Source organism: Amblyomma americanum, chromosome 8 (assembly GCF_052857255.1).
Source record: "Amblyomma americanum isolate KBUSLIRL-KWMA chromosome 8, ASM5285725v1, whole genome shotgun sequence".
Classification (NCBI taxonomy): domain Eukaryota; kingdom Metazoa; phylum Arthropoda; class Arachnida; order Ixodida; family Ixodidae; genus Amblyomma; species Amblyomma americanum.
Genome location: NC_135504.1, coordinates 125609504 through 125681592, shown reverse-complemented (window position 1 = coordinate 125681592; position 72089 = coordinate 125609504). Strand labels below are relative to the sequence as shown.

Sequence of the window (72089 nt, the reverse complement as noted above, 5' to 3'; positions counted from 1 at the left end):
AGGGTAGGCGGGCTTGCTTGGGGCGAGAACAGAGAGCAGCTTCTCGCTCCGGTCGCTGTCCGTCGCCCGGAATCGGTTATCGGCACTGCATGGGCCGGGTTCGAACCACTACGGACCTATTTGTTCCTCTCTTCTTTCACTCCCTCCTTTATCCCTTCCCTTACGGCGCGGTTCAGGTGTCCAACGATATATGAGACAGATACTGCGCCATTTCCTTTCCACCAAAAACCAATTATTACTGCATGGGCTACCGGGGCCTACTGAGCGCGTCGAGGGGCTGTGGAGATGACAGTAGCGATCAGGAATGTCTTCTTTCAGTTGCCCTTTGTCACGAGTTGACAGTCGTACAATCAGTCAGAGCGCGACCCCGGCGGGCGCGGCTGAAGGACTAATCCTTTCGACGCGGAGGTGGTGAGCCATGTTTGACCCCGCGTAGCAATTCGAAGTAGCTGTTTTTTTTATTCCTCTTTTTTGTGTGTGCGTGTAAAAACAGGGAAGGAAATGCTACTTTGTTTTACGTTAATGATTTGGATTTGATCAGGTGTTCCTGTTTTCTTAACACTTAGATCAAGGTTATTGTGCCATTCAGGTGGAAAGGACATGTGTTAATTTGGGATGCTACCGAGTGATAAAGGCACTCACAGGAGTGCAGCGAACACAGTTCCTGAACAGACGATGAGCTCTTTGCGTAGGTAGAACCGCTGAGAGCTAGCAATTTTTTTGTGTGTGTGTTTGAAAATTTCGCACAGTACACCTCCACCCTTGACCTAGTGAGAGGGTACTGGCAAGTCCCCCTCTCGGAAAGCGCGAGTCGGTATGCAGCATTTATTTCTCCCATGGGGGTATTCCGACCTTTGGTGCTCAGTTTTGGGCTAAAGAATGCACCTTTTAGCTTTTCAAAGCTAATGGACATCATCCTCAAGGACATGCAGGATTTCGCGCTGCCTTACCTTGACGATGTGGCCATTTTTTCTAACTCTTGGGAAGACCATGTTTCCCATCTCAGGAAGGTACTGACGAGTTTGAGGGACGCTGGGCTAACCATTAAGGCCGAAAAATGTAGTTTTGGCTGCTCACATGTCACCTATCTTGGTCATGTTGTCGGTAGAGGGACGAGGAGACCGTCAGACCTCAAGATAGCCCCTATCGCTGAATTCCCGCAGCCCCGAACTAAGACGGATGTACGGTCATTTATCGGTCTTGTAGGGTACTACCAAAGGAACATACCCAACTATTCACAGCTAGCAAGTTCTTTGACCGATGCGCTTCGCAAAGAAAAGCCGAATAGCGTTATCTGGGACGCAGCAAAAGAAATTTCGTTTCAGAGCTTGAAGAGCGTGCTGGTTTCGCGGCCCGTGTTACGCGCGCCGGACTACAGCAAGGAATTCGTGGTCCAGTGTGACGCCAGCGACCGGGGTATGGGGGTCGTATTAAGCCAAGTCGGAGACGACAATGAGGAGCACCCTATCCTTTATGCCATCAGGAAGTTAACCGTAAGGGAAGAAGCCTACAGCGCTTCGGAAAAGGAATGCGCTTGTCTGGTTTGGGCCGCACAGACGCTAGCCTGTTGTGTTTACGGGGCGAAATTTACTTTCGAGACAGATCATTGTCCGCTTACATGGCTGCGTCAAATATCGCCCAAGAATGGCCGCTTGCTTCGATGGAGTCTAGCCCTCCTGCAATATAACTTTTCTGTGCGATACAAAAGGGGCAAATGTCATGGAAATGCCGACGGATTGAGCAGGTTATTCCCATAATTGAGGTATCCGTTCGGTGGCAATTCGGTGCCTTTTCGTGTTTTTTTAGGTGCTAGTTAGCTTTGTTTTGGCGTGGTGTCCTATTATCCTTTTTCTTTTGCTTCCAAATTTGCCACCTCTCTTCAAGCCGTGTTCGGCGAATCGGGCTTTGGCAGCGAATTTGGCAGACATAGAAGCTGTTCTTAGTAGCCGAGATTATTGCTGTCAGCTACAAAATTTTGTGCTTACGTTTACATTGACAATGCAGTAGTATTGCATAACAGCCTGGCGGCTCTCGGGTGAATTTCGTGCACTGCCTGGGGAGTGGCGCCATGTTGAGTGGCTGATTTCGACTAATGCCTCCGTTGTCCGAGGTTTAGGACTCTACTCTGGGCTTGCAGACAAGATGAAGAAGGGCCTCCCACGCTACAACTGAAGTCATCTCTCCTCGACCAGTGATTGTGACCACTGGCCGATCGAGATTGTCCTGGCCGCGGAGGAGCTGTTACGTTTGGAGACGCCAACATGCCAAGAATATTAAAGCCACTGGGAATCATCAATCTACCGAGGCTTCAAAGGGCCGTCGATGTGGTTGCAGCGCTACGAGTGCACGTGGTGGCGTCTACAAGGGTCCTTCCCCCCCGCTGCTGTTTACGGGGTGAAACGGCTCCCCGCTGTCTGAGAACGGCTTTAGTGAACCTGTCTTTTGTTCTCAACGCCGGACCCACCCGGGACATTTTTCTCCCGGAGGGGACGACGGGGGAGCCGGCGAGCGGCGGAACTGCAAATCAGCCGTGACAAATGCGGCCGGGTTTGACTAAGCCAACGTCTCCGGAATCTTCGTGCTTCGAAAACAACTTCGACTTAGACTGTGATTTCCCACACCCATACATGAAAGCTTCTGCGAACTGCGGTGGAATCCATTCGCCCCCACGCTACCACTGTGAAGTGCAGGTGACTGACCTTCGACGCTCTCAATGGGACCCCCTTCGGGCTATTCATCACTGAAGCCTGGACAGCGCGGACACTAATCTGCCAGAAGTGGCAAGAGTGTGTGGCTGGGGGCGGACCCGGAAGACTGGACACGTGATCTACATCACAGTGATTCGACGCATTTTTAATGAACTAGATTCCCCGGACCCGGAAGACTGGACACGTGATCTACATCACAGTGATTCGACGCATTTTTAATGAACTAGATTCCCCAACTAGGGACCTGGGGACAGCGGACCCTATTTAAGCAGCGATCTGGCGTGTGTTCGCCAGCTCCCGATTCACTCTTTCAATCTTTGTATAAATGTAAATAAACTCTTCAGTCTCTTTTTCACCTCGAAGACCCTCTCATCTCTTCGTCAACCCCACTACAGCAGTCTCCCGATCCGGAACCCGGGGACACCGACCTTGGCGAGAGACGGCACAGGCGAACCAGGGGCCCGCATCTAACAACTGGTGGCAGCGGTGGGATCGAAGCGCAATCCCCCAACACCGGTGGCCTGCTACGGGAGAGAAGCCCCACATCTAACACGGCGCATGTCTCAAAAAGCGCGAGAAGTCTTACGTTGCTTCGAAAACCAGCCAAGACCGCCCCTTAATCTGCAGAGACAGGCCCTTTAGATAAAGAAAGAGAACTTTGGCTGAATGATTATTATTGGTTGTTGGGAAAAGGAAGTGGTGCAGTATCTGTCTCATATATCGGCGGACACCTGAACCACGCCGTAAGGGAATGAATAGAGGAGGGAGTGAAAGAAGAATGGAAGAGGTGCCGTAGTGGAGGGCTCCGGAATAATTTCGACCACCTGCGGATCTTAACCGTGCACTGACATCGCACAACACACGGGCGCCTGGCTGATAGGAGCTTTTAATGGCAAAGGGCGAGGAGAAAAGGTTATTTCTTTAGTTGCGTAGGGCTCCAGGGAATTTCGAGATGCACGCAAGTGTTCGAGGTGGTACAGCCAAGAATGGGCAAAGGGAGGAGTCAGCATGCACCCAAGGAGGAGTAGTGAGTGGTGTTGAGGGTGCAGAAAGGGTACGGAGAGCTTCTCTAATGTTGTCTTAGCTTTTTTTGTGTTTCTAATGAAAAGTAATGTTTTATGTTGAACAAGGTCAGGTGGTCGTTCAACATCCTAGTGCAATTGCAGTCTTAACATGAATTGCCATGAAGAGTAAGCTGTCTTCTAGCGTACTCTTTAATAGGAGCAAGGAATGGTGCCCGTACCTGGGAGTATATTTCTATCTCTAAAAATACGCAATACTCGCAGTAATTCAGTTCTTGTACTTAGAACTTGACCGAGCTTTCACTATCACCCAGTTGCTAACCGCAGTATGTTCAATGCGGAGTTTAAAAGTCTGCTTTCATTGCTAACTGCATGAAGTTGCTATGCAGCAACGTGGAAATAAGCCTTCGTCATCAACAGTAAGTATTTCGGCTATTTGGTGATCGCAATCTACACTGGAGCTTTGCCAGCATACCTGGTTCCATTATACGACATGGGGCTGCCGAAATATAACGGCAGCTCCCAAAATAAACAGTGCTTTATAAAGGAGAAGTGAGAGAGCGCTGTCCAACGTGAGCCTGGAAGAGCACTAAAAGGTAACTGACCAGGCTAAGATCGCCTCGGCAGTCGCATGACTGCGTACAAGGCCTCCAGCCATCCGGGATCAAACGTTTCGAGAAAAACAAGTGCTTTATTCTTTTTCCTTCTTTTTGCAATGCTTGAGTCAGCTATCGTGAATAGTTTAATTGGTTTATGGGGTCCAACGTCCCCATGAGGGACGCTGTAGTGAAGAGATTCGGGAATTCGGAACTCCTGGTGTTCTTTAACGTGCGCTGACACCGCATAGTACACGGGCCTCTAGCATTTAGCCTTCATTGAAACTGCACCTACGCAGCCAGGATCGAACCCGCGAGTTTCCGGTCAGCAGTTAAACACCATAGCAACTCAGCCACATCGGCGGCATCGTTACCTTTCGCGGGACTGCACAGCTTCCAGAATGGAATCGTGGTTTGTCCGGTAGCATTTACAGTGGCCATTCAACGCTTTCAGCCGTTTTTTTTGTTTGTTTGCTCGCTTGCTTCTTTTTCTGGAGATTGGTTTGTGCTATGCTGGCCAACAGCCCACCGGATCTGGGCAGCCTCTCCAGGGGTAGCTTCAGCGGATCCGCCTCAAGCATGCGGCAAACTAAAATGTCAACTTTGTCCGATGAGGTCAAAAAACAAATGGCTTCGTGAGGAAAGGGAACGGCATAGTATCTGTCTTTAAATCTCTGCGGACACCGGAACCGCGCCGTAAGGGAAGGGATAAAGGAGGTAGTGAAAGAAGAAAGAAAGAAAGAGGTGCCGTGGTAGAGGGCACCGGATCAATTTCACCCACCTGGGGATCTTTAACGTGCATTGACATCGCACAGCACACGGGCGCCTTTTGCGCTTCGCCTCCATCGAAACGCGGATAAGTTATACAATAGAAGCAGCCGTTAATACATCGTTTAAAACATCAACGCACATTTCACTCGGAATTCCAGAAGTTTTTAGAACAATGGTTGATGGATGCGTTTTTTAACTGCATACAAAACTTACCGTGAGGAAAGGGAACGGCATAGTATCTGTCTTTAAATCTCTGCGGACACCGGAACCGCGCCGTAAGGGAAGGGATAAAGGAGGTAGTGAAAGAAGAAAGAAAGAAAGAGGTGCCATGGTAGAGGGCACCGGATCAATTTCACCCACCTGGGGATCTTTAACGTGCATTGACATCGCACAGCACACGGGCGCCTTTTGCGCTTCGCCTCCATCGAAACGCGGATAAGTTATACAATAGAAGCAGCCGTTAATACATCGTTTAAAACATCAACGCACATTTCACTCGGAATTCCAGAAGTTTTTAAAACAATGGTTGATGGATGCGTTTTTTAACTGCATACAAAACTTACCTGGGATATTTATTAACATAGAATGAAGAGAAAGACTAAAAACTGATACCTTGACTTGTTTTAGTGCTGATTTGTAGACAGAAGCGGCGGATTTATAAGGATCCCACAGGGACAGAGAATTTGAAATTTGAGCCGAACGAAACAGGTGCTGCTTCTTATTAGACAGCCTTTTGTAATAAACAATTCAAGCAGGCCGCAAGTCTGTTATTACTTTTCTCAGCGGCACATAAGAATTAGTTACGGACGCAGTTTTAGGCTAAAAATGTTGCAGTTCCAATTGATCCGTCGCGAAATGAGAGTAAGCATTGGTCAATAAAAGCAACAAGTTCGCGATTTATGGCCTCGAAGTTTGCATTTTGGTAGTCATGGACATATTTGAAAGTGTTATTTTGATGGCTGCCATGTCGTTCAGTGAAAAATCAACCATACAATAGTCCCTCAAGCCTGAAAAACAAGATATAGAAGCTACAAGATTGGGTGAAGTTGTAAGAACAAGGTCTTGCAAGTTGGAGGAAGAAGATGTAATTATGCTGAGTGGCAAGTCGTGAAAAATTAAAATCAGCACACATACGCAAAAGCCACTCAATAGAAAAAGGCTCGGCATAAGAAACCACATTGGACCATAAATTAAAACAGGAACGTTTGGAAAACGAAAGGTAATCGTGAAAAACAGCATAATGGCGCTCTTCCACGAAAGTGGCACCGTACGAGATAGGACGATAGCAAATACCCAAAATCATTTTTTTAACGCGCGTGCGCAGTTAAACCAAGAGAAGTTCTAATCTGGAAGCAACATAAACAGGAAAAGAAAAAAACACCAACTGCTATAAAAATTCCACCTCCAATTCGCCCCTGTCCCTGTCAGACCGTTAAGTGACGAATCACTTATTACAAAGCAAAATTTCTGAGCCCTCAACTTTCGCAGAGAGCCACATTTCGGTAAGGCAAACAATGCTCACGTCCCATGCACCGATAGTTGCAAAAAGTTCATCACGCTTAGACTAAACACTTCGAATGTTAGCATACAAAAATGACAATGAATCGGTAGCCACCACCTGCAGATCGGTAGCCACCACCCATCACGCATCCCTAATCTGTGGAAATTCAGGATGAAAGGCTGGTTACAATACGGCCTTCAGAAACGCTGTCATTAAGATGATTGCAGCTATAACACGTATTCATGTAAAGCTAATTGTAGCGCAGTTTCAATTTAGACTTTCGAGAGAACCTAAATTAGCGTAGTTTCCTCCTCGCCTGACGCGCCAGAAGAAAGTAATCTTCACTTAAACTGATGCCGTCCTCTCTGAGTCTTGAACTTGAAAATTCTTGTCTTGATTGAAAAGACGAGAAATTCGCAATGACTGGTCTGCATTTGTATTGTAAGAAACCACCAATCCTATGCTCCCGTCCAATCGAGAGCTCCAATGCCGGAACATTTAAGGCAGACGAGAGTAAATTAAGTTTTTTGTCAGTCTCGGTTAAAGATTCAGAACTGACGTGAGGCAGGTCATAAAACAGAAGATAATCATGGGGCTGCCTATCCTCGAGGTCCGCCTGGCTAACCATGAATTTGAAGTTTTTAATAGCTAGGTTCTCGGCAAAGCATCGCAGGCGCTGGTATTTTTGCTGAAGCGATTCACTAGCAGCACTTTTGCCTTTGACAACAGTTAGCTTTCTATCGATACCTAATAAGTGATTCTGAATTGCCTTCTTTTTTTTATTTCATTTACTCTGCTAATTAAATCAACCTACTGATTCCCCTTAACATATCGGTGTCTTGAGCATGCGTATTTGGCCAGGATTTTCCTCCACATCACCGCAAAGCAGAAGCAGCTCTTTACCAACAACAAGATGCTCACTTACCAAAGAAAATAGTGTGCCCGGGCGTGGCAACAACAATAAGTAGACACTCTCTGATTTACTCGCATATAGAGAAGGGTCATGACTTCTCTGGGCAAAGAAACGGACGAAATTGAAGAGCCGCATCACGAAGTTGCTCCCACACACCCTGAAAAGTTCCGGAGCACGCCGTTCTTATCGACAATCAATTTTGATGCCACGGTCGATCCGGATGCCTTGCGCCACTGTGGAGCGATCAAGCGTGGTTTTCTTATTTTGTAGAGATAGCTACATTAGGGTAACATTTCGAGCCTTCAGCGTGGCGGCGCCACCACGGTGTCACGTGGTTGGTCACGTGACCAGTGGTGCAGAGCAGCCAGAGTAGCGGCGCGCCGGCGAAACCGAGCTTCAGCAGCTGTGCGCATGCGCAGTGTCAAGTGGGACGAAGATGAAAGAGGAACGCCCAGAGAAACGGAGCGGCGAAAGACTGACTTTGCAATTCAACTGAGCAAGTTCCTCTCTGCCAGCTGTAGCTATCGCGTCAGTCCAGGTTTAACCAGAGCTAAACCACCACCCGCCAATTTTTTGTTATCTTTTTTTTTTGAAAAACACATTTCACTGTATGTGCAAGAGATGAAGCCACCAACTTGACATTGAGGGTCAAAATGGTAGGAGCGCGGAATTCAAATGTGCAAAATCGCCTTGTATACGAAAATACGTGCAGGCTTAGGTCGTGTCCACATATGTGGACACAGTGCCTGAAGGGTCCTGCGGTGCAGCTTGGCCCATAACACAAGCATAGCTTTGTGTTAAAAACCTTTTGTTGCCTTTCAGGGATGGAGTGCTCACCAGGCGTGGTGGCGAAATTTATTGACGTTTCACTGCATTCCCGCGCATCCGATGTAAGAAGGGCGCCAAACACTGGACATGAAGAAACCTGGACAAAGAAACACACGAAATTGAAGAGCTGTAGCACGAAGCTGCTCCCACGCCCCCCCCCCCCCCCCCCCCCCCGATTCTTGGCCAATCCACCTATGTGGGTATGTGCCATAGTATGTGGACAACAACAACAACCCACGCCTCCTAATGTGCGCTGGAGGTCTCAGCATGGGGGTATAGATTCGTTTTCAATATTGGTAGGGTACCTAAGAACCTCCAAGACCCCTTTACTTTGAACGCTGATCATCGGGCGTTGTGTTTGTCAGCCGCGGCTCGGCGTAGTGGCGGTTCTTTGCGATCGTCTGCGGGTCTTCAGTGCTCGGTCGGCCATGCTCCTCCATCGGCCATTATCATGAAGAATGCTTCAGCATGCTTCAGTCGTCCAACGTCCTGCTTGTAGAATCATTGTTTTCAACACCTGTTAGAAATAATCCCATTTCATACCTCACTTGCTCAAAAAAACTGCGCATAGTGGGTAGAAAGAAATGAAAATGCAAATTTGTTTTTCAGGAGAGGCAATGGCGCTGTAGCTCTCATACCTCGGCGAACACCCGAACCGCACCGTAAGGGAAGGAAAGAAGAAGGGAAGAAAGAGGTTCAGTAGTGGCGGTCTGCGGGAGATTTCGACTATCTGGGGATTTTTAACGCGCACTGATATCGCACAGCACACAGACGCGTTTTTGCGTTTCGCCTACACCGAAACGCGGCCGCCGTGGTCGGGTTCGAGTTCGGGTTCTCCGGCTCAGTAGCCAAGCACCTAACCACAAAGCCACAGCGGGGGGCTGGCAGATATTGCCGCTTTGACATTTTCGGCATTAAGGCGCATTGTCCACATTTGTGGACTCGCCACTTTTAACGTCTAACGCAGTAGTTTTTTAGAAGCTAGAAGCTTCACTACGCTAGGTAAGCAGCCGTCGCGTAGGCCGGATAATGACCTTGAACGACCTTCAGCCCAACCACGTTCGCGGTGTATGACCATATGTGGTACAGTTATGGTGTCGAACCCTTGACCCATAACTTTTAGTTTTGCATTTCATCTTAAGAACATCCGATAGGATGATGTGAAGTTACGTGATGACATTCGATCAGGTGGTCCTTAGACCATGATACCACATCATAGACATTTGGTTGTGTAGGTATATGTCAAACGGCTGTCGCAAGCACGTAGCTGAGCTGCCATGGACGAGCCTCGGACGTTTAGCAACCGTCCTTCCTTTTCGCTGAATTCCAGGATTGGCCAAGCTAAGCCACTGCCATTTTTTTTCGTCTATGACAACAAAAATTTCTGTGTCGTTCCTACATTAACCTACTGATATATTACGAACGGCAAGTTGCATCATTCACTGCCACTCGAAGGCAGCGTGCAAAAATAAAAGGTACTGACTCGTGCCGCCAAAAAAAAAACGCTGTAATGCGGACCGCTTTTTATTGGATGAACCTTTATTGATCTAAAAGATCAATGGGGCGGGATCATTTTTTGCAAAACACATTTTGCTGTAACGCTGCAAGAGATGGCGCCACAAACTTGGCAGGGAAGGTCAAATGTTAAGAACGCTGAATTAAAAGGGGAGAAATTCGCCTTTTATGCGAAAATGCATGCTGGCTTAGGTCGGGTTCACAAATGTGGACACGGCACCTGATGGGTCTAGCGGTGCAACTTGGCCCTTAACACAAGCATAGCTCCGTGTTAAAAACCTTTTGTTGCCTTTCAGCGATGGAGCACAAATTCATAAGTTCCATGGCCTCGGACAGTGAAGAATTCGGGCTGCATATTGAAGTAGGAGTGCATGTTTGCATACAAACAATTTTTCTGACTTCGTTTTGCTCTCAAACGAGCTTCGCGCGAAGCTTGCTCCCGGCATCAAGCTTCAAGCGTAGCTTTCCAACAGTTCACAGAGTTTGCGACCATGGTACGCGCCTAGTACTGAACACCGAGTAATTCAATAGGGATTTGGTTAGGTGGCTCGGATGACACCACAGCCGTAGGTGCAGACCGCAGACAAAATGCTGTTATTAACGCAAACAATTAATTGTGCAAAGTCGTGCTCGTTTACAGAAACATCTCAGCAGCGGCCACAGCGGCAAGTATGCTCGATGATCATTGCATTTCAGACTCAATCCCGGTGTCTGTAGTGGGAATTTTAAAAGTGAGGGAGAAGTTTGAAGATTAAACAAGCCAGATATACTGACTAAAATCTGAAACGTTATAGAAATAGTGGCTGTTTATTACACTGTGCCCAGACATTCCCAGGGATGACGAGGCATCTTGACTGAACGGAGGGTGCCAGATATCAACGGATCCGCACATAAACGTCTCGAGGTCTGATTTTCGCCTCAGAAATAACGATAGTGTCTTGAGCTGATGGTCAAATGTAACAATAGTAATGTCAAATGTAACAAATGTAACACTAGTAATGTCAATAGTAGTCAAATGTAACAATAGTAAGGTAACAATAGTAGCCCACGCTTGCTAGATTTGAAATTTTCACCGGTAATTTTCTTAAGATCAGCATCCTGTGCAACGTGGGGGGAGATGCGCAAATGAAAGAGGTTTGCACATTTTCTGACATTGGCTGCACTCGCACGTTGGCGAGCTAGCCATACCATTGCGGAACCCTTTGTATCGTGCCAGTATTTTCCACACCACGGGCAGCAAGTGTGCGACGTGGAATATGTACAATGTTTTATCTTGATTCTTAAAGGATTTGCCGCAGAAAAACAAACCCTTGTCACGCTTCGGAACCTATATTTTTGGAATTACAAATCCACATTCGCCTAATTTCATCCGACGTGTATTGAGCGTATACCATGTAAAAAGTTCCACATTGCAATTCCCACAACTCTGTTGGTCTGCGAATGGTTCGTATGCGAGTAATAAGGAGCTCGTTTTCGCTACATAGGAGCCTATATTATCTGTAAAGACTTTGATGGCGCGAAAGATGAAATTTATACGGGCTTGGCACGTTATGCAAATAATATGGAACTACCGTGTGAAGTACACACAAGGAAAAAATCACATGAACAACATATAAAGACGCACGGGTATATCTCTATTTGCCGTATCATGCAGACTCCACTTCACATTGGTACTTGCTCGCCGTTCACATTAACGGATATGAATTATGGCAGCCCATTTTTTGTACATATGAGGGAACTGTAAGAGTATTTGGTAGGCAGTATTTGTTTGGCATGCGACAGAATTCTTTTTGATTCGCCTTTCCTCTTTAGTGGAAATGACTGAAGATCACTGAGATTGTGATAAAGCAAATGTTCTGAGGCTGAGCTATATTCTAACAAGCAGAGTGCGCTTCTTTCTAAACAATTGCCATAAAGAAAATTTTTCAGTGCATTACACTTGAAGGAGTCACGCAATGGGCGACGTGGAGATAAGCGCCAGAAATACGAGAAGTAAGCCCGTTTGCTAGCTGCTGCACGTAAAATTTCTCAATTTTTGGGTGTTATCTACTGGTTGGAAACTTCTCACCCATGTAATTCTATCTCCAACCTCTAGATCAGTGAGCGCTTTGTCACTTCCTCTGAGCATACATTGCCCGATATATTGAAAAACGTGCACACACAGCAGCACCACAGACGTGAAACCAATATGCCCCTTTGCTTCTGTAGCTTTTTATAGATGATTATTTTGTCTATGCCAGATAAACAAAAGCATAGTGGGAATAAGTCCATGATTAGTTTAAGAGTTTTAAGTGAAGCATCTACTAGTTCAAGCCCAGCTTATGCCCGCATCACTGTGCCATCAAACTCACTGGGGCACAATGCAGGATGCCCGGAACTTAACAAACCTGTGTCTCTCCCCTAGCTCTCGTGACGCCCTCAGACATATAAACTAATAACATTAAAGCATGAAATTTATCTCTGGATGCGCCTCCAGTTTGGTTAGGTTATGTAGAGCCAATCTGAGTCACCACTTGGATGACACCTCATATGCTTCGCCTACTAACGCGAAAGTGACAGTACTTATCCACAATGTCGGTGACTGTTTTCATTCTTTTATTGTTCCACAGAGCGTATTTTCCTTGTGAAACTATAGACTCTCATACCTATTTTTAGTGCATTTTCATTGTACTTTTTTATGGCACTTCATAAGCATTTTATACTTTGCCAGACGTACACTGATCGCGCATAGAATAATTTGTAATTAGTTTCTATTTGTAATAATTTGTAATTGTAACATTTCCTTCGCATTGCAAGGGAACGCTACGGTGATGTCATACACTGTGCCGGCTTTCACTTCATGCAGAAATCCTACAGAAGCAGAGCTTCCTCTTTTCATGTTACCTCACAGACGGCGCGTGCATTTTTAATGGACGGATGTTCAGCCGGCTAGCTTTCCGCGATGAAGTATGAACAAATGTAACCCACCGTCTAATGCAGCGTTGCAGGAACGGCGAAAAAACTTGTGCACTTCGCTTAAGCTTCTTTAGTTTTATCAATAGCTACAATAATGTTTGTAATTGAATCCACGACGGACACTTATGCACATTCTATGGGTGAAAAGAAATATGTCAATAAAAAATAGACGATCCAGCACCCTGAAATTCGCATCATCATCATCAGCTTGACTACATGCATTGCAGGACAAATGCCTCTCCAAACTCATTCCATTTACCCTGCCCTGCGCCAGTTGCAGCCAGATTCCCCGCATCCTCCTACCTAACCTTCTGCCACCCCCTGCTACGCTTGCCTTCTCTTGGAATTCATTTCCATCCCTTAAGGACAACCGATTATCTTCCCTTCTCATGCCCTCCCCAATTCCATACTTTCCTCTTGATTTCGACTAAGATATCATTAACCCACGTTTGTACCCTGACCCACTCTGCTCTCTTCCTGTCTCTTAACGTCCCACCTATTTTGCCTTCTATAGCTAGCTGCGTTGTCGTTAATTTGAACACTTTCTGTTTTCGGAAGCGGGACAGGGGCTGAAAGCTGTCGGCCTATGCACCTGTGCATTAATGCAACAGTATTGTACGTCAGCGCCAATGCGTATTGCTCTCATGATCATCAGCCTGACTACGCACACTGCACAGCAAAGGCCTTTCCCATGTCACGATTAACTCTGCCCTTTGCCAGCTGCGGCCATCGAATCCCCGCAAATTTATATTCTGCCTGTCTCATTGTCCATGCTTTGCATCTCATCTCTTGCGACTTAACAAAGCAATACTCAACTGCCGTGTTTCTGCCACAGTGTTGTCCACGCCAACACATGCAGTGCGCCTCTGCCACTACCGCCAGATTGATCAAAGTGCTAATATAAGATTGAGTAGCGTCATTTGACGAAGAATGTGATGTGCAATGCACAGCGCGAGTGTGTTGCAGTCTAGTTCTCTCGCGCAGTAGCCAGCGAAGTTGAATTCTTCGCGCCGCCGCAAGTTCGAATACAAGTCGCCGATATTTGATTTATTTTATTGCACTCGGCATAAGCCAACAACCACCGCAAGCACCCAAACATCGCAAGATCTTGCGGGGGGGGGGGGGGGGGGGGTTACCTATGAGAATAGTGCTTTTACACTAAAATGCTCAACGAGATATTATGCCTTGGCCGGTCCCATTGGCCTTGTCGGACGCAGGGGAAGAAAATTGGTCAAGCAGATATGGGTCGCCGAAACTATGTACTTGTGGGGGTCGCCCAGGAAGGCGACCGCGGCCACATTTATTGAGCGCTGTCGAAGAAGAGACAGCAGCGACAGCGTCCGGCCCTGGTCAAGGTTGCGAGTGCTCTGGGACGTGTCGCCGCCAGTAGTCAGGGCGGGAGAGCCAGCGGAATCTATGTAGGAGGATGCGGTTGCGTGTTCGAAGCCGGGTCGTCAAATCTGTCGGAGCTAAGGAGAGGAAGGACCAGCTCCGATAGCGATGAGGTTCGAACTCACGGCAAAAGATAGCGACGCGTTCTCCAGACAAACGGTGAGGGCGAGCAAACACTGGAGGTCTCGATGTCACGATGTGGTGAGTGATCGAGTGATTCTCCGGTGACGCATTCAAGGTGACGATTGGATGGCATGCCGTTGTACGGTCACAGATGTCAAGCTCGAAGCACGATCACGCTGTATGGCTGTTGCAGGATGACATCGCCATAAGAAGCCTCGTTAGCAGCCCCATGTAGAATTGGCTTCAGCATCTGCATGACAGAGAAACCACCTCTGAGTACCCTGACCCTTCTAACGACTGTTTCAAGAAAGAAAGAACCACAGGTCGGAACATGTAGAGCACCGACATAGTTCCGATGAGTGCCTGAAATTTCTTTTCTAACTATGAAGAAGCCGCCATCTCCACGTCGTTGTGTTAAACAAGATAAGTATTGTTAACTGTTGATATTGCGAGGGTCGTAAACTGTGATTGCGCGTAACTGTGCGGCAGACTCCACTGCAGATGAACTTGTGAACCGTCGTTACCGTGACCTCTACGTCTGAGCGGACCTCCTCACTCCAGCACCCAGAACAGAGGCGTAACAGCTTCGGTTTCTGACCGCCTGTAGATCACTGGAACGCACGCAATTAGACCTAACATTTAGTGTTGAAATGGAACAACCACATTTCTTTTCTTGTGTTTTTCGTGGGTATTTCTTCTCTTTTTGGTTGTTTGTTCATTAACCAACAGGCTTACTAAATGCTCTCTTCTGCAGCCTACTCACCCTCTGTGGGACGCTGACTGAAGGTCGCGCAGTTGCTCGTGGGCTACTCTAGGTTGCCGCACTAAGCACATCGTGGCTGTGGGTTGTCAAACTGCTGCATGCTGCAGAGGCACTACTCGTGCAGCGACCACTGCTGGGACCAGCCGCCTGCAATATGGTCATTTGAGACGGTATGTTACGTTGGATTATCCGCAACTGGGGAAATTCTTTGTCACGCACATTGCTGCGTTGTGTTGGGACTTACGGCGCCTAAGGCTTAACGTCGACACGTGCCAACCAAAGCATGACACTGTTAGTTTTTCAAAACATAATCTTTGAGAAGCCTTAAGAGACCTGATAAGCCCCATTTATATCGCATTTATACGGCAGGTGCATGGTGCCCTTCGCGCGTGAGCACAAGGGTGTATGCCATGTTTAGCTGAGAACACACACACACACTGCAACTTCTGTAAGCTGAGTTAGTTGTAAGTTGAGTTAGTTTAAAGCAGCGCGAAAGACAGGCAATGAAGTCGAAATGCCAGTCCGAGGCAGAGACCGATATTGAGCAGCCGTCTCAACTTCCTGCTTGTCTCTGTCCTTCACGCAGTTTTGTGCACCAATACACACATTGAACTTTGATGTGCTGATGGTTTCGAATAAAAGTCGATGGAAAACAATTATATATATTTTTTCAGTACAGACCTTCGGTTGTTGATTTTATATATCGTGGTTAGGAGAAGCACATTAAGATAACTTTCTCATGAGCAGAACTGACGTATTAACTCATGCAAAGGTAGCTTTGAACTCAAAATGCGCATATACACTGTCGCCAGACAGCAGCACTATTGTACCTACTCTGGACATATGAGTGTAAAATACAATTTCGCTTGTGTTTCATGTAATACATCCTTGCGAAAACGTATTTTGGCCCTGACGCAATGCTACATGCAGTAACTGATTAATTCTTTCTGAAACAGTCCGAAAGGCGATGCACATATATACAAATTACAAGTTGCTTTTGTCCATTCTTTGCATAACCGGTGTTCTCAAAGTCGATTAGCTGAAAGTTCGGTTTCACTAACCACTTTTACTACGCATTCCTGAGAAATGGTTGGGAAGCAGTATTTTGGAATCCTGAAAAGTATAGCACTGATTCTCTGAACTTTGTGGAGGGAGCACAGTCCCGTAAAGTGTCCTACTTTTGGCAGCACATGACGATAGTAATTTTTGTGCCCTGACTCAAGTGATGCTTAAGAGAAGGCTTGACAATCCGCCACACTCCCTACTGTCAAAATCCATTACTCCAAGTTTTTAGTTTTCCGGCCAAGCAAGGCAGTCATCGTCACTTGTTTCAATAAGGTGCTAAGGCAGCCAGCAGAATCCGAGTAACGCTTTCTCTCTGAATGAAATGGTTGCTCCTCAAGAAAGCTGAACCCATTCTGCTCAACTCCCCGCCAAGTATAAGCCTGAATAAAAACTTGAACTTCTCCCGAAGATGTCTCCCCTCTCACTCACCCCATGCCGACCCGAGATGAAGCAACAGAGGAGCGCGCCAAGCTCAGAGCAGACAAGGCGACATACTCAGCCCGGAGCGGGATGCCACATCCGGGAGGCCGGAGGTACCCTGCGAAGGTAAAGCATTTAATCATTTGTGTGCTTAAACCATAACCAACGTTGACCACAGCAACACATGTAGAGGTCGAAACATTCGAGACAAAAATTCCCCAGCGGTCATAGATTTGGTTTTTCCTTTGCACTCCCGGAATTTAAACACACACATGTAGTGATCTCGCAAACTCAGATCCCAAAGCAGTAGCGAGATTTCAAGCATAAATGCAGGAAAGATATTTCATGTGTGCATTGAGGGGGAGATTGACATGTTCACATGGAAAGTACATTTGTACAATGGGCGCACAGAAGCATAGGAATTAAAAAATACACTTAATTTCAGCGGCTGACACCAGGTCTTGTCTAAATTATCCCGGTTATTTTTTTGCGAGGTGCACCCCCTAATTTCAATGAGCAGTAGATAGGACTGGAGTTAGGTAAAGTAAAAAAAATTTGATTTTGCAAAACAAACGAATTTTCATCCATCGCTGTATGTTATGTGCTGTTTGGTCTTGACGAGCAGAGTTGGGTCAATTAAGCCGTGTGTAAGAAAGCCTAACTTTCTTTGCCTTCGCCACAGCAGATACGCAGGGCGGCAACCGTGACTGAAATGCAAACTGCACCTGTTTGAACCCTACAATCTTGGTCGAAGTGAAGGAGAACAACTGGCCCATTTATTCCGCGATATCATTGTAAGTGTTCTTTTTAAATGCATAGGCATTGTGTGGCTATATAGGTGGTTTCGGCGTGGACTAGATAATCTCGGTCCTATAACAGAGGAACTACATGGTATGTCGGAAAAAGTGGTATCGTCGGATAGAGCATCGAAAGAGGATGTGCAAGTGACCAAATGGTTAAGTTGCATTAGTTAGATAATTAATTAGAGCCAAGTAAGTCGAAAAAAGCGTTTCTGTCGACAGCCAAACTACGTGGACTGGAACTTGTGTGCACTGTAAACGTGGAATACAGCGTCAAAAAGCTTAAACCAGTAAAAAAAGTATGGTCGATATGGTTTAATCAGGTAATTAGGTGGAAAAAACGCTTCTGTGCTTATCCATTTCTCCAGTGTGGGTGCCACAGTGATCTCTAACGTTTTTCAGGTAAAAAGTTAGTGCCTGTGTTGTTTCGCATTTTTTATCCCTGGGGTCTCTACTGGCGTTAGTTTGAAACACTTCGCGTTGATTAGCGCTAGATATTTGCGAATCCCCTCAGCTCAAACGCGGGCGCTCTATTACATCAAACCAGCTATCACGTGTTATGGCAGTGGCATAAGAGGACTCACAATTTGTCCAAGAGTGTTTTATAAGATATGCCTGCGCAATAGGGGCATGTGCGTGCTTTTACTTTTACATGAAATTAGTATACGTACGTCTCCACACTAAGCACCGAGTGGTTGAGGTAACAGTCAAGTCCTATGTTTAGTAGGATGACCGCCAGCTAAATAATGCCGCATGCCCAATATATTTTCGCTAATCATCCTCCGACAGGGCAACTGCGAATGCGAGTTCCTTTGTGGTGGCAACCGCGGCAACTCGCTTGATAGGTGGTCCGTTAAATGCTAACTGCGGTATCTAAAAATCACCGTCTTTCTAGATGTCCATGCCACAGAGATAAGCATCTCTGAGGATCAAGTGTTCCGTAATAAAGATGATAACCTGAAGAAAGGAACCTTTCGTTGAACGGACATGTTGTACGTGTTATAATTACAACGAAACAGCGTCATGCATGTCCGATATTCTGCTTTCACAACGCTTAGTGATTCCATATTTTGGGCACAGGGGAATTTGGAGGAAGAGATGTGCTGAGGTATCATCCGATGCAAATATGGAAATTCACGTGCCTATTTTCTGAGATAATTGCAGTAAAAGACTCGTCTAAATTGTTTCCAGCATGTGCCTGTCAAAAGGTCGCAGCCATGCTGGAACCTTCAGTGAATTGTACTAAATGCAATGAGCTTGTAGCACTTCACAGGGAACCAACAGGAGGAAGAACCAGCTATTCTGTAGCAATATTTCCACTGCCTTCATCGGTTGCCGTTAATGTTCCGCTGAAAGATGATAGCACCAGGTTGGACAAGGAGCATGGAGACGCAGTGAATTGGGGTCACCAAAATTGAGTAATAGCCGACAATTGGCGTAGACGCTGCCGACAGAGAGAGGGAACCGTGACGTTTCTTACGTATTCTGCTCAGCCACTGATTCGGAAGTACAGAAATTTGATTCGTGATGATGCCTGCAAGCCAACAGAGGGCTGGGTTTTGCTTGGTCCTGCTCACACGATAATTAGTTTGCCTGAGTGAGCAGCCATCTCAGTTTTCTATTCGAGTCATCAGCGTAAAGCCATCTGAGCGCCCGCGACAAGACCTGCCCAACAGATGCTGTGCGGTGAAAATACAAGGCTGAGTTGAAGGAGTAAAGGCACCTCAAGATCAGTATGCCAGTCACGCTGAATCGTAATTTTACGCACATTCGCGTGTTGCCAATACCCTTCAAAGAAAAAATATGACACAGTAAGAAAGCTTCGGCTTCGGATGGAGAGCTGCCGAGTCTGTAACACCTACTTAGCAGTTTGCGTACAGGTTCAGTCTGGTGACAATAAAGAGCAAAAGGCTCTGTGGGTTAGCTGCAAGCAGAGGAAGATTATAGCGGGAAATTTTTACAAGGCTGAGAAAGTAGGATCGCCGATGATCGATTCTGTCCACTTGCGTTTAGAAACAAAATAAGATGGTTAAGCAGCAGACGAGAAGGCGGCCTCGACAAGCGACATGATCCTCCGCGGGGGTGCACCTTCCATGATAAAACATCCAGGAACGAGTTCACCTCGATAACCGAGGTGCGACATATTGCGAGGATAACCGAGGTGCGACATACTCCGTATCTACTTACGCAGATAGCAAGCCATGTTACTTATCTTATCCTCATAGTCATTGAAGCACCACATGTGAAGAGCAAGATGTACTAATAAGAGGGCAGATAATTTAGACTAAGGACATCTTTGAGCTCCGTTGTATGGAGAGGAAGTAAATATGCCCTAATGCACAAGGCAATACCGTGCGTCTGTTCATGCTGTAGTCTTATTCACGTTCAGGGTGAATTACCCGGGACGCTGTATAACTAATACAATATCAATTCAAGTCAAAGCGCCGTAATGTTGTGCAATCTGAATAATTACGGCGCTTTGTAGAGCACAATGCTGGAATGGCCGATAGTCCTTCGCATGCCTTAAAGTACAGCGACTTGTCGGGTGGACACTAAGGTGATTCCCGCGGGACTACTCACGATAATGCTGTGGAATCAAGGCTGCGATTCTGGAGTGCTCATAACCGGCTGAGGTAAGCAAGCGAATTATGGGATGGTTGTTCAGCTTTCTGAGGCTCAATTTTTTTGCCGCCTCTCAAACGCCTGACCGCATTAGACGAATTTATTGTTCTCCCGTAATCGGCTAAGTACAAACAATAAACTTCGATGCAATGATTTTTTTTATAATTGTCGGTAGAAAGTAATTATTTGTAATTTATTTGGGAAAAAACGTTGGCGGTACTTCGAATAATAATCGGATTCAGCGAAACCTGTGACAATGCAGACCAGCACAATTATAATGGTTACTGTTATTTTGTAAACCTCCACTGCAGTTATGACAAACATTATATATTTTTTAAAGGAAACAAAACAGGCAATAATCACGATTTCACCCTGGATAGGAATGGGTCAGAATCGGGGATTTTTTTTGCTACAAAAATTGCTAGAGTTTGTCGGTCCCTTTAGGGGCCTGGGGTCTTCTTATCACATCGCAGACACAGAAGATGTTCTTTTTTATGCTTCATTTTTCTGTTTTTTTTTGTTTAAGCCACAAGAACCTTCTTAAGGAACAGCTAGTACAAGAGAAAGCTCATCACTGGTCCAAGAGTAGCGCGCCAAACTCCCGAGCGAAAGGGCAGCGGTATCTCAAAACTCATTTTCTTGTTTTTACAATAGGTTACAAGTTGCCCTCTATCGTCTGCACAGTATGTGAGCACAAAAACAAATCTTGCCAGCAAGTGCGTTGGCGGGAAGCATCCCAAACAGTTTCATCCTACGTTTAACCCTAGGCATGTCTGCGTGATCTCGTCTCCCGCTTCCATGAAGCGTTCCGAACTCACCGCTGCATTTTAATAGTGCTGCTGAATCTGTGTGTTAACAGGAAGGCGTGTGAACATGCCACTAAAAACAATGCGCTAAACAGCCACTAAGGGGGTTACCCAAAAAGCAAATTCCCTAATTCGTGCATAGTCTCCTCTCCACTTGTGCTCTTCCTCGTGCTTTCCTCCTCTTTGTGGGCGCCAAACTACTACACCCCCCAACCAGGTGGCTTTGAACTAAAAGCTTTCGTTGGGAATCTATATCGTGATCGAACGGAAGTTGTCATTTTTAGGAAGTGACTATCCCTGAAATGCACTGAATGAAAAATTGAGCTATGTCGACATAGTTCCCAAGCTGCCAGGTGAGGAGTCGCCCCACTCCAGATTACGGATCTTGTCAGCACACCTGAATAACTTCACCCTTCACCCTCTGCAGCACGCACTGGTATTGTGATGTATGGGCCTGCTGAATATGGCACGAACTACAACAAAAATGTTGCCTTCAAATCTACGCCTCCACCTCAAACCTCTACCTCAGCCCTTCTTTGCTGCTCTCTTCAACACTCACTGCAGGGAAGGAGCGGAAGTTTGAGAGGTGAGGATGAGAGGAAAAAAGATCATAAAAAACTAACGAGAGAGAGAAAAGGCATTAGGGAAAAGGAAAAGAAAAGGGAAAGCAAAACTAGGAGGGCTTACAACAATCTCCCTTAGCATAAACATTATCATCATATAATACGTGAGGTAGACACTAAGGAAACTAAAACTGAAAACATTTATTAGTGCAAAACCACTACTCCTACCGCGAGCAAGATTTCGCGATTTTAGTCAGTTTGCGAGTGAAATAAATAAATAAAACAAATATTCGTGACCGGGATTCGAACCCGTGATGGTGCGAAAAGATCACCTTCGCTGGCCACTGCGCGAGTACACCATGCTACCTCTGCCGTTTAACACGCCCGGTGTATAACTGCAACACACTATTGAGCTGCACATTTACATCGCCTTCATCAACTAATACTACTATCAAACTAATATACGTGGTTTGAGCTATGTGGTGGTAGTGAACTGAGGATGTGCGCAGCATGCGTTTCGTGGTCAATGTTTTGGCAGAAACAGAGCAACAGAGCAATGCGTGTTGGTGTTGACAACACTGCTCAAAAAACACTGCACTGGCGCATTGGCCGCTGGCGTACATTAACTTGGTAAAAGCTGAAGGCGCGTATGACTGCCAGAATGGACCAGTGCCCACCTCGATCGCACTTTTTTTCAGGTTCGTGGTGGTGGTGTCCAGCTGATAGAAACTAGGATTTCGCACAATATTTCGTGCTTAGCAGTGTTAAACTGCCAGCCATCTTGAGCACAAACGTAACCAAATACATCTGTAGAATATGTAAAGCGTAAAGAGGAGTTGTTAAAAATGGTCGCGAAGATTTGTTTTGGGGATCGATTTGAGAAAATTGTCTATTCACTCTGTAGCTTTTAGGAGGTCAGCTAACGGTGGCGACAATACAACTAGGCATAAATATGCCTAGTGATGATGTTTAAACGTATTTTCGGATAAAAAGTGGTCCTCACCCATGCTGGTCAACTGAGGCTTTCGGCCAAACTGCCGGCACCCACGAGACGGACGCACTTCAGCCAGTGTAGCTGGCCACGACTGCACGTCATTCAGCGAGCTGGCCTGACAAAGGCTCCTGTGAATAAAGTACAATACGCAAACGGCAGAAATTTTAGAGGGGTCACTTAAGCTCCTACTTAATGTCATAACGCTACAGTATAAGGGCTTAGTTCTTATATATGCAGAAGGTCATTCTCTGTACAACATTCATAGATCCCTGGGAGTTCTCATACGCCTCCTCGCGCAGTGGATAAGCGATGTGTCTCTGCCCTGCGGTGAGAGGTGCTCCCAGCGGAGAGCCTTGTACGGCCCGGGTGTCTCTTCCCGATCGACCAATCATGAATGCACCTGCCACCTGCCACGGTGGGAAGCTTTCTCACATTCTGTGTGGTCAGGCTGTGATGGACGCCACAAGGTCACGTGACCTAACTGGCCCACCCAGCTCCTAGGTACCTCCTCTGGGGATTTTTCAGGGATTTTTCGGTCTTTGTCAGTGAAGCCTGAGACGCCGGATTCTCTGCCACTCGAGTTCTCATATACTTCACCAAATATCTTGCAGCTGTGCTTAAAATGATTACAAATATATCCTCTTTCAATTGCAGCCACATTGATAAGCCTCCACTATAAACCTTCTGTATTAAAGCATTGTCTGCGAGGTCAGAATCCAGAGTTCTCACACCGCGCCTAAAAAAAAATTTTAGAGCACAGGCCATTCGCTACGGGCAGAACGAGCGCTGTGAAATAGAACGCGGGAGGTAGAGGTAACGGATGCGGCAGTGATCGGTGACAAGAATCAGGGGATTTATCTGAGTGTGGTTTCTGTAAGTGTCGCCACGGAAACCGGTTCACTATTACTCAAGACACGTTTCAAGAAACGAGAACTCCTTGCCTCCTGAAGAGCTTGGAGGTTCCGAATAAAATCTCAACCTATCAGAAGGCCCAGTATTTGAAAAACAAGTTGTCTTGAGCAAACATAGCGAGCCCAATCATTATCCGGGATAGTGTGGCGCCACTGAAGTGAGAGTTATTTGCATAATATTTGGGTGTTTGGTTTATATAGGTTAACAAACCAAAACGACTCTGGCTATGAGGGACGCCGTATTGAAGGGCTCCAGAAATTTCGACCACCTGGGGGTCTTTAACGTGCACTGACATCGCCCAGCACACGGTCTCTACAATTTCGCCTACACCGAAATTCAATCGCTGCGAAGTGATAGAACCACCGTCCTCCGGGCCAGCTAGGAGCCGAGCGTCACCACGGCGGGCGTATTGGTTTGCACATTCCTGGTGCGGTTGCCGGAACGCTTTGTTTATATTCGACCGGACAACAGATTATTTTATTATGTAATTTCGTGTGTTTATTTTGCTGAAAACTTCGTTCAGGCATTTCTTATTGCGGTTGCCCAAATGTCTCGTTTTGTATTGCACCGCATACTACCAATGTAGGCTATTGGTCGAAATATTTTGGATAAATTTTCCTTGAATGAGCAACGAAATTTTCCACTGATTGATTGATTTACTAATGTAAAATATGGGCTCAATCAACGGAGCCCAGGGATCATTTCATATGCTTTTCACATAAAGCGATCCGCCCGCTATCCCAGGTAGCACAGGGACATTACGAAATGTTAAATTTCTGGTAAGGTCAAATGTTATTTCGAAGTGCTTAATGTCAGTTATTTAACGTTTTTGCAATCCTACATATAAACGAATGAAGCTTTTAGCAACATACACGTAAGAGAAATGAAACATTAGCAGTAACATAACAGCTCCGGTTCTGACCAGCCTCTAGATCAACGTAACGTATGTAATTCGACCTAACAATTAGTGTTGAGATGGAACAGCCACGTTTTTTCTGGTGCTTTCGCACCGTTTTTTTTCTTGTTCCTGCTTTGTTCCTTAACCAACGGGCTTACTAATGCTCTCCTCTGCAGCCTACTCACGCTCTGTGGGAGGCTGTCCGAATCCGCCGCGGTTGCTCCGTGTGCTGCACTCGGCTGCCGGACGAAGCACATCGTGGCGGTCCAGCTGGTTCATGCTGTGAAGGCGCTACTCCTGCAGCGAGGACTGCTGGGACCAGGCGCCTGCAATATGGTCATTTGAGACGGTATGTTGTGTTGGATGATCCGCAACTGGATCGATTCTTCGTCCCGTGCATTGCTGCGGTGTGTTGGGATTTACGGCGCCTAAAGCAAAGCGGTCGTCACGTGCCAACTAAAGCTTGACACTGTTAGTTTTTCAACACATCATCTTTTACTAGCCCTATGCGACCTGATAGACATCATTTATACCGCATTTATATGCCAGGGGCATGGCGCCCTTCTCGCGTCAGCACAAGGGTGTTTGCTATAGCATGGATGCTTGCATAGCTCAGCAGCTCATTGTTCGCTCTGGTAATCGTTTATTAACTGAACGAGTGGATTATTCATATCGCAAGAATCAATGTCAGCAACTTTGGAATCGAAATGAAATTTCATTGTCACTCTACTTCTGACAGCCGCCTTTAGGCAAACGAACAGTCGGGAAGGACATGTGAGGAGGGAAAACATTCACATACCCCGCACAGTTCCTATCCTGGCCATTTGGCACTCCCGAATCATAATAAGTCGGTTGGAAGAATGTTTTCACAATAAACACACATTGGGATAGACCTAAGGCTGCGGGAACTTGGACAACAATTACAGCATGCACGTCTCCATAAGTGCAAGCTGTGTAGGGTACAATGATTGCATGGCTACGCTATCAGGATAGATAATTATTTCTAATGAGATGCACTACAAAAAAACAGATGACGAATTCATATTTTTTCGGCCTCAGCTAGACTTGTTTCGAACCGAACCTACATAGCACTTCGTTCATAGGCGTGGTCGGATTGTGCACTAAGAAAAATTACGACCCTTGGAAGCGACCAATGCGGCGAATGGCCAGTTGTGCTTTGCAAGCATAGAAGCACTACAGCGACATTCTCAAGCGGACTCCAAGGTGATTCTCACTGAAATGCTGACAGTGTTGCTGCGTGCCCGCGGTAAGCAATCCAGTTATATTATGAGGGGGTTTATATTGTAAAGTCCCTTTTACTTCCGGCCTCTCAAACACTTGCCACGCAATAGAAGACTGTAATAATCTCCCAGTGTTAGTGGAACACACACGCACTAAAAAAGTCTGTAAAGGTGATGCAGATGGAATATTACATTAGTATAAAGGAGCGCGAAAGACACGGACAAGGAAATGGACGAAACGCCAGTCCGGGACCGAGAGCGATATTGAGCTGCCGTCTCAACTTCTTGCTTGCCACTGTCTATCACGCAGTTTTGCACACCAAAACACGCATTCAACTTTGATGTACTGATGTTTTCAAACAAATGCCGATAGAAAATAACTAAATATATTGTATTGGTACATACTTTTGGTTTTCGTTCTTATATATAGTGGTTGTGACAAGTGCGTTCAGATAACTTTCAATGGAGCAGAACAGAACTTGGCGGCATTAACTCATACAAAGATAGCATTGTAAAACTCAAAATGGGCATATACACTGTTGCCAGACAGCAGCACTATTGAACCTACTCTGGACATAAGAGTCTAAAATACAGTTTTCCTTGTCTTTCATGTTATAAATCCTCGCAAAAACGTATTTTTGGCACTGACGCAATGCTTCATGCAGTAACTGATCAATTCTTTCTGAAACAGTCCGAAAGGCGATGCATATAAATATAAATTACAAGTTGCTTTTGTCCCTTCTTTGCATAACCGGTGTTCTCAAAGTCGCTTAGCTGAAAGTTCTGTTTCACTAACCGCTTTTACTATGCATTCCTGACAAATGGTTGGGAAGCGGTATATTGGAATCCTGAGAAGTTTAGCGCTGATTCTGTCAACTTTGTGGAGGGAGCACAGCCCCGTAACGTCCTACTTTTGGCAGCACATGACGATAGTAATTTTGTGACCTGATTCAAGTGGCTCTAACGAGAAGGCTTGACAACCCAACGTGCTCTCTACTCTCTAAGTACATTACTCCAGTTTTTTTTTGTTTTCCGGCAGAGCAAGATAGTCATCGTCACTTGTTTCAATAAGGTATTCAGGCAGCCAGCAAAATCCGAGTGACACTTTCTCTCTGGATTAAATGATCCCTCCTCACGTACAAAGAATGAGTCCTCCTGAACTGCCTGCCATGTGCAAGCCTGAATGAAAAACTTTCGCTTATTCCATAGATGTCTCCTCTCTCACTCACCTCATGCCGTCCTCCGAGATGAAGCGATAGAGGAGCCCGCCAAACTCAGGGCACACAAGGCAACATACTCAGCCAAAGCGGGATGCCACATCCGGGAGGCCAGATGTACCCTGCGAAGGTGGAGCATTTAGTCGTTTATGCGTTTGAAGCATAAAAGACGTTTGATGTCCCTGTGGTAACTCGAATTGGAGGAATGCGAAAGCATTGACTGCTCCTCGTTTTTCTTTGCCTCTGTTTGCTTCACTCGTCGCCTCTCTTCTCCTCAAATTCAGTCGATTAAATGCTGAGGTAAATTCGTCCTATTTCCCAATTGCCACAATTATTTGTCTTTCTTAATAAGTTTCATCCAATGCCCATTTTGAGTTACCAAACTTGGCGCCACGCTTCGTTTTCAAATTTCGCGCCACGGGTTGGCTCCGCCCACACTTCCGGTTTTTCAAACTTGGCGCCTCACGTTGCCCGCTCCGCCCAGTTCTTGGACATTTGGGCATTTGGAATTATTTGTCGAGTCACTCTATCGCCATAAATATTCACGCAGCATCCGGATGCCATCATCTCTCAATTACAACCATTCGTTTGGCACTATCTCTTCTAAGTTCCTCACAACTGCTGCGGACACGTTTTGCGGACATGACCTTGTCGACGTCACCTAGTAAAGCTTTCGCTTTAATAACTCACCGCGGTTATTTTTAATGCTAGGTGCACTCCAATGATTTCATTGAGCAGTAGTTAGGACTCGAGTCAGTTAAAGGAAAAATAATTTGATTTTGCACCACGGACGAAATTTCATCCATCGCTTTAAGTTACGTGCTGTTTAGTTTGTGACATGGAGAGTTGGCTAAAGTAAGCAATTTGGAGAAAAGCCCTGCTTTTGTTGTGTTTGCCATTTTCTTTCTCTTTGTCCTTGACTTGGATGCAAACTGGACCTAGCTGGCCCTACAATCTTGGCCGAAGTGAAGGAGAACTGGCCTGTTTATTCCCCTATGTCATTCTAAGCGCTTATTTTTTCGGTTAAGAGGTTAGCGCCAGTGGTGTTTCACAATTTTTATTCTTGCAGGGATACACCACTGGTTTGCGCTTCAAACATTTTGCTTTGATTAGCGCGAGATAGTAGCGAACCCACGTCCTCCCAAACACGCGGGCGCTCGACTGCATAGAACTAGCCATCACGTGTTATGACAGTGGCAAAATAGGACTCAGAATTTGTCCACTAGTGTTCTTTAACACATGCCTGCGCAATCATCCCACACGCGCGCTTTTCCTTTCGCAAGAAATCAGTTTATGTACGTGTCCACTTTGAGCACCGAGTGGTTGGGGTAAAGACCATGTCCGCTGTTTAGTAGGATAACTGCCTACAAAACAGTTCTGCGCGTTAAATATATTATGGCTAATCATCTTGGCGGCAGTGACAGGACAACTGTGAATGCGGGTCTCTTTGAGGGGGTAACTGTGCCAACTAGCTTGACAGCTGGCGCGTTAAATACTAACCGCGCAATCTAAAAATCACAAAATCTTTCTAGATATCCATGCCACCAAGATAAGCATCACTGAGGATCAATTGTTCGGTAATAAAGAAGATAAAAACCAAGTACTAAGCAATTATATCCTTTCTAGCGCTCCTAAATGCTTTCACCTTTTCCGTTAGTTTTAGGCTCAAAGGCCATACTAGTGGACCGCGCACTGGACACATGAGAAGAAATTTCACTTTCCAATGCCTTTGAGGTAGTACTTCCGCGTGAAAATCCGTTTTTTTATACAATGACACCAGCTTCCATGCTGTACGTGCTTAGTTCTTGACGTAGCTCGAAGATATTGATAAGAAACGATAATGAAAGGTGATTTTGTTCTTAATCTCTAATAAATGCCTTGCTGGTTCTTCTGATGCAGTGTTTTTTCTAAATATTTCTGATGCATTTTAAAAAGACTAGAGGAGTTTGTTATCCCAGGGAATGCTGCGCTGAAGTAAGCACCGACAGTGGACAGCATATGGCTATTTCCTTTCTCCTGTCCTACTCCGATTGATGTTACACTTAACAGAGGCTTGAAGCGTGCTGTATTCATTACATGCTGAAAAAATACTTAAATTTGTTTTCTGGGCAAGTAACATATTCAACGTCACTTCTTGCAACAAATTAAGGCAGCCGGTAGAACCATCGTGACCATTCTTTATGAGTGACGCGGTCACACTTTACGCACACTAAATCCCACCCTTCTCAGCTGCCGCTCACGTAGCATACAAAATGAAAAAAAATCAAATGATTCGCGAATGGGAAATAAAATGAGCATTAGCTGCACTGTTTTCGCCTGTTTTCGAGAAGTTGGGACACAGACGTGTACACCACGAAACGACGATTCGTTTGGTACCAGCTGCATACCTCTGCGACCTGTGGTTCACCCACCAAGGCCCTCCGAAGGTCGCCCCCACTACGGTTTCGAGGGACAAAGGTCAATGGTATGGATCGCTCACACACAGCACTCCAACTCAACTAACAACTATGTGCGCCGAGTATTACCAAGTTTGCCATCACTGTGAACCCACTGTGCCAAAGGAATGGGCCCCAATTTTGTCACAAATGACGACCCCAAATCTCGGCAGCCGCTACCCAGTACATATATAGCGGAACGGCAGCACCTGGGATAAACTGGCCGCTGTGCCATGCTCACTACTGCGCGCGTGCGGTCACGTGATCGGAGGTCATATTTTGGTGACCCGAGATTTCTGGGCGCCATCTTGAAAGTAGAAGAGTAATAGCTAACGCACTTAAAACTTGAACTTCATTGGCAGATGTCTCCCTCTCTCCCTCACTCACCCCATGCAGGACAAAGATGTAGCGATAGAGCAGACCGCCAAGTTCAGGGCTGGCAAGGCGACATACAAAGCCCGCTGCAGGTCCCACATCCGAAACGCCAGAGCCACCCTGCAATGGCCAAGCATACAATGATTTGCATGACGAAGCATAAATAATGTTACGAACAACACCATTTGTTCACGTTTAAACGTTGTAGACGAGTTGTCCAGAGGAAACTGGTCGTTCTTTTCCAAGATATCCTTATGATATCTAGTGAATTCCTGAATCTCCAGTTCTCAAAACAATTGCGAGATTTAACCAAAATGCATAAGACGCCAAACACGTAAGCACTAATCGAATTGCAAGCATAGATGCACAAAAGAAAGCACTTCCCGTAGAAATTAGAGCGGTTATTTGTAATATTGGGTGCTGTTTACTGATTTTACTGGTCGGTAGAGGGCAGCCGATGCGACACAGGAACTGCTATTTGATTTGGCACCGGAGAAGGAAATTCATCCATCCCTGTTGAGTTACGTGGTGTTTATTGCTGACGTCGTCGGATGCACAAGTAAGCGACGTGCATGAAACTCCTCACTGCCTTCAGCATGGGTGTGTGTGAGGGGGGGGAGGAGGGGTTAGGTCTGAAAGCGACTCCGGCTATGAGGGATGCCGTAGTAAAGGGCTCCGTAAATTTTCACCAGCTGGGGTTCTTCAACATCCACTGAAGTCGCACAGTACAAGCATAGCTCATATGCAGAGCACAGTGACGCAAATTATTATTTAAAGGGCAACTGAAGACATTTTAAAATGCGATGAATTTAAAAGGGCTGAGTTTCCTGCGAAATAACCTGTGAAACCGTTTTGCCCCACCTTTTGAAATCGCGGCGAATAGAACGGCGTTGGAGTTGAGGTCTATCTGCAATGTACAGCTTCTGGCAGAGTGTCTGATGATGACGTCACGTACGACGGCGCTATGTTTCCAGCGAAGAAACGGTTGTTGCATGCATGAAAACCAACGTCATCCAAGGTGATGCTCACGAAGTGTTGTTTGGCGGCATCGGAAGATGCACAGCAGCTTGTGGCAGAAGACTGCGGACACCTGAAGTTTCAGCAAAAATGACATCACGACGAGTTTCCTCACACTTAACCACCGGCGTGAAAAGAACCCTGAACATCGTTGCGGATTTAAAAGACGATTGCGTCACCATTTTAAATGCTAGCGCAAAAATACTTTCCATGCGTTTTCTAGAAGCTCCGTACGTTCAAATTCTTGAACAACCTCAAATTATCAGAAAACTATTTCAGCTTGGATTTAATGTTAGGAGGGCAAAGTTCAGCAAGAGAAACTTTGTCGAAAGCTCAGAAATAAAGGTGATGCAAAAGCAAAGGCGAACGAATCCGCTATACTCAGTCCCCAAAAGCATTCTAAACGTCATTTCAGGTTAAAAGGTGGCTCCAGAGAGTCCAGTGACATGCGTTTTAGAGACTTCGCCCATAACAGCTTTGCACTGTCGCTGGTGCTGAAGCCCACTCAGCCACGATTACTTTCCGACGCGCTGCCAAACCGTACACCAAGTAGGGCCATAAAATTTCTGCTCCATCCAAAGCAGGTGCTTGAGTTACAATGAACGAACCATCATGTGCTACGCCAGTGGCGTAACAGCTTTCGAAACGTGTCCATGAATCTGTATTAGATACGGCTACGGGACTCTGACGCGTGCGTACTTTTCCCTTTAACGGAGGATCTACTGATCTTTGTGTCTGCATTTAGCACCCAGTGGGTGGGTTGATGGCCATTTGATTTGCTCAGTAAGTTGACTGCCTGCTACGCAGGGCTGAACATCAAATGTATCTACGCTAACCATTCGTGTGGCGCTAACAACACAACTGCGAATGCGAGCGCCGAGCACCAGTTGTGGTAACTCCACAACCGCGTCGACAAGTGACGCGTTATTTTTCAACCACACGATGCACAAGTCACCACGTGCAGTCTTTGTGAAAATTATGTACCGCCCAAGTAGTGTAGCCAAAACAGACTGCAACACTAACATTTCAGAGATATTTGCATCATTTGCATCAGCCACTTAATCGCAAATACAGAACTTTCATTCTCTGTACTCCCTGAAACTAGTAGATTGCTACTGCTTGCTAAGAACTACTCGCCCGACGACTCGTTGGCAGAGGTGGCGTGCCGTGCGGATACGCGGGTGCAGCCTCTAGCGTAAAGCCATCACGACGTCTGCGAAGAAACCCGGCTAACAGGAGCTGCATGTGAAAACACAGCAGATTTGAAAAAGTACCGACAATCTACAGCAGTACTTCAATCACACTGAATCCTAAATTCGCGCTCATTCACATCCTGCCAAACAAAGAGAAAACCTTTAATTAATTGCATGTTTACGTGTAAACATACGGTGCCCATGGAACAGTCTGCAAAGATGCTGCGTTGCAGTTATAACACCGACCCTCGGGCAATGGGTTAACTACGTACGAGGCCGGAGTTTCAGGACCAAAAATAGAGCTATATTGACATAGCTCCTAACCTGCAGGGTGACGAGTCGCCCCATTCCAGATTACGGGTCTTGTCAGCACACCTCACTAATTTCACCCTTTGCAGTACGCACTGGTGATTGTGATGTATAGGCCTAGTGAACATGGCACGAACAACGACAAAAATGTTGCCTTCAAAGCGCCACCTCCGCCTCAAACCTCTACCCAGCCCTTCTTTCCTTCTCTCTTCAACACTCACTGCAGGGAAGGAGCGGAAGTTCGAGAGATGAGGATAAGAGGAAAAAAAGATCATAAAAGAAATAACGACAGAGAAAAATGGCATTAGAGAGAAGAAAAAGGAAAGGAAAAGCAACAGAAATAGGTGAGCTTAAAATAACCCCCATTAACAAAACAACACCATCATATAAAAGTGAGGCAGATACCTGGGAAACTAAAACTGGAAACATTTATTAGTGAGAAAAAAACTACTCCTATTGGTAAACCGCGAGCAAGATTTTGCGATTTTTAGTCGGTTTGCGATGTTTTGTCGGCTTGCGAGTGAAATAAATAAATAAAATAAATATTCATGACTGGCATTCGAACCCATGATGGTGAGGTCCCGCACCCTCTCTGCCCCCACTAGCGCGCACCCCGCCTGAAGATAACTAACGCAGCGTGTGGCAAGTGCAGAGGTCGGCCACGTGATCATGAAACACAGATATGCGTGTGTCACTTCAGGCCGCACGTATCATATCTGCGAAGTAAAAGCCGTTGGTAAAAAAATGCTTTCCCTTCCTCTGAAGAAGTGTAAATTCCACATCTCAAGCGGTGAAAAAAAAAACAGTGAAGCACAGTGGATTCCCTATATAATGCAGTTTACAATTCAATAAGTCATTGCAGGCAGCTATATAGCTGTCTTATCATAGCAAGCTTATGAAATTTACGGTGCACTTTGTTTCATGCTATATTAGCAGTTTGGCTATGGGAACAGCCAATGTTTGACAAACAGAGCATGGAGAAAATCATGCTGATTTGATTTAAATGTACCTATAACTTTCTCGCGGTTGATTTTGAAAGAATATGTGAAGTTTCAATAGGAATATCAGTCTCTGTAGCATTGCTTTATAGTGCCTTGTTTAAAAGGTTAATACGAACGAATGGCTTTACGTGCAGTTGTAGTCATGAATCAGAGCATCCTTATTAACTGGACACAACTGCTTGAATTGAATTTTAAAACAGAAAAATATATCCCAACCTGCTCGATTCAAACTCCTACCGACAGCAAGGGTCAGAACTGCGTGATAAGTGAAAACTTTAAAGCCACGTTTCAGTGATCCCCCAAACTAACCAAATAACCGATAGTATGCAGTTCACAGGTGAAAGCAGCCAGCCGCAGGAAAAACTTCAAAAGTTCTAATTTCTGTTTAACGGGCCTTTTCTCATTAGAACGCGGTGATCATTCGACGCAGGGAAATTCAGTTATTCTCCTGTGTCCCTACACGCGTGATCACCCTGTCCATAATGGCCGCCCACCTACATGCCTGTAAAATAGGCACCGTCGAGAGGAGCGAAAAAAGCCACCAGCTATAGGCTTGGGGCTACCGCCCGTTGACTTGACTTTTACTGCGCTACATACGTGTTGCAATCTGTTCTGCTCAAGCGGCTTCATGCAACTTTCTATATACCAGTTCGTTAACCTCACAGTGATAGCGAACCGGTGAGCGGCTCGCCGGCCGTCATGTATTTCCGTGTAGCCGGTTAAGGCAGGGCGCATAGCCTTCGCGACGCGCCACTGTAAGCATGCCTGTAAATGGCTGCTGTTTGTTAGGCAATCCCTATTCAGTACCTTATTCAGACAATTAAAATATTCATATTTGCTCCTCACTTGAAATAACCTGTGATGACAGGCGCTTTGTAGGGTAAGCTGTACGGAACATGTATGCTATTTCTTCTTTCATATTCTTTATTGCTGTGATAATGTTTCATTGTTGTGACAATGACAATGACATGAAATTAAAAAAATATTGGCGAGAAATAAAATATAAATAATGTTATTCTAATTCGTGAAGTCACAAACGATAAGGATTGTGTCGTCCTAGTTCATCAGAGAATGGGAATGGTCAAGAAGGTTTGTTTTAGGGATCGACTCGAGAATATTGTCTACTCTGTAGCTACGGCGACACCACAACTAGGCATAAATATGTTTAGTGATGATGTTTAAACAGATTTTCGGATAAAATGTGGTCCTCACCCCTGCTGCTCAACTGTGGCCTTCAGACAGACTGCCAGCACCCACGAGACGGACGCACTTCAGCCAGTGTAGGTGGCCACGACTGCCCGTCATTCAGCGAGCCGGCCCGCGACCGGCTCCTGTGGGTAGAGTGCAATGCGCAAACGGCAGAGAAAATTAGAGGGCACACTTAAGCTGCACCTTACAACACTATAGCACAACGAGTTAATTCGTATATACACTGTATATGTAGAAGGTCGTTCTCCGCTTTACATTCGTAGAACCCTGGGTTGTCCTAATACCCCTCCTGGCACAGTGGTGCACTGGTTAAGCGATGTGCCACTGCCCTGCGATGAGAAATGTTCCCAGCGGTAGGCCTTTTATAGCCCAGATTACTCTTCCCGATCGACCAAACATTAATGTACCTGCCACCTGGCACGGTGGGCAGCTTGCTCACAATCCAGGTGGGCAGGTTGTGATGGTCGCCACAAAGTCACGTGACCTAGCTGGCCCACCTACCTCCAAGGTTGCTCATCTGGGGATTTTTCGGGGATTTTTCTCTTTCGGCCAGCGACGACCCCGTGTCAAATTTTCTGCGACTCGAGCTTCCAACACTATTGTGTTCATATACTTCAACAAATATCTTCATAGCTACAATAAAACTATGCTTAGAAGAGTGATAAACACGCCCTCCTTAACTTGCAGTGAAAATCACAAGCCTGCACCATAAACCTTCTGTATTAAAGCATTTTCTGAAAAGCCAGGTAAGAAGTGAGAACTCGGACACCGCGCTTTGAGAAGCAGCTAGTCCTCAGGCCATTCGCCACGGGCAGAACGCGTGCTGTGAAATGGAACGCGGAAGGTATAGGTAACGGATGCGGCAGTGATCGGTGACAACAATCAGGTGCTTTAGCTGAGTCTGGCTTCGGTAAGTGTCGTTACGGAAACCGCTTCACCATTATGCAGGACGCGTTTCACAAAACGTGAACTCCTCTGCAGAACAACTTGGAGAATTCCGAATCAAATTTCCTTCCATCAAAAGGTCCAGTGTTTGACAAACGAGTTGTCTCAACGAAACACAGCCAGCCCAATCATAATCCGGGACAGTGCGGCGCAACTGAAGAGATAGGTATTTTCATAATGGGATGTTTGGTCTACGGAATCCAACGCCTCAAAGCGGCAATGGCTATAAGGGATGCCGTAGTGAAGGGTTCTGGAAATTTCGACCACCTGGTGTCTTTAATGCGCAGTGACAGCGCCCAGTACATGGGCCTCTAGAATTTCGCCTCCACTGAAGTTCGGCCCTCGTGGCCGAGATCGAACCCCCGTGTCAGGAGCGGAGCGCCATAACCACTGTGCCAGCGCGGCAGACGTGTTGATTTGCACTTTCCTGACGCAGTTACCCAAATCCTTCGTTTTATATTCGATCGGACACCGGGTTATTTTATTGTGTGATTTCTCTATTTGTATTTTGCACAAACCTTTGTTCTGACATTTATTATTGCGGTTGCAAAATATCTCATTTTGTATTGGACCGTACAATACCATTGTTTGTTGCAAATAAAGCTTCCGCTGAATAATGGCCTCATTCAACGTAGCTTCGGCGATCATTTCAACGGCTTCACTCAGCCGCTTTAGGGCGCTTTTCTAGGCTTGATCGAGCTTCCTCTCAACCTGAAATAGATTTCCACTTGCCCAGAATGGGTCGCAGAATATAGCTCGGCAAAATTACGCTTAGGCTCGTGATTTGCCCTCTAAACTTCATACGTACAAAAACTTTTCATTGCTACGCGCGAACACGTTCTAAATGCAACATCGCCCAAAAAGCGCGCTCTGCGTCTTCACTCGCTCTCTTCACGATATGTGTCTTCGATAGCACAAGTATCCAATAACGTATGAGGTCAGTGCGGGCAGCCGCAATGAAGGAATGCCAAAGTATTGACGCCTCTTCGCCTCTCTTTGCTTCACTCATCAACCGTTTTTGCTTCATTTGCCCTTCTTACATTTACTCGATTAGGCACTGATTTAAATTAATCCAGTTTCCCAATTGCCAAAATATTTTGTCTTACCTAATGAAGTTCCAGGAATTGCCCATTTTCAGTTTTAAGACTTGGCGCCACGAATCGTTTTCAAATTTGGCGGCACGCGTTGGCTCCGCTCACACTTTCGCATTTTCAAATTTGGCGCCACACGTTGCCTTGGCACCACCCACTTTTTGTACATTTTTGGCTTTATTTAATTAACGGATAACTCTATCGACGTAATTGTTTTTCCGACATCAACCTCACATCATCGTCTTGAGATTACAACCACTCGTTTGGCGTTGCCTTATCTAAGTTCTTCAGAATAATAATAATAATAATAATAATAATTGGTTTTGGGGGGAAAGGAAATGGCGCAGTATCTGTCTCATATATCGTTGGACACCTGAACCGCGCCGTAAGAGAAGGGTAAAGGAGGGAGTGAGAGAAGAAAGGAAGAGAGAGGTGCCGTAGTGGAGGTCTCCGGAATAATTTCGACCACCTGGGGATCTTTAACGTGCACTGACATCGCACAGCACATGGGCGCCTTAGCGTTTTTCCTCCATAAAAACGCAGCCGCAGCGGTCGGGTTCGAACCCGAGAACTCCGGAACAGTAGTCGAGCACCCTAACTACTGAGCCATCGCGGCGGGGCCTTCACAACTGCAGCGGACACGTTTCGTGGACAGCATCTTCTCGTCATAGCCTGTAAACCTTTCGGTTTAAAAGGGGACGTAGAGAACACAAATAGCGCCGTGCGGAAATGGTTTACGGGGCGTCAGACCTACACACACAATTACAAACAATCGCTGTACGCAAGCTAAACATATCACTAAGTCTTCGTGTGTATGACCGGGAAAAGGAAAGAGCTGGGCAAGGGAAAGAACTCACCTGGTAGAAGTATAGTGTGACGATTGCTACAGGACTCGCTGCCGCATGTAAGCCCGCACGCGTTGTAGGTATTTTATACGATCCCATGGCCATCGACCAAGAGAACAGGGCTGTGATGTTGATGCCTGCATCGGAAAGGAGAGTTTCAAAAGGCGCGGCGTATAACGGCCCAGTCACAAATTTGCGTTAACCATTAACAGCGTCTCGATTATCATCACTGCTTGTCAAGCTATCCATTTTTCGATGAGAGTCTCCGGCCTGGTCGCCTCCTTCATTGGACGTGACGACTTTCGGCCTTTGCGCGCACTATACTGTATATGGCACTCAGATCGCGGCACTGCACTGCGATTCCAAATCAAGGCTTCAAGCGGCGCCGTCCTGCGTCTGCCATTCAGGTTTTGTTGTTAGTGGCTGTTATTAATAAAATAACAATAGAAGGAAAAGATTTTGCCATTAGCGGCATGTGCCATCGAAAACCGAAGCACCCCAGTTGCGACTAACGGGAACAAAAGGAAAGGAAGAGGGAAGGGAAGAGAGGAGCGAGAGGATAAGAAAGGATACGAGTAGGGCGGCATTATACAGCATGTACAAATAAAGGATGTGGCGATTGCAGAAGCGCAGATGCGGTACTCGCCGGTTATCCACGGAATGGCGCGCTCCGGACTCTGCACAGTGTTGCATAACATCGGCTGCACCCAATGGGCGCTGAACCTCTCTTGGACGTCCTGTGGACGTTCAGGATGTCTTCAGGGCGTCTTCTGGACGTCCAAGGAATGTTCAGTGCCCATTGGGATGTACCGCGAGCCGCTTATCAGGGCGTCCAAAAAGGGGCTCAGGCCGGGGGCTACCTACTTGACCAGGCTAAGTGGAAAAGCCAGGAAAATTAGGGAGAAGGGAAGGGCAGGAAGAAAGGGTGGAAAGATATTTTATACATAATGCATAACATCCGAAAGCAGCACTTCGGGTATAGTGGCGTCGTAATGGGCAGCTCCAGGATTATTTCGAGCATTATTTAGGCCCAAATTCGCCTTAAAGAAACGCTTCTGCTGTGGCAGCAATTCGAAGCATTGAGTTCAGGCTTAGCAGGCGAGTGCTAGAGGGAAACATCCACAGCGATGGGTGGGCAGATGGACAAGCGGGTCTTTTAAGACTGTCGTATGAAAAAAGCTACGTTTATGTAACAACAGAACACAAGACCATAGAAAAATCAACTTTGATAAGAGTTGGTATCCGCCGACAAGAAAACCTGGCCTATCAATATCGCTAGCCTTCTAGTCTTTCTATTGCCGCCCAAACAGATCCCTTCCAAAGAAAATATGAAATTAGCAGTGTGAAGTTTTACGAGAAGAAAAAATTGTTTTCAATAGATTCACCAGCAAACTCACCTAGAACCAATGACGAGAAGAGAGAGATAGGAGTAAAAAGCAAAATAAAACAAAGATGATTATTTAGAAAAGTAACTAATTCACAGGACATAGAAGACGGTCTCTTTTAAAAATGATGTATAGGATTATCACTATAAACGACTTAAAGTCGGGTGACGACAGTGACAGCGATAAGCAATTTCAGTTGGAACAGGAAGCCCATATTTGGTCGTCCACAACCTAGTCCGCATGGAATCAGATTTGAGAATGTGAGAATAAACGCGCAATACATTTTTACTACGAACCGATGGCATCACCTTGCGTTCAAGCTTGCTGGGAATCGACTTCCTGCTTTATTGTTTATGTAGGTTTAACGTCCCAAATTCAGTCAGGCTATGAGAAACGTCTTAGTGAAGGGCTCTGGAAATTTCACCAGCCTGGGTTCTTTAAATTGAGAGTTGAGAATTGGGTCCTCGGTGCAAATGATTCAATACTGCCCAGGGTGGAGGCATGTGTTTGCAAAATGAATGATGGACACTTCATTGCCGGTTGAACGACCTGAAAGTTAAGTTCTTTCCAGAATAGACATGCCAGCTAGACACTGCACTTCCTCACTTCGTCATCACTTGATCCGTAACTATGGAACACCCACCAGTAGCGAAGCTGGGTCCGCCAGTAGGGAAGATGGGTCCAACAGTAGCGAAACTGGGTTCACCAGTAGCGAAACAGGGTCTACCAGTAGCGAAGCTGGGTCCACCAGTAGCGAAAATGGGTCTGCCAGTAGTTGCTCGGTGTTCAACTGTGGAAGAGGCACCTGAAGAAGTTCGAGATCTGCTTCAAATAAAAAGTTAATCACTCAAAACGACGCAGTGCTAAGCATTGTTGCTCATCGCATAAATCAACGGCGACAACCGGTTAACTGCGCACAATGCCCCGCAGCATTGGCTTATTCTTTACACAGGCCAGAACAGGTACAGTCAAAACTGGTGCGCTATGCACTGGCAAGTACATTGAAAGGCAGGAAAAACATTGAGAATTGGTTCTGAGGAAAGGAAAGGGCGCGGTATCTGTTTCGCACCTCAGCTGACACCCGAACAGCGCCGTTATAGTAAGGGAGGAAGGTGGAAGTGTAAGAAGAAAAAGAGAAAGGGGTGCCATAGTACAGGGCTCCGGAATAATTTCGACCACCTGATGATCTTTAACGTGCACTGACTTGCACAGCGCATGGACATATTTTATTTTCGCCTCCATCAAACCGCAGCAGCCGCGCCAGGGTTCTAACCCGGGAACTCAGTTAAATAGCCGCGCGTCCTAACACTGAGCCACAGCGGTGGGTCAAAATTTCGCAACTTCTTTTTCGTATGTAATGCTCCACGCTGCGCATAATTACGGCCTTGTGGTAGCTGAACTGCGCACTGCCAGCTCCAAGTACCGTGCATCGCTGTGAGGGTTAAACAGTGAGTCAGTATACAAGTCTTCCTGGCCTGTCGTCCAACCTGCTGCGTGCAACGCGAGCTAGTTGCTGAACTCCCGCATCTCTTCTTCAAAGCACTCATTCGTTGCTTTGCTGTTAATGCCACCCATAAGCACTAGTGAGCTGTCCGCGTCCAGGTGCTCATAGCCCGGATGAAGTCCATAACCTCGTTTACGGTTGCAGTTAGAAGTAAGCGTACGCCACAACCATTCCTTGAGGCACGCGCGAATCATACGTTTTCTCCCATATTTCTATATGTCTGCTACCAAGCCCAGAGCGGCAGTTTGCACTCGTGCATAGATGGCCGTTGCTCTGCGCACGCATGCCGGAAGGCTTCCCGACTAAAACCGCACAGGCACGGCAAGGTGAGAGGGTCTTCTCTGTGGTGACGATTTTCTGACTGCTATGCTCGTTTTCGGTATACAGATATTTTTTCGGCAATACCACTAACAGAAATAAATGTGAATTCACCTTTAGCGTGGGCCGCGTGAGGACTTTCAGGCGGCAAAGCTAAATCCGGGTAGCAATTTCTTTTTTTTCTTGCCCTAAGCAGTGCGATGTCTTTCGGGCAAGGCCAGGCGAAATAATTTTTGTCGCGAAAAATCAGAGTTCCTGTTCTCCTTAGTACTGTGTTATCTCAGCCATCTGTTTCTCTTAAGCTCGAGCCTAAAAAGGACGTACTTTAATTAGCTCGGGTCCTGGGTTGGTGTGAATTCGAGTTTGACTGAAGCGCGGCTCGAGCCATACTCCGTAAAATAGCTCTCGCTATAAAATTGAACCAATTGGGGAAACTCCTGGGAGGGAAGCTTGACACTGCATATTTTTTGCTTTGCTCTTGTCGTTAGGACAGTCCCTAAGAGGAATGCTCTCCACTCCCTCCTTTTTCGACAAGTTGATCCCTGATATCGTCGCCTTTTTAGCTTGCGGTATGAGCTATGTCGTATCCAGCAAGCATGGGAGAAGACTTAAAAAGCTGTCTGCAGAAAAATTCACGTAGAGTTCAAGCTGAATTTCTGCTCATATAGAGGAGGTAAACGCAACATGTATCAGTGAAACCCCCTTTGGAACGCACTCTTTTTCGTATGATTGGCTGTGCTTCTGTGCTGCACATGCCTGAACTACGTAAATAGTGCTCAAATCGCACCTTTCCGGCGGTACCGCAGACTGCGCTGCGGTTCTAGTGAAGTAGATACAAGAAAATTTAAAATTCCCGCTTTAGTCATCAAACAATCATAACAAAAGACATTCCTTCATTTTTTTGTCAGTTTTCCGCATATTTTCTTTTAAACGCCACCTTCAAAATGTCTCGCATGCGCAGTTGAACTAGGTGAATGAGAAAGTTGCTTTCATTCTCGGAGGATACTTCTGGTATGCTTCAGGGGCGCATTGTTGCTCGGTTTGTAAAGATGTACTCCACTATTAACATTGCAGCCAGCATCAAATTAAAAGCGAACAATCACCATTGGCCCAATGAAGGACAATATATTAGTAGAACAACTCCGAACTTTTCATCTTTATCACTTACTCAGAAAGAAAGGCACAAAAATGTCTTAGGAAGTGTTAACACAACTTGATGCAGCCACTTTTCAGAAGCTGTCTTTTTTGTTATCGTGTTGGCGATTTCATGTTTTCTCGGAGGTGATGCCAGAAATCCCTGGTTATCATGAATAGGAGCGCGTCCTAATTTTGCCAGGCGTCGACGATGATGTCCGGATACTTTGCACCACAAACAAACGGCAAGTTTCCCAAGTAAATGATATACTACACACCCGCTCTTCGGTTTATGAAGAAAAATTCAGGTATTTACCCTTGACATTCGCTTTACTGCAGCTTGACTGTAGATCCCTGTCAGTCTGGACAAGTTCACCGTATTGGGCCGTGCAGAGCGCAAGTAGGCAGCTGGACGGCCCGGGAAAAAAGGTGCGTTCTTCGGTTGTTTCCATGACAATGAAGAAACTGCGCCCCTTCGGCACACCGGCGGCTGCGTTAGAAATTCGAAAACTTGTTAGAACAAACAGCGAAATTTCTTTTCCCTGTATAAAGGGGAGGATAGCTAAAAAAAGGCGGGAACCGTACTTAGTGTAGGTTTCTGACAAATTCCACGAAGAACAGCGAGGTTCTGGCTGGTGCAGCCAATCATACTGTGCAGTGGAGAGGTACAGACCCAAACTCGCACAGTGTCCTCAGATATAGCACACAATCTCATGCACAGGCGAGGACGCGGTTGTAGCATATCCCATACGATACCCCACCTGACACTTCGGAGGAGACTGAAGAGGCTGCCGTTGCCCTGGCCATCAAGGACATGGAGGCCCTTTATATACTGTCAAACTAAAACAGGGATACTAAATTTTGCTCACGGGAGAGTTCATGTCCCTGCATTTTGCATGCTGAACACTCTCGCTGCACACCCGCCCCAGCACATGGAGGTCACATGGGTGCCTGCCAACTCCGGGAATCACGGAAACAAGGCTGCCAGCGCTTTAGCACGAGGTTGATGATTATGATGATGACGATGATGATGAGCACTTGGGAGGCTTGGGAGACTCTACCGCGCTCCGACGACCCGGCCAAGCAAGTCATCGTCGCAGGCCAAGCTGCCAGCGTCATTAGCCTCCGAGACATGAAGATTTGAGTGCAGTGGGGCCGTGCGGGGGCCCCAAGGACCTGGGTGTCCCAATTTCCACTGCATCAGATTAAGTTTTCACCACCACCACGTGCATGTTTACTTAGGTAATTTCCTAATGGTCAGAACCATTATTAGAGAAGTGACGGCTGGATTCTGTGGTTCAATTGTCCACCGAGATTTTAGACAGTTACAGCATTATTTTCTTTCTTGAAAAATATCCGTTCCTGTCTCGTCTGCGATGTCAGTTGCTCTAATCTATCCTTTTTAACCTTGCTTCTACGCACAGCGGCTTTGCGGTAATGCTTTCAATTGAGAAACTTAAAGGGCTGTGCTCCCCTCTCCATCAACGCAAACCACACCCATCCCATTAAATGATATTAAGAATTGCATAAAATCACATGTCGATGCGCGCTAGAGATCCCTAGGTGGCCGAAATTATATTTCTGCACTCCTCTACGGCACTTATTTCTCTCTTTCTTATTTCAGTCCAATCTTCTCGCCTTCCCTCATTCCTACACGGCCCGGTTAAGACATCCACCGATATCTGATATTGTTATTGCGACGATTCCTTATAAAGAAAGCCACTACCTGTTGTGATCAGATTCATATGGCCTGGGTTAAAAAAAAAGGGCTCCCAGTTTACTTTTTCCAACACGAAACATTGTGCGAAAGCATGGTTTTAGAGCAAAAGCTCCATTACTGCATGTCTCCCAAGACCTATCTTGATGCGGGTTGGACCCTGCGCAGGAGCGTGAGCAAACCTCGTAACTTGCCAAACAGAGGCGCATCTTCGCGCGCTCGCCGTACCCCCGCTTGGAAAAGTGAAAAATGGTTTTTGGGGAAAAGAAAAGGTGCAGAATTTGTCTCACATATCCACGGAAACCTGAACAGCGCTGCAAAAGAAAGGATAATGGAGGGAGCGAAAGAATAAAGGAAGGAAGAGGTGCCCTAGTGGAGAGCTCCGGAATAAATTCAACTCAAAGGCCGCAAGAGTGGCCACCCAAGAGTGGCCACCGCACTGTACATATAAGCAGAAATTTCCCTTTCCCATTACTTTCAGGGAGTACTTCTGCGTGAAAATTGTTTTTTTTTGGGAAAAGAATTGGCGCAGCGTTTGTCTCAATAGGGGTGGACACATGAACTGCGCCAGAAGGAAAGACATTAAGGAGTGAGTGAGAGAAGAATGGAAAAAACGGTGCCATAGTGGAGGCGTCCTGAATAATTCCAACCTCCTGGGACCTTTAACATGCACTGACATCATATTGCACCCGCCGCGGTAGCTCACTGGTTAGGGTGCTCGACTACTGATCCGGAGTTTCTGGGTTCGAACCCGACCGCGGCGGCTGCGTTTTTATGGAGGAAAAACGCTAACGCGCCCGTGTACGGTGCGATGTCAGTGCACGTTAAAGATCCCCAGGTGGTCGAAATTATTCCGGAGCTCTCCACTACGGCACTTCTTCCTTTCTTCTTACACTCCCTCCTTTATCCCTTCCTTACGGCGCGGTTCAGGTGTCCAACGATATATGAGACAGATACTGTGCCATTTTCTTTCCTCGCAAAAACAATTATTATTATTATTATTACACTGCACACTGGCGCCTTAGCGTTTCGTCTCGATGGGAACGTGGCCTCTGCGGTCCGGTTCAAACCCGGGAACTCCAGATCATTAGTCGATCGCCCTAACCACTGAGCCACCACGGAAGGTCTAACACTTCCATGTGAAAATCTCTTTTGTTGAGAATTTTTTTAGTACTTTCGCGTGAAAATCTCTTTTGAAAATGACGTCAGCATTCATGCAGTATGTGATCCGTTGTTCCTGATGCAGCCCGAAGAAGTTCATAAGAATTAGTATTGAAAGGTGACTTTTTTCCTTGATCTCTGAAAAAATTCCCTGCAGGTTCTATAGGGGCAATTTTGTTTAACTAACTTCTTACCTTAAATATTCCTGATATATTTTAGGCTAGAATAGTTTCTTATCCTAGGGAATACTGCCCTGAATCTCCCCTCAAATTTGTGGTGGCAACACAGACCCGTAAGGGCCGACATTGAACTGCATGTGGCAATTGTATTTCTCTTGTACTCCTCTGATACATGTTACACGTAAGAGAGGCTTCGCAGCCTCCCGTGTTCACTACTTCCGAAATAGAACACTTCCAATTTTAGTTTTCGGCACGAGCAACATATTCAACGTCAATTGTTTCAACAGGTACTAAAGCAGCCAGTGGAACCATTGCGACCATTCCTTCTGAGTGCAGTGCTGAATCCTTAGGAACACTGAACACACCCTTTTCAGCTGCCTCTCATATGTAGGATACTGGATGAAACACCTTCAACTTCAGTTGCAGATGTCTACTCTCTCACTGACCCAATGCCGAGTAAAGATGACGCAGTAGAGTAGCCTGCCAAGTTCAGGGCTGGCAAAGTGACGCACAAAGGCCGCAGGTTTTTTTTTTAATTATCATGAGGATATCCAGTGATTCCATGAATATCCAGTTTTCGAAAGAATTCTGAGATTAAGCCAAAATGCATAAGATGCAGTACATGTACCATGTACCATGTAGATTTGTACCATGTGCGCACAGAATCCTATAAAATCTAGAAAGCGCTTTTAATTTCAACTGTAAGCAGCACTTCCCATAGAAATTAGCATGGTTATTTATAATACTGTGTGCTGTTCACTGATTTTACTTGTCGGTAGAGAGCAGCCGTGGCAACACAGGAACTGCTATTTGAGTTTGCACCGGGGATAGAAATTCATCCATCGCTGTTGAGTTACGTGGTGTTAATTGAAAACGTCGACGGATGGCACAATTAAGCGACGTGCATGAAACACCTCACTGCCTTCAGCATGGGCGTGTGTGTGTGTGTGTGGGGGGGGGGGGAATTACGTTCCAAACCGACTCAGGCTACGTAGTGGAGTGCTCCAGAAATTTCGACCAGCTGCGGTTCTTTAATGTTCACTGAAGTCGCAGAGTGCAAGAATAACTCATATGCAGAGCAGCGTCACGCAGATTATTATTTAAAGGGAAACTGAAGGCGCTTTTCAATACAATGAATTTAAAAGGGCGGAATGTCCTGAGAAATAAGCTGCGAAATCGCTTGCCCCACATTTTGAAATCGCAGCGTAACCGCCGAATAGATCAGCGTTGGATTTGAGGTTTATCTGCAATGCACAGCCACTGGCAGAGAGTCCGATAATGACGTCACGTACGACAGTGCTATGTTTTCAGCGAAGAAACGGTAGTTGCATGGAAAAAAAAACCAAAATCCAAGGTTAAGCTCACGCAGCATTGATTGGTGGCATTGCAAGTTGCACAACAGCATGTAATAGAAGGCAGCGGACATCTGAAATTTCGGCAAAAATGACGTCACGACGAGATTCCTAACACTTCTCTAACGCCGTGAGGAGAAGCCTGAACATCGTCGCGGATTTAATCGATGATTGCGTCACCATTTTAAATGCTAGTGCAAAAATACTTTGCTTGCTTTTTCTACAAGCTCCGTAGATTCGACATTTCGAACCTCGATTTCTCAGAAAACTATTTTAACTTGGCTTTAACGTTAACAGGACAAAGTTCCGCAAGATAAACTTTGCCAAAACCTCTGAAATATAGGTGATGCAAAAGCGAAGGCGAACAAATCTTGTAGTCATTCCCAAATGGCATTCCAAACGACATGTGGCGTAAAAAGTTGGTTCCAGGGAGTCTATTGACGCCTTTAAGACACTTCGCCTATAACAGCTCTGCATAGCGATTGGTGCTGAAGCCCTCTCAGCCACGATTTCTTTCTGACGCGATGCCAAACCTTCCACCGAGTAGTGCCACATAATTTGTACTCCATCCAAAGCGGGTGCTTGGTTACAGTGAACCCATCACCATGTGCTACGCCGTTGGCGTAACAACTATCGAGATGTGTCCACAAATTTTTTGTTTACATGCGGTTACGGGACGGTCGCACGTTGGTTCTTTTCCGTTGAACGAAGGAAATAGTTGATTTGTCAGTCCGGGATTTGCACCCAGTGGGTGGGGTGACGGCCATTAAATTTATTCAATAAGCTGATTGCCTGCTACGGAGGCCTGAGCGTCTGACGTATCTGCGCTAACCATACATGCGGTGTTTAACACAACTGCGAATGGGGGCGCTGTGGACTATTGCTGGTAAATGAACAACCGCCGCGACAAGTGACGTGTTTGTGTGCAACCGTGGGATGCACAAGTCTCCACGTACAGACTTTGCCAAAAATATATACTGCCCAAGTGTTTTGATTCCAAGCCATGTAGCGGTGCTTTTTAACGCATTTGACGCTCCTAAGCTTTGAAGAGCTAAGGAATTAAGTTCACTTCACCTTTTGGGATAAAGACGCCTGAATATGCAAGAGTGGCCGCGCTGTATTGCTCAGAAGCAGAACCCCCTGGGACATACAATTTTGACAAAGACTACTTCCAGACGTCCACGACCGATGTTTAAAAGTTTAATAGTTTAATGAAGAAGGGACACGCATGTGAGATGTCCCATCTTCACAACGCCTGGAGGTTCGACATATGGCACAAAGTGGCATTAGGAGCAAGACATTTGTTTAGGCTGAAAATAGAAAACCACTTTGCCCTCTTCTTTGGAGCAAATGCCGTGGAACCCTTCCTGGAAACGCGCTGAGAATGTACCCATCCAAATGCCGAAGCCTATCTTGAAGCTGCAATGCATTGTAAATAGACCTTGTAAGCTTTTAGCACTTACAAAAAAAAACGAGCAGGAGGCAAACCCAGCTAAACTGTAGGAATAATTTCACTTCATTGTACCCAATGTCTTGAAAGCATAGTTGAAAGAGATCAACACTACGCTGACCTAAAACAGTATAGATACAACAAATGGCGGTCACCAAAAAGGAGCCAGAGCAGACAAGGAGTGCAAATGCTGCCAACACAGGCTGGCAACACTCACATTTTGGAGGCACTTAATCGCAACTACAGAACTTTCATTCTCTGTACTCCCCCAAACTAATAGAGGGCTGCTGCTTGCTTAGAAGTACTCACCCGACGAATGGTTGACAGAGCTGGCGTGCCGTGCGGATACGCTGGTGCAGCCTCCAGCGTAAAGCCATCACGTCGTCCGCGAAGAAACTCCCCGGCTAACTGGAGCTGCATGCGAAAAGACAGCAGAGTTGAAAGAGTACCGACACCTCAACAGCAATACTTCAATTACACTGAATCCTAAATTCGCGCTCACTCACGTCCTGCCAAGAAAGAGATAACCTTTGATTGCTTGTTTGCGTGTAAATATAGGGTGCCCATGGGTCAGAGCCCGCAAAGATGCTGCGCCGCAGTTATGGCACCGACTTCCGGCCAATAGGTTAACAAGGTATGCGACCAAAGTTTCGTGACCAAAAATAGACCTATATCGACATAGTTCCCAACCTAAAGGGTGAGGAGTCGCCGCACTCTTGATTACCGATGTTGTCAGCACACCTGACTTACTTCACCCTTTACCCTTTGCAGTATGCACTGGTGATTGTGATGTATGGGCCTTGTGAACACTGCACGAACTACAACAAAAATGTTGCCTTCAAAGCTACTCCTCCGCCTCAAACCTCTACCCTGCCCTTCCTTCCTACTCTCAACACTCAGTGCAGGGAAGGAGAGGAAGTTCGAGAGAGAAGGATGAGAGGAAAAAGATCATAAAGTAAATAATGAGACAGAGAAAAGACATTAGGGAAAAGAAAAAGGAAAGGCAAAGCAGAACTATGAGGGCTTACAACAATACCCCTTAGCAGAAACGTTACCATCATATAATAAGTGAGGTAGACACTCAGGAAAGAAACTGAAAACATTTATTAGTATGAAATCACTACTCCTACCGCGAGCAAGATCTTGCGATTTTTAGTCGGTTTGCAAGTTAAATATTTGTGACTGGGATTCGAACCCATGAAGGTGCGAAAAGATCACCGTCGCTGGCCAATGCGCGAGCACACTGGGCTACCTCTGCCGTTTAACATGCGAAGTGGTAAACAGCAACACACTATTGAGCTGCACATTTAACATCGCCTTCTTCAACTAATACTACTATCAAACTAATATACGCGCTTTGAGGTGTGTGGTGGTAGTGAAACAGGGGTGTGCGCTGCATGCGATTCGTGGACAAAGTTTTGGTAAAAACAGAGCAACAAGAGCAATGTGTGTTGGCGTTGACAACGCTGTTGAAAAAACACTGTGCTGGCACATTAGCCGCTGGTCTACATCAACTGGGTAAAATCTGAAGGCGCGTATGGCTTCCAGAATGGGCCAGTGCCCACCTCAATCGCACTTTTTTCAGGGTCGTGGTGGTGGTGCCCACCTGCTAGAAACTGGGATTTCGCACAATATTTCGTGCTTAGCAGTGTTAAGCCACCAGTCATTAACATCAACGTAAACAAATATATCTGAAGAATATGTAAAAGATAAAGAACAGTTGTTAATAATGGTCGCGAAGATTTGTTTTGGGTGATCAACTTGAGAAAACTGTATACTCACTCTGTAGCTTTTAGGGGAACAGCCGATGGTGGCGACAATACAACTAGGCATAAATATGCCTAGTGATGATGTTTAAACATAATTTCGGATAAAAAGTGATCCTCACCCTTGCTTGTCAACTGTAGCTTGCGGCCGAACTGCCGGCACCCACGAGACGACGCACTTCAGCCAGTGTAGCTGGCCACGACTGCCCATCATACAGCAAGCTGGCCTGAGACAGGCTCCTGTGAATAAGGTACAGTAGGAAATCGGCAGGAAATTTAGAGGGGTCACTTAAGCTCCTCCTTAATGGCATAACGCTATAGAATAATGGCGTAGTTCATATTGGCGCGTGCTCATGGGAGCGCGCCGATGATGAAGACGAAGTGTGCGTGTGCCGGTGGACAAAGACGAAGTGTGTGTGTGGTTCGAACAGCCATCTTGTGAGTTCCCTGCTGTGCGCTGGACTTCGCTGAGACTGTGATCTGTGCCGGTCCTGTCTTCGTTACATTTTTGGTGGAGGTGCGGGGTCCTTTCCAACATCTACATGCCCCGAAGGCTCTCTATGAACACGGATTTGACTCCGATTCATCGCAGTACGAGCCGCCGAATCCAAGGTCAGTCACCAGAGTAGGGTCCGTTATCCTCTAGGACCAGGGCTCCAGCTGCGACGCGCAGGACTGACGCGGCACCTATGGCTAGCAACGGAGACGCGGCAGCTATGGCTGACAACGGGAACTCAGCTGCTCATTTCCTGGTCCTCCAGTCGCGAACACCGCCGACCTTCCATGGCGAAGTGTTTGAGGACGCGGAGGACTGGCTTGACCAGTTCGAGCGCGTTGCCAGGTACAACGGCTGGAATGCGGAGCGGAAGCTGCACAATGTTTACTTCGCTCTTGACGACTCGGCGCGGACGTGGTACGAGAACCACGAGACAACGTTTCCTTCTTGGGAACGGTTCCGTAGCCAGTTGCTGGCAACCTACGTCAACAGCGACCGTCGGGAACGAGCTGAGTCGGCGCTGCAGTCAAGGAACCAGCGACCCAATGAGAGCGTCGCGATGTATTATGAGGACATGACACGACTGTTCAGAAGGGCGAATCCAAACATGGCCGAGGACAAGAATTTGCGCCACCTGATGCGCGGGATAAAAGAACTGTTTGCTGGGCTTGTGCGAAACCCACCTAACACCACTTCGTAGTTTCTATCAGAGGCCACTACCGTCGAAAAGACCCTGCAACAACGCGCCCGCTATTACAATCGCGCCGTGAACTACGTATCAACTGCCGACTTTGCGCCAGCCTCCAGCTTCTCCGCTGACACCCTTCGGGAGCTGGTTCGATCTATCGTCAAAGAAGAGCTGCACAAAATGCGCCTCTCTGCCCAGTCGCAGCCGCAGTGTCCATCGTTAGCACAAATTATCCGAGAGGAAGGGCAGCAGGTGGTTCCTGAACCTGTTGCCCCTGCTGCCCTTACACCGACGCCCCGCGCCAGACGTACGCGTCGGTACTCCGACAGAACTGCGACCTCGCCCCTTGGAGCACCAGCCCATCTGCATCTGCTTTCCAGCCGCGGCCCCCGCCTGTCCCTGTGTTGCCCGAAGCCAGGCTACGGAAGACGGACGCGTGGCGGGCACCTGACCAGCGGCCCCTTTGCTACCACTTCGGTGAGGCTGGCCATATCTTGCGGTGGTGCCCTTATCATCGAGCTGGAATTCGCGGACTTCATCCGCGAGTCCCCTGTCCGCCCAATGGCGAACGGTCCCGCGAAATTGAGGAGCACCTGTCAACGCGCCGGGATCACACTCACACTGATTTCCCTCGGCCTGACTACCGCCCACCAACCTCTACCCGCTACCGTTCGCCGAGTCCCCGTCCTTCGACAAGCCGTTTCAGCCGCTCACCGAGTCCTCGCCGGGGAAACTAGACCCAGCGGCCTGCGGAGGTAAGCTAGGCCGCTGACGAGTGAACAGCCGAACATCCTCCATCGCGTCCCCGACCAGACGACGGCTATCAAACGAGGACACGTGACGATTACAAAGGATGTGCAGGTTCGAACTTACCGGTCGATATCGACGATTTAGCGGTTACGGCATTGGTTGATACGGGAGCGGACTATTCGGCTATGAGCAACGAGCTAGCAAAAGAACTGAGGAAAGTTTTAACCGCGTGGACTGGGCCTCAGATTCGCACAGCTGGTGGGCACCTAATTACCCCTGTTGGCCGGCGTACGGGGTGAGTTACAATCGACGGATTTATTTACGTTTGTGACTTTGTTGTCCTACCTCACTGTTCGCGCGATGTCATTCTCGGCCTGGACTTTTTACAAGCTAACGGCGCCGTTATCAATTTACAAGAGCCGCGCGTGACGTTTTCGCCGACGCAAGCAATTGAAATAGCCGACCCAGACGACTCCAGGATACCCGCCCTGCGTATTTCTGCTGATGACGTGACGGTGCCTCCGCGGTGCAGCATGATGGTCCCCGTGCAAAGTGACTCGCCCGGTGATCGAGACGTTATGGCAAAGAGAAACGTCAGCCTTCTACTCGAGAAAGGAATCTGCGCTGCAAGAGGGCTTGTTCGCTTACGGGATCGCTCTGCGGCACTCTTGATCACCAACTTCGGAACAGAGTTCCAGCCTATTGCGAAAGGAACGGCCGTCGCATACGTTACCGACTTCGCTGAGCCCGCAGAAATATGTGCTCTGGAGCTACCGTCGCCGGACGGACGCGATGCAGCAACCGTTCTGTCTACCGTGGACATTAATCCCGGCTTGTCGGTGGGTCAGAAGCAGCGCTTGTTAGAACTCCTTCACGATTTCGCACAGTGCTTCGCCACGACATCAAAGGTAGGGCGCACCCCGGTAGCCAAACACCGCATCATCGTCAACGAGGAGACTAGCCCCATATCCCAACACCCGTACAGAGTGTCGCCGGTGGAACGGGAGGCTATACGATCCCAAGTGCAAGAAATGCTTGCAGACGACGTAGTCCAGCGGTCCACGAGCCCCTGGGCTTCGCCTGTGGTATTGGTGAAGAAAGAAGATAACACCTTGCGATTCTGCGTCGATTATCGGAAGTTGAATCGTGTCACGAAACGTGACGTTTACCCCCTTCCACGTATCGACGACGCCTTGGATCTGTTGTGTGCCAAAAGCAGCGGCGTACCGTGCGTGTGTTGGCAACTGTGGACACAAGCTGCATGCGTGCGTATAGACGCTTTACAGCGCCGTATCATGGGGGCTGCCATCTTTGGTCACGTGAGCACGCCGCCATTGCACGCCTCCTGACTGCTCCGAGCGCGCCTCGTCGCGACGGCTGCCGCGTCTGATGGTTCGGTTCCAACAGGCTGTGTTTCGGCTGATACGGTTGTAAAATAGTGGGAAGGAGACAGTATGGTTTGGCCAAAGATTCGAAGGACACGTGAGAACTCTAATTTGATCTCTTGTGGCCTTGAAAACGGTGTCCGGTTTCATAGCCAGCCAATGGATGGATTTCCTGATACTTGTCTTTGCGTCCGCAGAAGGCTTTGCTGAATGTTTTTTTTATTGTTATTATCTTAAACGGCAAGGTTTAATGCTTCTGCGGCAGCGCAGGTCGTGGTAGTATTCTGTACATGCACGCAGACACCGCTCTAAAACGCTCGCATGCACATCGTACGCATTTGTTTGCAACCTGTTAACGGTGCTTAGGAAACCGAAAATATTTTCTATTGGTTTGTTAAGCACACAAAGGTGACAAAAATAAATAGACACACAAATGTTAACTACCATGTATAGCAGTACCATTCATCAAGCAGCCTTCACAATCTGGCGCGCAATCGTTTCGAAGGATTCCGCGATATAATTGTTATAACGCGCACAGCAACGCATTCACACTACACGAAGTTCATAATTATGTCAGTCTCACATATGAAATTGCGGTACGCTCCACTCTCGATATGCAGACATGAAAATGCTCGAGGTCTCGTTGGTGGTAAGTAATCAGCTTCTCTCTGAGCGCTGGCCTGCGGGGTAACTTTTAGTGGCTGTCTTGCATGGACCGCGAGGAAGTGGCAATCATCCAGCCCAGCAGCCGTAACGCAAATGCTGTATTCCGAATCTGGTCCACGAAAAGCGCTCTACTTGGAGCGAAGTTCAAGAGTAGCACCAAGACGGCATACAATACACGGACGGTAAGCGTTGTCCGTTCGTACGGCTGTGCAGCGCACGATCTACAGTAGCGGCGTGTAGGAGCATAAGTCGTCCTTCTTTTCCGCACCTGATCTGGCCTCCGGCGCTGCTGTTACTACAATTGCCGAACACCTCAACTTACGAGCAATGCGGCCTCACTACACACGTAGGCGCAACTGCACAGCAACTGAAAGCACGAAGTGACGGTTTCGGTGGCGGAACACTTTGATCATGAAGCAATGTTGCGCACTTACCCTCGCAGATTTTCCAAGATCGTAACCTTTCTTTCTATATTGGCCATCTAGCACTGGCGGACGTGTTTGTCGCTTTCGCCCGTTCGGAAATGATGCATGGCAAACGGGCGCGAACAGGGGCAGTACTTCCTTGTGCAGTTCGGTTCCGTGAGGCTCGCAAACGATCGCATCCTGCACCTTTAACTCTCTGTCGCAATTCTTGCAATCCACAATAAAGCACGTATTTCCTCTGCCTTTCCCCATCTTCGCAGAAAGAACACTTCGGCAGCCACCCGCGATATTTCCATTACTGCATCGAGGCGTACACTCCGGCGACTTACGAGGTCCGTAATGGCACCGTGTTCCGAGCGCGTCTGTGGCGCCATCTGGTCTCAAACGGAAGAACTGCGCGCTGTAAACGGTCTATTGACGCGGGCGTGTGTGTGGGTGCCGGCGGCATGGCTTCAATGTTGTGTGTCAGTATTGTACCATGTTCTTAGTTGTGCAATAAATGAAGTGCAGACACAACAAATGGCGACGAGGACCGGATCAAGAACGCTCCAAGAACGGCCTGAAGATCACCACACCAAGCGACAGTAACTGGCAGCCGCAAGAAGAGCATTGACAAACACGAAGTGTCAGGCCTAACTCTGCGAGCCCTACGCTGGGCGGGAGAACAATGGCAGCTCAAGCAGCGCTAATCGGTAAGCTCGACAGTTTCGATGACACTGTTGAAGACTGGTCGTCGTATATAGAAAGGGCGGACGAATACTTCGCGCTCAACAGCTTACCGGAAGAGAAGAAGGTAGCGGCTATAATTACAAGCATGGGAGCGAAAACTTACGCTATCCTTCGCAAGCTGACCACGCAGAAGAAACCCTCAGAGAAAACGTACGCAGACATTAAAAAGTACCTGGGAGACTACTTTTCACCTGTGCCTCTTGAAATGTCTGAGCGACATCGGTTCTACAAGAGACTTCAGAGAGAAGGTGAGTCTGCTAACGAATATATGGCAGAACTGCGGCGGCTTTCACAGAACTGCAACTTTGGGTCATTTTTGGACCAGGCACTGCGGGATAAATTTGTGTGCGGTCTTCGCTACGTGCAAGTCCAGCAGAGATTGCTAACCGCAAAAAAGGTCACGCTAGAGCACGCCCTTGACGAAGCAGTAGCACATGAACTTGCCGTGAAGGACATCGCCGAATTCAAAAGCAGGGAAGAAGTGCCGGCTTCCGTGGCACATGTCGAGAAGGAAGCACGACGATGTTACAGGTGTGACCGCAAGGGGCATCCACCGTCGAAATGCAAGTTTCTCACAAGTGTTTGCCACAAGTGCAATAAAGTTGGCCACATTAGTACCGCGTGTAAAAGCAAGTCAAGCGACGCCAATAGAGCACCACGCCGGTCAAGCCTTACTTACAAGAATAGGCAGGCTTCAAAAAGTCAAGTGCATGCCATTGAACAAGACAGTGATGCAGTTGAACTTCTGGCACATGTCGACGATGGGAACAAAAGCAGTCCGATCTGGCTGAAGCCACAGATCGAAGGGCACACATTGGAAATGGAGATGGACACTGGATCCAAGTATTCTCTTGTGCCAAGAACCACGTACGAAGCGCATCTCTCTCATCTGCCTCTGGAGGGAACTTCAGTACGGTTCAAGACGCTGACTGGTCAAGCCTTCAGCCCTAACGGTGTGGCAACAGCCAATGTCACGTTTGGGAAGTCAACGCAACGCGTGCAGTTCTTTGTAGTCGACACTCCAGGACCTCCGCTCTTTGGAAGAGACTGGATTAATCGTTTCAACCTTCTCGAGCTGAGCAGTGTATTGAGGATCGACAACCAACTGGGGCCACGTGCAGATCAACTGAACAAGATCCTCGCAGAACACAGGGACGTCTTCGATGATAGCTTTGGAAAACTCAAGCACATCAAACTGAAACTGCGTCTTCAAAGTGGTGTACAACCGAAGTTCTGCAGGCCACGACAGGTGCCCTATGCCTTGAAGGAGAAAGTGAACACTGAGCTTGAACGGTTGGAAGCAGTCGGCATCCTGACAAAAGTGAATCACAGTGATTGGGCCATGCCCATAGTGCCTGTAGTGAAAGCAAATGGAACTGTCCGCATATGTGGAGACTTCAAAACCACAATCAACCCTCACTTGGTGGTGGACCAGTATCCCTTACCCCGCATTGAGGACATCTTTGCAAAGTTAGCAGGAGGACAGAAGTTTTCAAAGATAGATCTGAGACAAGCCTACCTACAAATGGAAGTAGACGATGAGTCCAAGCCGCTCTTGACCATCAACACAGAAAAAGGGCTGTATCAGTACAACAGAATGATTTTTGGCATCTCTTCTGCGCCAGCTGTGTGGCAGAGAGCAATAGATCAAATCCTACAGGGAATCCCAATGTGCCATGCTACTCAAGATGACATTCTTGTCACTGGTGAGTCAGAAGTTTCTCATCTCAAGAACTTAGAGCTAGTGCTCAGAAGACTGCAAGAGTACGGGCTCAGAGCTAACCTCCAGAAATGTTCGTTCTTTGAAGACTCCATAACATACTGTGGTTACAAGCTCGATGGAACCGGGTTACACAAGACAGAGGACAAGATCAAGGCAGTGATACGTGCCCCTACACCCAAGTCCACGTCTGAGTTGAGGTCATTCCTTGGCCTTGTGAACTATTACGGGAAGTTTATTCCAGACAGTGCTAATCTTCTCAGACCACTGCATGCACTTCTGGAGAAATCATCACCATGGAAGTGGACAAAAGAATGTGAGGTGGCATTTCAGCAAGCAAAGAAGATTATAGCCTCAGAAACTGTCCTTGTGTACTACAACCCGAACCTGGAAGTACGTCTAGCATGCAATGCTGGCCCCCACGGACTCGGAGCAGTCCTTTCGCACAAAATGCCTAATGGGAGTGAAAGACCCATCGCATTTGCATCTCGAACCTTGAAGGCTTCGGAAAAGCAGTACTCTCAGATAGATAAAGAAGCACTAGCCATTGTCTGGGGTATACAAAAGTTCTATGCATACCTGTATGGAAGACACTTCAAGCTGATCACAGATCATCAGCCTCTGACACATATCTTTGGCCCAACCAGCAGTGTTCCTGCGATGCAAGCTGCACGCATTCAACGTTATGCCTTGTTTCTAGCTGGGCTCGACTACGAGATACAGTACCGCAAGTCATCGGATAATGCCAATGCAGATACATTGTCACGCCTTCCTCTTCCAGACAGTCCTGAAGATAAACCAGATGAAGCTGAACTTTTCTACCTGAACCAAATGGAGCAACTACCTGTACCAGCTCATCAAGTCAGACAAGCCACAGAGCGTGACCGTCTGCTATCGAGAGTCCGCTACCATGTTTTGAACGGGTGGGACTCGTGCAAACAAGACAACGAAATCCTTCCATTCTACAGGCATAGAGATGAACTCTCTTTACACCACGGCATCATTGTTTGGGGCATAAGAACTGTCATTCCAGCTGTATTGCGAGAAACAGTCCTCAACGACCTGCACTCTGGACATCAAGGCACTGTAAAAATGAAAGCACTTGCACGTTCGTTTGTGTGGTGGCCATCTGTTGACACCGATATCGAAGCCATCACTAAGAAATGTGCAGGGTGCTCCAGCGAGAGCAACATGCCACCAAAAGTCTCTCTGCACCCGTGGGAAGTGCCGAGTGGACCATGGCGCAGAGTTCATTTAGACTTTGCAGGGCCATTCCTGGGCAAAATGTTTCTTATCGCTGTTGACTCATTCTCAAAATGGCCTGAAATACATGTGATGAGTTCAACTACGGCAGAGTGCACCGTGGATGCACTGCGCGTTATGTTTGCATCTCACGGCATTCCAGAACGCATTGTCACGGACAATGGTCCTCAATTCACATCGGAAGAGCTTCGGACCTTTCTCATGCAGAATGGTGTGCGACACACATTTAGCGCGCCATATCACCCGGCGACGAACGGTCTCGCAGAAAGGTTCGTGCAGTCCTTCAAGCACAGTATGAAGGCCATGAAAGGAGAGGGATCCATCATCAAGAAGTTGACAAACTTCCTTTTGGCATACCGTACGACACCCCACTGTGCTACTGGTGAGACACCAGCAAACCTTTATCTCGGGCGCGAGCTACGCACTCGACTGGCACTATTACGCCCACAACCCGGTGGACGTACGTATGTGAAACAAGGGTCATCTCAACCAAGTAAGCCTCAGCGCTCCTTTTCTGAGGGGGAAGAAGTTTCTGTGCGCTCCTATAGGGGTACAAGTAAATGGGTGCCCGGAACAATCGCAACCAGAACAGGGCCTCTATCATATGAAGTGGAAGTTGGGGGAACAACCTGGAAACGTCACACTGATCAACTGCGCAAGGGTCACACCGACGACAAACGCCATCTGGATTCGGAACCTGAATTCCTACCCAGTATGCAAACCTCCCCGGACAGCGAGACATCACCTGCTTGTGTTCCAGATGAAAACAAATCTGCATCACCTCGACGTGATCCATGTGTGAGTGCACCAGAAGACAAACTTAATACTCCTCGGGTAGCAGTTCCCGTGAGCCTCCCTGATCCTATCACAGGTCTCCCAGTGAGAGTACATCGACCACCATCGAAACTGGACTTGTAAAAAAAATTACAAGGGAGGAAGTGTTGTGTGCCAAAAGCAGCGGCGTACCGTGCGTGTGTTGGCAACTGTGGACACAAGCTGCATGCGTGCGTATTGACGCGGGCGTGTGTGTGGGTGCCGGCGGCATGGCTTCTTTGTTGTGTGTCAGTATTGTACCATGTTCTTAGTTGTGCAATAAATGAAGTGCAGACACAACAGGATCGACTGCGTGACGCTAAATATTTTTCTTCACTCGACCTTAAGAATGGCTACTGGCAGATCGAAGTGGACGAAAGGGACAGAGAGAAGACAGCGTTCGTGACACCTGACGGCCTTTATGAATTCAAAGTGCTACCCTTTGGACTCTGTTCTGCGCCAGCAACCTTCCAACGCATGATGGACACCGTTCTTTCAGGGCTGAAATGGCAGACATGCCTAGTGTACCTTGATGATGTCATTTTTGCTCCTAGCTTCGAGGAACCCCTCAACCGGCTGCGAATGGTGTTACAGGCGCTCCGTTCGGCACAGTTGACGATAAAGCCACAAAAGTGTCACTTTGGTTTCGAAGAGCTCAGTTTTCTTGGTCACGTGATAAGCGCTGACGGAGTCCGTCCTGACCTGGAGAAGACTGCCGCTGTGGCACAGTTCCCGCGCCCAACCGACAAAAAGTCCGTTCGTAGGTTTCTAGGCCTCTGTGCCTATTACAGACGTTTCGTTGAAAAATTTTCCACAATTGCCGAGCCCCGTACAATGCTTACTAGAGACAATGTATCTTTTGTGTGGCATGATGATCAGGAATCTGCCTTCAACGAGCTACGCAGCCGCCTACAAACTGTCCCAATACTCGCCCATTTTGATGAACGAGCTGCCACTGAAATTCATACTGATGCCAGCAATGTTGGTCTCGGCGCTATTCACGTTCAGTGGCAGGATGGCAACGAGAAAGTCATAGCGTACGCCAGCTGCTCCCTCTCGAAAGCAGAGGCAAACTACTCTACCACAGAGAAGGAATGCCTTGCGGTAGTTTGGGCGATTAGCAAGTTCCGACCATATCTCTATGGTCGCCCGTTTCGAGCTGTCAGTGACCATCATTCGTTATGCTGGCTAGCCAATCTCAAAGACCCTTCGGGACGGCTTGCGAGATGGAGCCTTCGCCTCCAGGAATACGACATCACGGTAGTGTACAAGTCCGGCCGTAAGCACAATGACGCCGATTGCTTGTCACGTGCACCTGCTGACGTTGCTCCGGCCGAAACGGAGGACTACTTCCCGTTTTTTGCTCTCGTCACATCGTCCGATATGGCCCGGCGTCAACGGGCTGACTCAGAGTTGCGTCCGCTCATCGAGCATCTGGAGGGCCTTAACGTCGCTGTTCCGCGGCTTTTCGTTCGAGGTTTGGGTTCCTACAGTCTTCGAGATGGCGTCCTTTACAAGAGGAACTTCGCCCATAACACGCAAACCTTTCTTCTGGTTGTGCCATCCGAACTCCGTCCAGAATTCTTGCACGCCTGCCACGACGAGCCATCGGCTGGCCATTTGGGTGTTACGCGGACGTATGCCCGCATTTGTGCGAAGTATTACTGGCCAAAGTTGCTCTCATCAGTCCAGCAATATGTGAGGACCTGCCGTGACTGCCAGCGACGAAAGACACCACCAGTTAAACCCGCAGGGCTTCTCCAGCCCATCCCACCGCCTACAACACCTTTCCAAAAAGTGGGCATAGACTTGCTGGGCCCATTCCCATTGTCTTCCTCTGGGAACAAATGGATTGTTCTGGTGACGGACTACTTAACGCGGTATGCCGAGACACAGGCGCTCCCCCACGCTAGTGCTGCAGAAGTGGCTCAATTTTTTATGACATCAATCGTCTTGCGTCATGGTGCACCATCAGTCGTCATCACGGACCGTGGAACCGCCTTTACGGCGGCATTAATGCAATCTCTCTTCGAACTCACCCACACCAGTCACCGGAAGACAACAGCCTATCATCCCCAAACAAACGACTTGACTGAACGCCTCAACCGGATGCTTGCAGATATGCTTGCTATGTATGTCGACGTTGAGCATCGTACGTGGGACGAAGTTCTTCCTTATGCAACCTTCTTCTACAATACGGCAGAACAGGAGACTACCCGTCTTACACCTTTCCAGCTGGTCTACGGACGGTGTGTCACTACCATGCTGGATGCTATGCTACCCGCTGCTCACAACGACGGAGACATCGGCCCCTACGCTGACGTTGACACATTCGTCCAGCGGGCTGAAGAAGCCCGCCAACTCGCAAGGTGCCGGATTCGACATCAACAACAACTCGACGCTGGTCGCTACAACCTCCGACACCGATGCGTTCGGTACGAGCCCGGCGACTCTGTATGGGTATGGACACCTGTGCGCCACCGCGCACTCTCCGAAAAGCTCCTTCGACGCTACTTCGGTCCGTACGAGGTGTTTCGTCGTATAAGTGATGTCACATACGAAGTGTATCCGCGGGACACGACCTCCTCACCACGTCGGCGCCGTCCGACCGAGACTGTCCACGTGGTGCGCATGAAGCCCTACCATGACAGGCTGCAACCCGCCGCTTTACCAGCTTAACAGCTCTCTGTATTCTCTGCCGTCCGCCGTCTATACCGAACGTTACCTTTGCTGTCCGTGTTCGTTTCCGGCGTCGGGCCGCCGCCTTGATGGAGGGTTTAATGGCGCGTGCTCATGGGAGCGCGCTGACGATGAAGACGAAGTGTGCGTGTGCCGGTGGACAAAGACGAAGTGTGTGTGTGGTTCGGACAGCCATCTTGTGAGTTCCCTGCTGTGCGCTGGACTTCGCTGAGACTGTGATCTGTGCCGGTCCTGTCTTCGTTACAATATATATGCAGAAGGTCATTCTCTGCATAATATTCATAGAGCCATGAGGGTCCTCGTACGGCTCCTGGCACAGTGGTGCAGTGTATAAGCGATGTGTCACTTCCCTGCGGTGAGAGATGCTCCTAGCGGAGAGCCTTGTATGGCCCGGGTTGCTCTTCCCGATCGACCAATCATTAATGCACCTGCCGCCTGCCACGGTGGGCAGCTAGCTCACATTCCGTCTGCTCAGAATGTGATGACGCCACGAGGTCACGTGACCTAACTGTCCCACCAACCTCCTAGGTACCTCCTCTGGGGATTTTTCGGGGATTTTTCGGTTTTTGTCAGTGACGCCCAAGACGCCGGATTTTCTGCCACTCGATTTCTCATATACTTCAACAAATATCTTGTAGCAGTGCTTAAAATGATTACAAATATATCCTCTTTCAATTGCAGCCAAATTGATAAGCCTCCACTATAAACCTTCTGTATTAAAGCATTATCTGCGAGGTCAGAATCCAGAGTTCTCACACCGCGCCTAAAAAAAATTTTAGAGCACAGACCATTCGCCACGGGCAGAACGAGCGCTGTGAAATGGAACGCGGGAGGTAGAGGTAACGGATGCGGCAGTGATCGGTGACAAGAATCAGGGGATTTATCTGAGTGTGGTTTCTGTAAGTGTCGCCACGGAAACCGGTTCACCATTACGCAAGACACGTTTCAAGAAACGGGAACTCCTTCTCTGCAGAAGAGCTTGGAGGTTTCCGAATAGAATTTCAACCTATCAGAAGGCCCAGTATTTGAAAAACAAGTTGTCTTGAGCAAACATAGCGAGCCCAATCATTATCCGGGGCCGTTTGGCGCCACTGAAGTGAGGGTTATTTGCATAATAATTGGGTGTTTGGCTTATGTAGTTTAACGTACCAAAACGACTTAGGCTATGAGGGACGCTGTATTGAAGGGTTCCAGAAAATTCTACCACGTGGGGGCCTTTAACGTGCACTGTCATCGCACAGCACACGTCCTCTACAATTTCGCCTGCACCGAAATTCAACCGCAGCGAATGGATAGAACCACCGTCCTCCAGGCCAGCTAGGAGCCGAGCGTCACCGATGCGGGCGTATTGGCTTGCACATTCCTGACGCGGCTGCCCGAACGTTCTGTTTATATTCAACAGGACAACTGATTATTTTATTGTGTAATTTCGCTCGATTTTGCTGAAATCTTAGTTCAGGCATTTCTTAATGCGGTTGCCCAAATGTCTCGTTTTGTATTGTACCGCACACTACCAATGTAGGCAATTGGTCGAAATATTTTGTACAAATTTTCCTTGAATGAGCACCGAAATGTTCCACCGATTGATTGATTTATTAATGCAAAATATGGGCTCAATCAACGGCGCCCACCGATCATTTCAGATGCTTTTCTAATAAAGCGATCCGCCCGCTAGCCCACGTAGCTTCGAGACATAACGAAATGTTACATTTTTGTTAAGGTGAAATGTGATTTCGAAGTGCTTAATGTTCATTTTTTAACGTTTTTGCAATTTTATATATAAACGTTATACTAACCTAACGATACATTTATGTAACATACACGCAGCATAAATGAAACATTACCAGAAACATAACAGCTCCAGGTCTGACCAGCCTCTAGATCAACGTAACGTATGCAATTAGGCCTAACTTTTAGTGTTGAGATGCAACAGCCACATTTTTTTCTGGTGTTTTTCGCACCGCTTTTTTTCTCGTTCCAGCTTGGTTCATTAACCAACAGGTTTACTAATGCTCTCCTCTGCAGCCTACTCACCCTCTCTGGGAGACTCCGGATCGCCGCGGTTGCTCCGTGTGCTGCACTCGGTTGCCGGACGAAGCACATCGTGGCGGTCCAGCTGGTTCATGCTGTGAAGGCGCTACTCTTGCAGCGAGCACTGCTGAGACCAGGCGCCTGCAATATATACATTTTAGATGGTATGTTGTGTTGGATGATCAGCAACTGGATCAATTCTTCGCCCCATGAACTGCTGCGTTGTGTTGGGATTTACGGCGCCTAAGCAAAGTAGTTGTCACGTGCCAACTAAAGCTTGACACTTAGTTTTTCAACACATCCTCTTTTAGGAGCCTTAAGCGACCTGATAGACACCATGTATATCGCATTAATATGCCAGGGGCATGGCGTCCTTCGCGCGTCAGCACAAGGGTGTTTGCTATAGCATGGATGCTTGTACAGCTCAGCAGCTCATTGTTCGTTATGATACTCATTAACGGAACGAGTGGAATATTCTTATTGCAAGAATCAACGTCAGCAACTCTGGAATCGAAATGAAATTTTATTGTCGCTCTCATTCTTTTAGCTGCGTTTAGGCAAACGGGCAGTCGGGAAGGTCATTTGAGGAGGGGAAAACATTCACATACCCCGAACTATTCCTATCCTGGCCATTCGGCACTCCCGAATCATAATATGTCGGTTGGAAGAATGTTTTCACAATAAACACATGTTGGGTTAGACCTAAGGGTGCAGAAACTTGGATAACAATTACAGCACGCACGTCTCCATAAGTGCAAGCTGTGTAGGGTACAATGATTGCACGGCTGCGCTATCAGGTTAGATAATTATTTCTATCCAGATGCACTACGAAAAAAAAACAGGTGACAAATGCAGATAGCTTCAGCCTCAGCTAGACTTGTTTCGAACTGACCTCACCTACATAGCACTTCGTTCATAGGCGCAGTCAGATTGTGCACTGAGAGAAATTACAGCCCTTTGAAGCTATCAATGCGGCGAATGGCCAGTTGTGTTTTGCAAGCATAAAAGCAGTACAGCGACATTGTCAAGCGGACACCAAGGTGATTCTTGCTGAAATGCTCGCGGTGTTTCTTCGGGCCTGCGGTAAGCAATCCAGTTATATTATGAGGTGGTTTAAATTTTCAAGTCCCTTTTACTTGCTGCCTCTCAAACGCTTCCCACGCAATTGAAGACTGAAATAATCTCCCAGTGTTAGCAGAACACACATACACTAAAAAAGTCCATGAAGGTGAGATAGATGGAAAATCACATTAGTATAAAAGAGCGCGAAAGACTCAGACGAGGAAGTGGACGAAACGCCAGTCTGGAACCGAGAGCGATATTGAGCAGCCGTCTCAACTTCTTACTTGTCAGTGTCATTCACGCAGTTTTGCACACCAAAACACGCATTGAACTTTGATGTACTAATGTTTTCGAATAAATGCCGATAGAAAATAACTAAATATATTGTATTGGTACATACTTCTGGTTATCGTTCTTATATATCGTGGTTGTGACAAGCGCGTTCAGATAACTTTCAATGAACCAGTACAGAACCGGGAGGTATTAACTCATACAAAGGTAGCATTGAAAAACTCAAAATGGGCATATTGTAAGACTGGACACGGGCTTTAGAATCTTCAGAGGCTGGCGCTCAACGAAGAAGACGAGAAGCACCGAATACTGCAAAGCTCGAGCGCCGAACACTCCGAAGCTCGAGCGCCGAACGCTCTGTCGCTCGTGCGTGCTCTGGAGGAAACGTGGTCTCTGATCAGTGCCTGGACAGTTCCGCTGGTTGTTCGTGACGCTGTGCTTATTACTGTGGTGTGCTGTGTGTGCTGTATTAGTAGTGTGCGGTGTTTGTATTACAAGTGGTGGAGGTGCCAACGATCCATCGGCCTGGAGCTTCGCACCCGCTCATTGACTACCACCTCTGCAATGCCTGAGACCGTCACCCAAACCGCTTCACCGCTTCCGTCGACTGTCTTCTGTTCCGGCGCCGCGCGGCAGCGTGACCCGACCATCTTCAGCGGCACAGATGACACGGATGTGGATGATTGGTTGGCCTCCTATGAACGCGTAAGCGCAAACAAGTGGGACGATAGTGTCAAGCTCACCAACGTTATCGTTTATCTGAGCGACGTAGCTAATCTCTGGTTTCGAAACCACGAGGCTGCCATCTCAAGCTGGGCAGCTCTAAAAACCAGCCTGACAGAAGTCTTTGGCCGTCCCGCAGTGCGAACGCTTCGCGCCGAGCAACGCTTGCGAAGTCGGGCGCAGCAAACCAGTGAAAACTTCACCAGTTATATAGAAGATGTCGTCGACCTGGGCAAGCGTGTCAACCCTTCTATGAGCTAGGCCGACAATTTCAGACACATTAGGAAAGGCATTGAGGATGATGCCTTCCAGATGCTCGTCGCCAAAGATCCCCAGACTGTCTCCGGTGTCATCGGCTACTGCCAAAGCTTCAATGAGCTGCGCAAACAGCACCTTTCTACCCGGCGTGCAGGCTTTCAGGAGGCCTCACATTGCAGCTTGGCTCTCCCAGGGGACGGTGCTCTGGACCAACAGTTGCTCCTCCAGAGCATCCAGCAGTTTGTACGTGAGAAAGCCGCACGCCAGCTATTTTTGTCTACCTGCCCGCCTACGCCTGCGCCGTCGCTCACTCCCAACCTACAGCGTGTTATCGAGGAGCAGGTGGCTGAAGTCCTGCCACCTCCTTCTCAGTCACCCCTGATCGCGGCTCCTCTGACGTACGCCTATGCAGTGGTGCAGTCGCGGCCCACACCTGCTGCCCCTGTCTACAGGCCACCTACCCGGCAGTTAGAACCCCAGCGACCTGCAACCCCACCTTACCGTCCGGTTGCCGCCCCCGATCACGGCCGCAGCCACTCAACCCCTGGCGCACACAAGACAACCGCCCTATTTGCTACGCCTATGGCGTCGCTGGTCACGTGGCTCGTTTGTGTCGCAGTCGTGACCACCGTCCCTACGAGTATAGGCGTGAGCCGACGTACGACCTTTCGCCGTCGTCCTCGCCTGCGTCACACTTGCCGCCTCCGGATTCTTCTTCGCCTAGTTACCATCCCCGCTCCCACCACTCGCCGTCTCCTGGCCGTCGTTACCGTTCTCCAATGCTTCGTCGCCAACTCCCCCGTCCACGCGCGCGGAAAACTAACCACCGCAGTTCCAGAGGCAAGAACTGCGTCACCAGCGGCTCAATCAAGACCTGTTTCTGCGCCTGCCATTATTATTACCGTTTTCGTTGCAGTCGCCGTCGAAGCACTTGTTGACACTGGCGCAGCCGTTTGGGTTCTCAGTCACCCCCTGTGTGGCAGACTCAAAAAACTGACGACGCCCCTTCCTCCCATTTCTCTCCGGACGGCCAGCACTCAGGACATTCGACTGTTAGCCACCTGCACCGCCCGCCTGCTCATCGGGAACGTTCCCTACAATAGAGTTCATCGTCCTCGCCCGCTCCTCTCACGACGTTATCCTTGGCTGAGACTTGCTCTTCTCACATCACGCCGTTATTGACTGCGCCCATGCTCAGCTTGATTTGTCGCCCTACAGTTACGCCCCATTGGACGTAACCGGTGCTGCTGCCGCTACTGTGGTCGTCTCAGAGGACACAGACGTTCCACCTTTCTCTTCAGAGCTGGTGCCTTTTTCTTGTGCTGGGCTCTCGGATGCAAAAGTGACTTATACCCAATCTTTACGATGCGCTGACCAGAAGTCTGTTTTGCTGCCTCATGCTGTGCTGACAATTGTTCGTGGCTCCAGTGCTATTTATGTGGCCAACCCGTTCTCCTGCCCTACCACTTTACTCCGTGGCCAATCGCTTGGTAGTGTTGCCGTTCTCGATCCCGCCTCCGCATACCCCCTTGTCGATTGCGTGGCCGGCTTTCACGTCAGCGCCACTACGCCTGTTCCCATTACGAATCACTCGTCTGTAGATATCCTTTGGCCGCACCACCACCGTTACCCACTGTATTGACACTGGAACCCATGCCCCTTTGCGCCATCGTCCGTACCGCGTGTCAGCCGATGAGCGTAGCATCATTGACGCCCAGGTGACCGACATGCTCCGGCGTCACGTGAAAGCCGGGGGCACACATTGGAAATGGAGATGGACACTGGATCCAAGTATTCTCTTGTGCCAAGAACCACGTACGAAGCGCATCTCTCTCATCTGCCTCTGGAGGGAACTTCAGTACGGTTCAAGACGCTGACTGGTCAAGCCTTCAGCCCTAACGGTGTGGCAACAGCCAATGTCACGTTTGGGAAGTCAACGCAACGCGTGCAGTTCTTTGTAGTCGACACTCCAGGACCTCCGCTCTTTGGAAGAGACTGGATTAATCGTTTCAACCTTCTCGAGCTGAGCAGTGTATTGAGGATCGACAACCAACTGGGGCCACGTGCAGATCAACTGAACAAGATCCTCGCAGAACACAGGGACGTCTTCGATGATAGCTTTGGAAAACTCAAGCACATCAAACTGAAACTGCGTCTTCAAAGTGGTGTACAACCGAAGTTCTGCAGGCCACGACAGGTGCCCTATGCCTTGAAGGAGAAAGTGAACACTGAGCTTGAACGGTTGGAAGCAGTCGGCATCCTGACAAAAGTGAATCACAGTGATTGGGCCATGCCCATAGTGCCTGTAGTGAAAGCAAATGGAACTGTCCGCATATGTGGAGACTTCAAAACCACAATCAACCCTCACTTGGTGGTGGACCAGTATCCCTTACCCCGCATTGAGGACATCTTTGCAAAGTTAGCAGGAGGACAGAAGTTTTCAAAGATAGATCTGAGACAAGCCTACCTACAAATGGAAGTAGACGATGAGTCCAAGCCGCTCTTGACCATCAACACAGAAAAAGGGCTGTATCAGTACAACAGAATGATTTTTGGCATCTCTTCTGCGCCAGCTGTGTGGCAGAGAGCAATAGATCAAATCCTACAGGGAATCCCAATGTGCCATGCTACTCAAGATGACATTCTTGTCACTGGTGAGTCAGAAGTTTCTCATCTCAAGAACTTAGAGCTAGTGCTCAGAAGACTGCAAGAGTACGGGCTCAGAGCTAACCTCCAGAAATGTTCGTTCTTTGAAGACTCCATAACATACTGTGGTTACAAGCTCGATGGAACCGGGTTACACAAGACAGAGGACAAGATCAAGGCAGTGATACGTGCCCCTACACCCAAGTCCACGTCTGAGTTGAGGTCATTCCTTGGCCTTGTGAACTATTACGGGAAGTTTATTCCAGACAGTGCTAATCTTCTCAGACCACTGCATGCACTTCTGGAGAAATCATCACCATGGAAGTGGACAAAAGAATGTGAGGTGGCATTTCAGCAAGCAAAGAAGATTATAGCCTCAGAAACTGTCCTTGTGTACTACAACCCGAACCTGGAAGTACGTCTAGCATGCAATGCTGGCCCCCACGGACTCGGAGCAGTCCTTTCGCACAAAATGCCTAATGGGAGTGAAAGACCCATCGCATTTGCATCTCGAACCTTGAAGGCTTCGGAAAAGCAGTACTCTCAGATAGATAAAGAAGCACTAGCCATTGTCTGGGGTATACAAAAGTTCTATGCATACCTGTATGGAAGACACTTCAAGCTGATCACAGATCATCAGCCTCTGACACATATCTTTGGCCCAACCAGCAGTGTTCCTGCGATGCAAGCTGCACGCATTCAACGTTATGCCTTGTTTCTAGCTGGGCTCGACTACGAGATACAGTACCGCAAGTCATCGGATAATGCCAATGCAGATACATTGTCACGCCTTCCTCTTCCAGACAGTCCTGAAGATAAACCAGATGAAGCTGAACTTTTCTACCTGAACCAAATGGAGCAACTACCTGTACCAGCTCATCAAGTCAGACAAGCCACAGAGCGTGACCGTCTGCTATCGAGAGTCCGCTACCATGTTTTGAACGGGTGGGACTCGTGCAAACAAGACAACGAAATCCTTCCATTCTACAGGCGTAGAGATGAACTCTCTTTACACCACGGCATCATTGTTTGGGGCATAAGAACTGTCATTCCAGCTGTATTGCGAGAAACAGTCCTCAACGACCTGCACTCTGGACATCAAGGCACTGTAAAAATGAAAGCACTTGCACGTTCGTTTGTGTGGTGGCCATCTGTTGACACCGATATCGAAGCCATCACTAAGAAATGTGCAGGGTGCTCCAGCGAGAGCAACATGCCACCAAAAGTCTCTCTGCACCCGTGGGAAGTGCCGAGTGGACCATGGCGCAGAGTTCATTTAGACTTTGCAGGGCCATTCCTGGGCAAAATGTTTCTTATCGCTGTTGACTCATTCTCAAAATGGCCTGAAATACATGTGATGAGTTCAACTACGGCAGAGTGCACCGTGGATGCACTGCGCGTTATGTTTGCATCTCACGGCATTCCAGAACGCATTGTCACGGACAATGGTCCTCAATTCACATCGGAAGAGCTTCGGACCTTTCTCATGCAGAATGGTGTGCGACACACATTTAGCGCGCCATATCACCCGGCGACGAACGGTCTCGCAGAAAGGTTCGTGCAGTCCTTCAAGCACAGTATGAAGGCCATGAAAGGAGAGGGATCCATCATCAAGAAGTTGACAAACTTCCTTTTGGCATACCGTACGACACCCCACTGTGCTACTGGTGAGACACCAGCAAACCTTTATCTCGGGCGCGAGCTACGCACTCGACTGGCACTATTACGCCCACAACCCGGTGGACGTACGTATGTGAAACAAGGGTCATCTCAACCAAGTAAGCCTCAGCGCTCCTTTTCTGAGGGGGAAGAAGTTTCTGTGCGCTCCTATAGGGGTACAAGTAAATGGGTGCCCGGAACAATCGCAACCAGAACAGGGCCTCTATCATATGAAGTGGAAGTTGGGGGAACAACCTGGAAACGTCACACTGATCAACTGCGCAAGGGTCACACCGACGACAAACGCCATCTGGATTCGGAACCTGAATTCCTACCCAGTATGCAAACCTCCCCGGACAGCGAGACATCACCTGCTTGTGTTCCAGATGAAAACAAATCTGCATCACCTCGACGTGATCCATGTGTGAGTGCACCAGAAGACAAACTTAATACTCCTCGGGTAGCAGTTCCCGTGAGCCTCCCTGATCCTATCACAGGTCTCCCAGTGAGAGTACATCGACCACCATCGAAACTGGACTTGTAAAAAAAATTACAAGGGAGGAAGTGTTGTGTGCCAAAAGCAGCGGCGTACCGTGCGTGTGTTGGCAACTGTGGACACAAGCTGCATGCGTGCGTATTGACGCGGGCGTGTGTGTGGGTGCCGGCGGCATGGCTTCTTTGTTGTGTGTCAGTATTGTACCATGTTCTTAGTTGTGCAATAAATGAAGTGCAGACACAACAGGATCGACTGCGTGACGCTAAATATTTTTCTTCACTCGACCTTAAGAATGGCTACTGGCAGATCGAAGTGGACGAAAGGGACAGAGAGAAGACAGCGTTCGTGACACCTGACGGCCTTTATGAATTCAAAGTGCTACCCTTTGGACTCTGTTCTGCGCCAGCAACCTTCCAACGCATGATGGACACCGTTCTTTCAGGGCTGAAATGGCAGACATGCCTAGTGTACCTTGATGATGTCATTTTTGCTCCTAGCTTCGAGGAACCCCTCAACCGGCTGCGAATGGTGTTACAGGCGCTCCGTTCGGCACAGTTGACGATAAAGCCACAAAAGTGTCACTTTGGTTTCGAAGAGCTCAGTTTTCTTGGTCACGTGATAAGCGCTGACGGAGTCCGTCCTGACCTGGAGAAGACTGCCGCTGTGGCACAGTTCCCGCGCCCAACCGACAAAAAGTCCGTTCGTAGGTTTCTAGGCCTCTGTGCCTATTACAGACGTTTCGTTGAAAAATTTTCCACAATTGCCGAGCCCCGTACAATGCTTACTAGAGACAATGTATCTTTTGTGTGGCATGATGATCAGGAATCTGCCTTCAACGAGCTACGCAGCCGCCTACAAACTGTCCCAATACTCGCCCATTTTGATGAACGAGCTGCCACTGAAATTCATACTGATGCCAGCAATGTTGGTCTCGGCGCTATTCACGTTCAGTGGCAGGATGGCAACGAGAAAGTCATAGCGTACGCCAGCTGCTCCCTCTCGAAAGCAGAGGCAAACTACTCTACCACAGAGAAGGAATGCCTTGCGGTAGTTTGGGCGATTAGCAAGTTCCGACCATATCTCTATGGTCGCCCGTTTCGAGCTGTCAGTGACCATCATTCGTTATGCTGGCTAGCCAATCTCAAAGACCCTTCGGGACGGCTTGCGAGATGGAGCCTTCGCCTCCAGGAATACGACATCACGGTAGTGTACAAGTCCGGCCGTAAGCACAATGACGCCGATTGCTTGTCACGTGCACCTGCTGACGTTGCTCCGGCCGAAACGGAGGACTACTTCCCGTTTTTTGCTCTCGTCACATCGTCCGATATGGCCCGGCGTCAACGGGCTGACTCAGAGTTGCGTCCGCTCATCGAGCATCTGGAGGGCCTTAACGTCGCTGTTCCGCGGCTTTTCGTTCGAGGTTTGGGTTCCTACAGTCTTCGAGATGGCGTCCTTTACAAGAGGAACTTCGCCCATAACACGCAAACCTTTCTTCTGGTTGTGCCATCCGAACTCCGTCCAGAATTCTTGCACGCCTGCCACGACGAGCCATCGGCTGGCCATTTGGGTGTTACGCGGACGTATGCCCGCATTTGTGCGAAGTATTACTGGCCAAAGTTGCTCTCATCAGTCCAGCAATATGTGAGGACCTGCCGTGACTGCCAGCGACGAAAGACACCACCAGTTAAACCCGCAGGGCTTCTCCAGCCCATCCCACCGCCTACAACACCTTTCCAAAAAGTGGGCATAGACTTGCTGGGCCCATTCCCATTGTCTTCCTCTGGGAACAAATGGATTGTTCTGGTGACGGACTACTTAACGCGGTATGCCGAGACACAGGCGCTCCCCCACGCTAGTGCTGCAGAAGTGGCTCAATTTTTTATGACATCAATCGTCTTGCGTCATGGTGCACCATCAGTCGTCATCACGGACCGTGGAACCGCCTTTACGGCGGCATTAATGCAATCTCTCTTCGAACTCACCCACACCAGTCACCGGAAGACAACAGCCTATCATCCCCAAACAAACGACTTGACTGAACGCCTCAACCGGATGCTTGCAGATATGCTTGCTATGTATGTCGACGTTGAGCATCGTACGTGGGACGAAGTTCTTCCTTATGCAACCTTCTTCTACAATACGGCAGAACAGGAGACTACCCGTCTTACACCTTTCCAGCTGGTCTACGGACGGTGTGTCACTACCATGCTGGATGCTATGCTACCCGCTGCTCACAACGACGGAGACATCGGCCCCTACGCTGACGTTGACACATTC

General features: G+C 47.7%; 2 protein-coding genes across 2 annotated transcripts; both read right to left on the bottom strand.

The window, feature by feature from the left end:
- Window positions 1-15158: 15158 nt before the first annotated feature.
- LOC144102744 (uncharacterized) lies at window positions 15159-26642 on the bottom strand. Its single transcript, XM_077635926.1, has 5 exons — window positions 26638-26642; window positions 24353-24493; window positions 22367-22485; window positions 16582-16690; window positions 15159-15234 (listed from the first exon to the last, which is right to left on the bottom strand). Exons 1-5 carry the CDS (start codon window positions 26640-26642, stop codon window positions 15174-15176), a joined length of 435 nt encoding a protein of 144 aa, XP_077492052.1. The 3' UTR covers window positions 15159-15173.
- Window positions 26643-34188: 7546 nt separating this feature from the next.
- Window positions 34189-42202, bottom strand: LOC144102743 (uncharacterized). The gene is made up of 5 exons (XM_077635925.1): window positions 42148-42202; window positions 41703-41876; window positions 39074-39235; window positions 37058-37182; window positions 34189-34286 (listed from the first exon to the last, which is right to left on the bottom strand). The coding sequence occupies exons 1-5, from the start codon at window positions 42200-42202 to the stop codon at window positions 34257-34259; spliced, it is 546 nt and encodes a 181-aa protein (XP_077492051.1). The 3' UTR covers window positions 34189-34256.
- Between the last annotated feature and the right edge of the window lie 29887 nt (window positions 42203-72089).

What these genes read in the sequence shown, in the direction of transcription:
- LOC144102744 (XM_077635926.1), bottom strand. An exon ending in CGGACAGCCTCCCACAGAGC is followed by an intron (nt 22,486 to 24,352) that starts GTGAGTAGGCTG and finishes CTTTATTCACAG; the next exon opens with GAGCCTTTGTCAGGCCAGCT. An exon ending in GCCTCAGTTGACCAGCATGG is followed by an intron (nt 16,691 to 22,366) that starts GTGAGGACCACT and finishes TTACCTTCGCAG; the next exon opens with GGTACCTCCGGCCTCCCGGA.
- LOC144102743 (XM_077635925.1), bottom strand. Translation starts at nt 42,202, where the DNA reads ATGTCCTTGATGGCCAGGGCAACGGCAGCCTCTTCAGTCTCCTCCGAA. An exon ending in AGTCTCCTCCGAAGTGTCAG is followed by an intron (nt 41,877 to 42,147) that starts GTGGGGTATCGT and finishes TTTCTAACGCAG; the next exon opens with CCGCCGGTGTGCCGAAGGGG. An exon ending in CGGACCCAGCTTCGCTACTG is followed by an intron (nt 37,183 to 39,073) that starts GTGGGTGTTCCA and finishes TTTCCGATGCAG; the next exon opens with GCATCAACATCACAGCCCTG.